This window comes from Aphelocoma coerulescens, chromosome 3, assembly GCF_041296385.1.
Source record: "Aphelocoma coerulescens isolate FSJ_1873_10779 chromosome 3, UR_Acoe_1.0, whole genome shotgun sequence".
Taxonomy (NCBI): Eukaryota; Metazoa; Chordata; class Aves; order Passeriformes; family Corvidae; genus Aphelocoma; species Aphelocoma coerulescens.
The window spans coordinates 93,954,038-94,026,126 of NC_091016.1; the positions used below are offsets into that span (position 1 = coordinate 93,954,038).

General features: G+C 37.0%; 1 long non-coding RNA gene across 2 annotated transcripts; it reads left to right on the top strand.

Moving 5' to 3' along the window:
* The first annotated feature begins 27,166 nt into the window (after nucleotides 1–27,166).
* On the top strand, nucleotides 27,167–40,645 carry LOC138107363 (uncharacterized). Of its 2 annotated transcripts, none has more exons than XR_011149446.1 (4): nucleotides 27,167–27,333; nucleotides 35,000–35,071; nucleotides 37,104–37,454; nucleotides 38,774–40,645. It is a non-coding gene; the product is annotated as an uncharacterized lncRNA (long non-coding RNA). The 2 variants fall into 2 exon arrangements; XR_011149447.1 differs by having other exon boundaries at nucleotides 37,104–37,227.
* Nucleotides 40,646–72,089: the final 31,444 nt, after the last annotated feature.

A 72,089-nucleotide genomic window follows, 5' to 3' on the forward strand; every position in this document is an offset into this window, starting at 1 on the left:
GGTGTGAATAGATCTCAGTGGGAAATAATGTAATGAAAAACACAGGACCATATATTCCTGGGGATGTGTAAAAATACCATCATTAAAAGTTCATAATTCACTTTTCTTCTTTAGTCAGCCTTAGAGCAGTCAGCAATCAGTGTTTCCAAAACCAAGTTGTTGTTCCATAAAACTCAGTTTGGTAACAGGAAAATGTCCTGTATAGACAAAACTACATACAGTGTGTGGAAAAAAATGCACAGAATATATATTCATTAAGTGTGGTCTCAGTAACATCTGTGCTTCTTTGGACTAATAGAAAGTAAAACCTACTCAAGACTTTTTGAGGAAATCTTTGAAGACAATAAAATAAATCCCAAATGAATGACCCATTCTGAGCTGTGACCCTCTAAGATTTGCCATGCTGCCCTCTGTTCTCTGAGAACAGATGCTAGGAACCAAAGACTCTCATTCTGGCATGTAGATCAGGCTATGAATTGACCAGCCAACCTTTAAAGAAGGCAAGGAGAGAAAATTCATTATGAGAAAGTGGAGAATGGGGCTTTCCAAAGGGTCAGGCTTAGCACACATAAAAAGTGCTATGATAAGAAAAACATTACTTTAGAACATTTGAAGATGGTTGTACTGAAGCCTGATCTTTCTGAGAAAAAAAGACAAATTAGCAATAAAAATGTTAACTGGAATATCTTCTCCTTTGTGATAAATAAATAAACAAGTAAATAGGTCATTCTTTTCTCCTTAGTGATTTTAAGCAAAACAAAGAATCTTTAGGTATTTCTGTGGGGTCAGGGCATAGAGGGGCACACCTTTATTAGTAACTTAGAAAAAGCTATGACACAGACTCAAACACTGATGTGAAGTCATCCAGACGTGTTTCATTTCTAGAAGTTTCCTTAGCACAGTTTTAATGTGTGACAGATGACAAGAAACCTGGAGAGAATTTTTTAAGGGCCTATAATGACAGGACAAGAGGAATGGCTTCAAACTGGAAGAAGGTAATTTTGCATTAGACATTACATTAGGAAAAAATTCTTAACTGTGAGGGTGGTGAGGCACTGGAACAGATTGTCCAGAGAGGTTGTGGATGTCCCACCCCTGAAACTCTTCAGGGTCAGATTAAATGGGGCTCTGAGTAACCCAGAATAGTGAGTGGCATCCCTGCCTATGGCAGGAAGGCTGGAACTCGATGATCTTTAAGACCCCTTCCAACCCAGACCATTCTTTGATTCCATGATAATGATCACAGCTACACATTTAAAGAAAAATCTTGGTTAATGAACTGAGAAGTCTCAGAACATGCAAACTGGATTCCTTTCTTCTGAAATTGAACTGAGATTGAACTGAGAAATGCACTCCAAGAGAGCATTAAATGAGCTCCCGCCATAGATGGATGTGTTTTCCACTAGACTGAACTGGAACTAGTCTGAAGCAAAATTTCCTGAAAACTTCTATCTACAAACTCATACTTAATGTCTGTACTAATGGGTAATGCAAATGTTGCCAGTAAATGCTGCATCTCTCCAGAAGGATGCAGGTACTTAAATAACAGGTGCAAACTATAACAGGAAGTAGCTACAGTACTCAAAGTTTAAGTTTATTTAAGACAGAACGGACATAATAAAAGATTATTCATAGTGGCCCCCTTCTGGAACACCGAAGGACCACATATAAAATTCTTAAAGACTGTAAATAATTCTAACTCTTCTTTCTTGAAAAGAGGATCCTTCATCCCAATACAGAGTATAAACTATATCTAATATTTTTCCTAAAGTTTATTACCCCTTTATATCAAAAATTCCACTTCTAGAAAAGAAATGGTATACTAAATCCATCAGACACATGCCTGTAACTTGGTTAAATTAGCTATATTTTTTACTTTTCCTTTAAAATTCATGTGTTAAAATTAATCTTCTTTTTGCATTTGCATGCATTTTGCATTCCTGAAGGCATAAGAAATTATTCTGGAACTTATTGAACCCCAGATTTTCTTTAATACCCATCCACATCAATTTAACAGCTGTTTTCAATGTTATAGGATTTTTTTTTTTAAGTTGTGGTTTTAGTTTATTTCTAAATATGGAATAACATAGATTATTCTCTCCTCATGTAATACTGAAATTAATTTTCTTCTATGGCAAAAATTTCATCAACATTTCTATAGAAATGCAATGATAAAACTGTGTGACCTAAAAAAATCCAGTTTAGAAAACAGCTTAATACAGTAAATTCTTTAGCATTTAGTTATGCTCTTTAAATGTTAAGCTTTGTATCCTGCAAAAAGTTCTCATTACCTAGCAGACATACAACACTTTCTACTTCATCTTTATAAAATCAGCTTTTTAAAAAGTAACAACCCAAAATATATACTTGCCCAAGGACTGATCCTCATGCAAGCTTTGTTTAGATATCACACGTAAAATAATAACTGCTACCTTTTATGTTGTACTTACGAATTTTTTATATTATGGAAATTACACAAGTTTATTCTTCTATACATAGGATTCATTTGTTTAACTTCTTCAGTGTGCTTGCCAAAAGGAAGTAGAATAATTCTTTCTCCACTTGATGGATAAATATAATTGTATGTGAGAATGGGGTGACATTTACCCATATCAAAGATCGTTAACTGCATTATTGCACTGGTCTACCACTAGGAATAAAAATCAAAACAAATCAAACATGCATATAATTAAGTTATTTTAAAACTCATATTTATCTATTGCAATGAAAACATCCTCTAACCTAAAAAAAAAAACTCCTTTTCATTTTGCTAAAGGTTTTACAAAGCTGACAAAACCAGTTTTATCTGTGAATCTACTCCCTGACTTATACTACTACATTTAAAGAGTTTGGGGTTTATTTTTCAAAACAAAAATAAATATAATATTCACATCTTACCATTCATTCATCTGCTTTAAAAAATAAGTAAATCTTGAGAAAATAATATTGTCAAAATATATTTTGTCTGGATCCTCAGCTGGTGTGAGAGAGTCTTCATGAGGTTAAATATACACACCTACAAGGAATTATAACAGCTGAGGATCCAGACACAAATTTTTGCCTCCTTTATCCTCTGTTTATTAAGGGTCTAATCACTGTATAAGTTAGAACCCCTTGACAGCACTCTGACCATGTGCAAACATCTCAGACTTCACCTTTAGCCCCTTTAAAATAAGAGAGAAATTTGAAAGGACCTTCCTGACAGGCTGATGCAGGGGGTGGAATCTTGGCTCAATAAAAGACAGGGGCAAAATCCTATTTAATTTAATAGACCTACAGTTTTCTCAAGAGTTGTAAAGAAGACCCTACGAACAAAGGACGTGTTCCTGAATATAATTTATGAACAATAACATTGGAGTTAGGCACCTTTTTCTGGTTAACTATGGAGAAAAGTAAAGAATATTATCTCTTAGAAAGTCTGGGAAAATCTGCTGCTGATGTCAGTTTTCTGACAGAAATGCATCCTGACACAAAACTTTCAGTGATAGCTATAGGACTTAATAGGGAACCTCCAAGAGAATTGTGTTTTCCAGCAATGTTTTTTACATTACTACTCCTAGCGTGAGCATAAAAGCAAATTTGGTTGATAGAGTACATATATTTATGTTGGATTATTTTTTTGGCTATGTGATATACCATCTTTTCTTTATGATCTGCAGTTTTATGAGGAAAAGCCACATCTTAGAACAATTATGGGAGTTACTACAACACTACTGAGACCAAGAAATTTTTTTCTCTCATTTTTGCCTTTTCCTTGGCTAATGTTGATGACAATGGCTAAGCTCTTACTGGATAGAAAGTATTTTGAAGGAAATGGACAGTACAGCTGAACAAAGGAGGGGGGGAAAAAAGACAAAAGAAAGCTGTGCCATGTGACACAGTCATGTCAGATGCAGAAAAAGAGCTTCAAGGGTAATCACACAGGAAAGTCTGCCTTGTTATTAATTAATCTGCACAATTTTTATTTACTTTTTAAAAAAACCACCAAACTACAAAATTAGTTAATAGCCAAAACAGGCAACTCTTCCATTAGTTTTCTCTGCCTCTCCCAGTGGTTTGTGGATTTATGTCTTATTTCCTACACATAGATCAGTAAACTTTATGAGATACTGAAAAAATAAAGTGAAGCAATTATAAAAACAGAATTTTGATACTCCTACAAAATCACTGGAGACCTAGTCTAAACCTCTCCAAAGCCAAATAAAATACTGGTGCAAGTTAAGGATGTAGTGGAGGATAGTACTGAAAATAAAAAGCCTTTATATAAATTAATATTATCAGCATTCTGACTTTGCTTTGATTCTTAATCTCAGAAAGAGGTATAAAAAACTAGAAGAGTTTCACTGATGGGTATTAATGAAAATCCATTAATTGATTAATAAATTACTCTTTTAGGTCTTAAGGAAATATATGAATTTTTAATAAATAAAGGTAAGTAGTTTTTGTGTGGAAAAGGTCTTCATCTCTTGGTAATGTGAAATAACTATAATAATATTAAACCAACAGCAGTGAGAGTAGAATGCATTTCATGAGTTTTCAGGTATCAACTGTGTAAATACAATCACCCTCTTTCCAAAATAACCACAGAGTACCTGTTAGAATACAATGCTTAAGGATGTGGGAGCAATTTATTTTATTAAGTCCTTTTCAATAGGAAGCAATCATCACCTTTTTAACTAATCATCTATTTCACATTCTAATAAACATGGGAATCATCTGCAATGATACTTAAAGTTGCATATAGAGCGTGCTTCTCCATTCCTGTGACTGGGTTAACACCACACCCATGGAAAATGTTATTATGCTCTAATGATTCCAGAGTTCGGTTTTACTCTGATGGGACCACGCAGGCCACGTTAAACTGACCAACTGTGATTTACAGCTAGTTTGTCTTCTGCCTGGAAAATGTACAATTGAGCTATTTAAAACAGTAGCTGTTTTCCTCATTCATCTGTTTTGGATCACACTAATCCTAGGTTTGGATGAATGATAACATGAAGTTAATGTTTATGGCGTTCCCAAGTATTTACTAAGTATTACACAACTGCAGTACCCCAATCATGGAATGAATCATAGAATGTTAAAGGTTGGAAGGGACCTTAAAGATCATCTAGTCTCAACCCCCTCTGCCATGGGCACGGACATCTCCCACTAAGGAACACGATCACAATGAACTTCAGTTGAATATGGACGCTTTCCATGTCCATGTCCTAGACATAGTTCAGGGCAATCAGCTTTAGGTGGCCCATCTTCCACCTAGCAGGGCAGGTGAACAAGATGACATCTAGAGATCCCCTCAAACCACAACAATTCTGTAATTCTTGCCGTGCCTGTATGGAAGGATTGTCAGTAGTAAGACTTGCAAAAACTGTAGCTTAGTTTGCTACATTCATAAAAAGGATATATATTATTCATGCTATGCTCTATGTATGATAAATGTAGAGTACACCTACTTTTCTATGTTGCTTGAGGTCCCTATACCTTTTCGACAGTTTGGGGATTTTGATGGGGGTTGGTTGGGGTTTTTTTTTCCTAATTTAATAATCCAGAATCAAGTTTGTGGATTTATTTGTGGGTTTTGTTTCTTTGGGCTGTTCTCAGAGAAGCACAGACCTCATTAAGTCGGCAGGGTTGTGAAGGTCACGGAAATGGTAGAGTTCTAACAGGTAGGGAATATCACACAGCATTGCAGACTGAATGATCAGAAACAAGAAGTCACAATTCACGGAAGAGCTTTGCACTGCAAGATCTCCTCCCCCACTACTTACTTGACAATTGACAGTAGTTACAAGGCAGAGTTACATGAACTGGATACAGCAGCCAAACTTTCTACAAAGAGTTTATTAAATCAGGATCAATTGTGTATCTCTGTATACAACTGTGGTTGTGAATGATCTTTCTTTAGGTACCACTTGAGTTTAGAAAATAACTACCATTAAAGTAGTTAACACTAGTGCTAACAGCTGGGATGGCCAAATCCCTTGCCCACGAGCAGACAAAGAGGAGCTGGTCACAAAACATTTTTTGTGCTTGTCCCTCTGAACATTGCTCCCATGTGGAAAGTTTTGGTTTCTAGTGCAATATTCCTCTGTTGTTTCAGTATAATGATCCACACAACAATTCCCATCACAGGTACTCCATACCACTTTAAAAGTGCTGATCTTTGACATGAGATTATCACTGAGCTTGCACTCTCAGGTAACTTGTTCCTTAGACAAACTGTACAACAGTAAACAAAGAAGCAGGAGGGATCACAGGCATGTGGAGCTAATTGGATTGAGAGATGAAATTTCATATAGACCCAAATAAAGCTGTAATCAAAAATGCTACAGAAGCAATGGTGTTTCAACAGATAACCCACTGATCTATACAAAACGGTTTTTCCATTAGATATGTAATTAATTAGATGGTTTGTTATGTAGTAGACTTAGGCATGCAAAATTATGTTTTGTTTATGTTTTTCTGTCAAACTTAGAACCAAGGATTCTTTTGGTCTTAATAACATGGTGCAAAATTCAACTGGATTTGAGTGAATGGTTTTTAAGTGAGAATTATACTTAGAAATGCCAATTGCAGTTGTTGTTTCCAGTAATTATGCAATGTTTTATTTAAAGGTATTTCTAAAAAGCACTTACATATATATATATGCACTTCTAAAGTTTTCTTGAAACATTGTTAGTACATCACAAACTTTTGTACAGGAAGGTATTCCATTACCCAGATAGAAAAGCCAGAGTGTCTTTGTGATTTTGTTCACGGTTCAACAGAGGACCATAAAAATCTTCTTTTCTTGAAATGAAATAATGTTGAAAGGTTTTAATTTCCTTGCATATTCTCAGTAATGTGTATTGGATTTTATTACTTATAAATTAATATTTTCTTTCTCTGTGAGTCAAGACAATGACCCAAACTAGAAGTTAAGAGAAAAGGAGCACTTCTCTAGCTGGGGAAACAAACCAAGACTGAAATTTCAGCTGAGAGTAGTTGTAAAGGAAAATGGGCGACTAGAAAGAGGAAAAGTTGAAATGTCAAACAGGTACCAGGGTCCTGGGTAACTAAGAGTGAATAGTAGCCAGAATTCTTGAAGTGCTTGATAGGTGTAATTCTGTGGTTGTGAAATAGGAATTATATGCCCAATCATCTTTCTGAATCTTTGCCTCACTGTAGAAAAATTTTCTGGTATGCTATTTGCAAGTGAAAAAATGCATCTAATATTTTTGTATAATTCTGATTTTAAATGCAAATCACAATAGACTTACTTATTCAAACATCCTTGAGACAATGGAAAACTAATTTGTCTTTTTTCTTACGGATTATTCAGCTGGAACTAGACTAAAAGGACAAGACCCATGTATTGTTTAAAGTACTTCAGGGTACTTGTATGAAGAAAAACTGGCATTATAACAGCTGAAATAAATTAATTCGTTAAATATCTTTTGCATCCAGTATAACAAAACTGCAACATACAGTCTGTGATATAAACAGATGTCAAATCCAGGAGGGGTAGTGACATGACCATATATGTACTGGCAAATGTTTAGAAATACAAAAATACAGTGGTAAATTAGAGAAAGCTGAAGGATCTAAATTCTAGTATCTAAAAAAAGGCAGGTTCTAATTAAAAACAAAAGAATTCTTTTGCTTTTGAAGATTTGTCTGACATTAATTATTCACTGATTTTAATACACACAGTGTCAAATTAAGGGAAGCTGTTTGAAAATGATGAAATTCTGCTGCGCACAAGTAGAGATTCGGTGTTCAAGAGGGTGTTGATTTAATAGGTTTTTTTTTTCTTTTTCTGGGAGGATTAAGTGTTGGGAAGGCATGTTCTTTTCACAAATCTCTGTAAGGATTCTGTCAAGGAAAATCACTAAAGAAAGACACAGATGGGGAGTGTTTCAGCCAGAGTTTCTTCTTGGAGCACATAAACACACACATCATTAATCTATTGCTTCCTGCTTCTTAAATGGATGGAGTTCTCCAGCTTTGTGATGCTACAGCCCCTTGATAGCATAACCTCTAGCAGAGACCTTCCATTTAATTTCATTCACGATAATAGGTGCCCAAAGATGCCTGAAGTTCAGCTTTTTCAATATAGCTGTTGAGGAAGTTGTCCAGTTTTTTTAATACCTTAGCAGTGCATAGACACAATTATTGTTTCTAATATTAATTTGGGTTATAGACTCTGAGAGTACATGCTCCTTGTTATAGCAAATACTCTATCTATAATCTCCCCTTTAGATATAACATGATGCTATGCAACATTCCCTGATTGCACCCTTCTTTGTTTCCCTGTCCTGATTCCCAGCTCCTCAACATATTTTAATTACCTGTCTAAAATGGCTTTGTGCAGCTAATTGTCCAATGTGCACCATATACCCAGACCAGCATAATCAAGCCTGCAAGAGCACTGTTCAGATGGCCAAAAATTTGACAAGGGTCTAAGGCATCTCCCTAGAATTTATCCAGATACTTACACTGTCAAGGACAAGACAGGAAGACTTTCCATATAGAACTGACCAAAAGGCTTGGTGTGTTAATTGCACACTGATTTCTGAAGGCACTCCAGAAGAACAGTCATAAGAGTTGCACAGTACACCAACAGCTTTGCTTGTAACCTGATTTTTTTTTTATTCCAGATACAATGATTTAATCTCTGTGAAGCTTCTCTTGCATTTGCTGTCCTCTTCATGACATATCCCTCAGGGCTCAGAGACAGTTTGCTGCTGAGGCAACAGCAGTTTTCTACAGGTTTGGGGTTGCATCGTTAGCAATTCATAGGCAGAATGTGTGTTAAGGGTAAGACTGAAGTACAGTGTTGGGAGTTGTTTTACTTGGGAGATGTGTTGTGGTTTTTGTTTGTTTGTTTGGGGGTTGCGGTTTTGGGGTTTATGCTTGGGGGTTGTTTTTTTATTAGTTGTGCTTGTTTGAGATTTTTAATGCTGTCCAGGCTGAACTACTTGGCAGGTTTTACTAACACAATGAGAAATGTGCTTTTAAAGAGCTTTATTGCATGCACACATGACACAAATACATACCTACATATTACAAAAAACAAAGAAGATATTTCAAAAAAATTATTAAACTACGTCCAGTATTGTAATAAAATGTTCATGAAAAATCCTCTTTGATAGATACACATCTCACAATGATAGATATTAAAGGAATTAGGAATTTTTTTCTGAAATTATATGGAAAAACAGAATAGAAAAAATAAATATTCTGAAGTGTAAAGCAATGCGCCTTATGACAGAAGCTACATCAGTATTGCAATATTATCTCAACTGGTTCAGATCTAAAGAAAAAACATTACAAATTCTCTTCTTTCTAGGATAAGTAATGAATATCTTTTGAATTAATTCCATAAATTATCAGGTTTATAGTGACTAACATAATACCCTTCATGATAAACATAATATTTTACAACCAAACCTACAGCAGATCATGGCTGTGCACAATAGCTGCAGCTTTTCCAGTACCTGTGCCTTTATAGTCTTAATGCATCCCAGATTTAGTTGTTTTTATTGGCTCTTGGCATTGAAGTATGTAACCAGCTCTGAACTCAAATGTCAAAATACAAAGAAAAGTGTCTGGAGCCCCCTTGAAATAATCTGGCACTGAAAATACAGGAAAAATTTTTAGAAATCAATATTTTCCTTCTTTGAGTTCTCCCCAGTTATATTGAATTGGAAAACAGGAGTTTTACCATATGTACTGCGTAATCCCTTTCTCATTGGTTTGAAACTTGATAAATATGGGGTAAAGGAAGATGGCTGCCAATAATTAAGCTGAAAAAACCCCAATATACAGCAATCCAACATCTTCTGCAGACAGATTTTGATCTTATAGTGCAAAATATATCTAAAATAAATTGCTGAGATAGTGGTAACTTTTCAGCTATCTTTCTAACTAGGCAGCATCTTCAGTCCCATGTTCTACTAGTTCGTGCTAATTAATTTTGTCTGTTATCTGTCCTAAGCATAATAGTATCTCACATATATGTTTACCTCTACTACTTATGTTGAGTGCTAAGGACAATGTAGATGTATAATTTTTCCAGAGACAATGTCACCTAAACACCACAAGATTGCAGCACTATCAATTAAAGATTAAATGTTTAGGTATACAGATATGTGTTGACACATCTATGTATACTTCTTTACGAAAAATATATGTTTATATATATATCTGTTTGTTTGTATATCTATGTATTTATGTATATATATCATGCCTAAGTAGTATCTAGTATCAGCTTTTAACCAACACCAGCTAAATAGCAAGTGCTAAATTTTAAAAGTGCTGATAACCTTTTTTCTGTGAGTGAGAGTTAATTTAACTCTATTGTCCTTTTTCTCCTAGGTTTATGAGTCATGTATTATATTTTGCAAGAGATTCCTGCTGAACTTTTCAACCTTGCCCTGGATAAACTACATAAGTTGAATTCTTCTAGTCAGTCAGTTTTTCAGTCAGGCTTTCAAAAACCTGACAGCCTTTTCTAAATCCTGTCAATTTAAACAGATTTTTTTCACAAAAGCATTTCAGTTGATTTCTTTATTATTTCCAAAGATGCACAAACCTCGTATTGCTTCCCAATATCTGAATTTGCCTCCAAATTTTTTGGTCACTCTTATGAATACACTGAAATGTTTATATCTGTACAATATCAGTAAAGAATGTGTTTGAGGTACTTCTTTTCTCTTGTCATATGCTGATGAGTAGGTTCGAAATCGTATTGTCATCCTTACTTAGGGTGAAAGCTGAAATCTGGCACCTTCTGTAAGCTCCCACAGACCTCACTGGAAAATAAGCAATGATGATATTGTATGTTCAAGCCCTTAAAACCTTAAAAATCTGCATCAGTCTTGAGTAATTTCATAAACAAAGTAATAAAATGATGGGTATAGTCATTTCCCCACCCCTGATGGCCCTCTCCATGGCATTTAATGACAGAAGAATGAAATTCAGCCCCAAATGAGGATGAGAGAGGCATTGGAGATGTTCAACTATGAAAACAAAATTCATGGTTTCAGTCAGCTGTCCAAGACAACAAAGTCAGCTTCTGCCTTTGGCTTTTAAATAAAAGCTCAAGCATACAAATCCGCAGGTCAGCGGAAATGATTACCATAAACAAATCTGGACAAACATCCTGCCATTTGGAAGCCTATGCAAATAGACATTTTCATCATCTGGGTTCCACTAATCCACACAAAACTATGCACATTTTAAAATAGGCTTAAACAACGTCTCTTCTTTGATGATCCAATCAAAACAAAGTTAATATTTTTGTGAAAACTAAAATGGACATCTCATTCCTGTTTTATTTTTGTTGGTGGGGGGGAGGCAAGAGGGGTGGCAGCGTGGTGAGCAGAAAGGCAGAGTTATCTCTCAAAAATGCCTCCAGATTTTAAAGTGAGTACAGTCATTTAGCAGCAGAGAACTTTTTTTGCAAGGTTGATTGACAACCCAGGCAAGTCTTCAAGCCTGTGTGACAGACTCCAATTCTTACATGATGTAGCTTCTTCCCTGCATGGAGCTGCAGCAGCAGTAGTCTCTGATCCCCTGCCACATCACAGCTTTAAGTGGCTGCTTTCCACACCAATGGCACTGACACTTCACTGGCTGCACATCTATCCCAAGTCTTTGCACTTACAGTACCTGGCACCAGTCCCTATTTCTCCTTCCCTGAATTTTTTCCAGCAGTGCTTTTCCTGGTCATATTAGAGCTCTCCAGCAGATCCCTACTTAGCAATATGGTTTTTTTTACTTCCAAGATATTTTTTTTCACTTGTACATTTGCTGCCTCCTGCCTTATCATTGGACTAACTACAGACAAGACATTTTCTTTGAAACAAAATCCCATAGAAGTCAAAGATGGAAGGAACGAAGTTAAAGACTCAAGTGGAAAAATGACAAATAGAATTTAATAAAGAGTGATCTTTGAATAAACTGTTAGGCAGTTCTAGCAAGGATAGAATTGCAATGGGCAGTTCCAAGACAAAAGGAATTTTTTTCTAATAAACAGTCTGTAACTTTCTTCTAAGCATTGTCTTAGGAACTCCTAATGCACATCACAGTTAGGAGCATAGGTTCAGTGAAATCAAAGTTATTATACCTATGGGGCATGGGGTTCAAGGGCTTTATGAAGACAGAGAAAGCCAAGTGGCTCAGTATGCTTTTGCATCACAGAAAGTCTGGTTCAAATTCCAGATCCTGGGAATTATTGACAATTAGGTCTTTTGGTGTCTTTGGAGTTACTCCCGTATAAATATTGTATTACAGTTCTCATTCGAAACCATTTAAACATGTATATTTTTAGTCCATTGGCACAGGCTTTCAAAGTTCACGGCTGCTTGCCTTAAATGATAAGGGAGTGCCTCCTGAAGTCACCTGTGCTGTGTGACAGCCTGTGCCCACTGTCAGAGAAAAGCTCTCCCAAGCTGAAGCCGCACTTCAACAAATTATTCAACACGCCCTTTCGCTCTGGTTTTAGACAACAGCCTGAAGTGTTTACCTTTTTTCCAACAATTGAATGGTGAAAACCACAGCTCAGATATTAATATTCCCTCTGCTGTACTGTGGAGTCAAAAAGAAGAGTGGTAAGCGCAGAAGTACACCATAAACCTTTGACCAGCAAATACAGAGTGTCCTACAGCTCCTCACTGTCCCAAGGAATAATCTCCATGCACCAGCCAGATGATTCAATCTCTTGCTTCAAGGTACATGGAGACTCTGTGGCCTGGCTTAGCATTCATCTCACTGTAAAAGAAAGAGATCCCAATTGTTTAAAAAACTCATTAAAAAGAGCAACCAAAAGTCATCAGGAATCTTTCCAAAGGGTTGCAAAGTTTTTGGACAGAGCATAGGTGTTCCGGTTTGGCCAAATTTAGAATATATCCTCTGAGAGAAGGCAGGTTACAACCATCCCTCCCCCACCAGGTTAGGGAAAAAATAAATTTTCCTCAAATGAAAGAGATAAAAACTACTTATTTAACAAACACACAGGAAAAGGATAACGATGCTAAATAATAATATCTCTCGCTCTGCTGAGAGAAACCTGGGAAAATGTCAGAGTCCTTTTGTAGTCTCTCTCTCCCCCTCCTTGGAGCTGGGACAGGGTGGTGTGCCCACCTCCAGGGTCAAGGCCTTGGTGGAAAGTCCTCCCAATGTATTCTGATGTTGAAACAGTCCAGCAGAGAAAAAAAAAGGAAAAAAAAAAAAGTCCCAGGAAAACAAAAGTTCAACTCTCCATCTCTCTGCAGAGAAAGAAAAAGGAGTTGAAGAACTGGCCAAATGCAAGCAGGGCACTTTCCCCACTCTCGCTCTGCTGCCGCAGCTGAACACAGAGCCATCACTATCTCTGTGTCCTTGAAAACATGAAAACAAACTGCTTAGAAAGTTCCCTCGGTTTTGTCTCTCCCCCCTCTCAGGCTCAGTTTAAAGGCACAGAAAGGCACAAAATCATTTTCTGGGCATGGGGCAGTGATAGGGGATACATCACAAAGTCACCCCAAGACAGTAGGTAAGCAATAGGAATGAAAGCCTTCTTCCTCTTCGCAGCTACATATCCTCTCTTTCTGCATGTTGTTTGCCTGCTACATTCTGCTGTCTTTTGTGCAGTGTTAGGAGATTTTCTTATTGCCTTCATGTGCTCCTTATCTCTCATTTTCAGATGCAGATAAATGCTGCTTCTATTGCTTTTTAGCACAGAACTCCCCCCACAAATATATTGCTGGTCTCACCTCCTTACAGTTCAGATGAGTAACCTCTCTGTCAATGTGCATAATCACTTAAGAATATTAAGGAAACGATCAGTTATTCTTTGAATATTCAAAATATCAGTGGTCTAAAAGTTGGTTTTAACTCCCATTATCCAGTGGGGTGCACTGGTACAGGAATTGTGAAAAGCTGCAAACCCAATTTTATAATATAATGGAAGGAAACAACATAACTGAGACGTTCTACCTCAACTCTTGTTTCTTGCAGCTCTATTGTACATATCAACTGGACATAGATACTTCTGGATGTACAATAGAAGCTGTCAGGATAAGAACTGCTGAATTGAGCTCTTATGATTATATAAAAATATTAAGTCCTCCCAGAATCATGCCTAGAGGACAAGGTGAATAAGTGTCTGTAAACAAACAGATCTCCTTCCACACTGATCCACCAACATGGGAAGTACAGATGTTCCCCACTGGAAATCATAATTAGTGCTGTATCAGTAAAAATTCCTCATCTGTACTACCATGGTTTTAGTGCCTATCTAGGCATACAAAGACTGTAAACCCAGGATTGAAAAAAACCCCATCTTTATATGACCCACATGTCAAGTTAAACAGTCAGCTGAGATTACAGCGCATCTTTAAAGGGTGACCAATCTTGTAGTTGTTACAAGTATCATTTCTGCCCCTGAAGACACATTTAACTATTACATTTAACAGACTGATAATGAATGGTACTTACTGCCATCTCTAAAAGTAAGGTGCTTTGTAAATACAATGCTTCCAGAAAATTTGCTTTTAAAACTGTAGAAAAACTCTTCTTTTTCCTATGAGGAGTAAGATTGGAGATGACTGAGAGAAGAATTTCTACTGACTGTGTGGCCAATATAGTCTTTGGATATGCAGTGGTAGAAACTGTTTGAAAATCTTTTTTTAATTAGGACAGAGCATGCACCGAAGGGTCACAAGTTCAGAATGTCATCTAACCACAGAACAGGCTGTTCAATTGCTTCAGTGAGCTGCCATGTGAGACATGAGGACATTGCAAGACGTGCCTCTTCAGTCAGGCATTTCACCATACAACAGTTTTCATCAGTCATCACTTTTTAACATTGCCATGCCAAGGGCAGCAGCTAAAACTCATGTACCACTAGATCTTTGCTAGGATCTTTGCAAAGATGTGAAATATCCATCCTTTTTCTCTTTTTGTTTTACCCAAATAACTCCAAGTTAGTTGCTCCTACACTGGAATGATTTTCTTCTGAGCACATTTCTCTCTAGACTTTTGAATAAGACTATGCTGAATCTAATGAAGAAACACATTTCAATGAGAGAAGTGGTAGACCTAAAAAAACTTGTCCTAGTTAAATGTATCAATTTATAAATGTTTATGCAGGCCTTTTACTTTTTTTTGCTCTTTCCTTATAATAAACAAGAAAAGTCTCAACTTTTTCCAGTCGTTGCTGTGCTATCACAGAATAAGTTAGGTGTTAAGTTGCAAAGTACTGAAATCCAACAGAAAGGTCAACTGAGTGTAAGAGAAATACTTGTAAAAATTAAAAGCTATATGCTGTATATTGAATCCTATATTTATAATGGGACCTTTTTATTTCTTTAGCTTACCATGTAATGAAATCCCACATAAAATGACAAAACATCATTTTCTAAAGTTAGGTGCCAAATATTGCTTGGTTTTCAAGCATGCTAAACATCTAGAATTTTTATAATAGTAAGGAAAAATGAAATAGTGATATAAATGGATGTTGTGAGCCCTTCTCAAGACATCTGCTCACTCAAAACATTATGGTATATTGTTTTTAAACAAAACAAAACAAAATTAAACAAAAGGATTTTACTTTTTGTGTGTGGATATGATTTTTTAAGGGAATATTGTAAGTAGTTGCCAATGACATTTACATTGTTTTCTCATTTAATCAAGTCTGTTTGTCATTAGAATGCCTGAACACTGAATTATCTGAAGTGTTGAGCAATGCACAATACACACAAAAATCTTACACTGTATTTGAGCAGATTTGGCATCTTTTAGTAATATCTTAGAAACATGTGGAGTTGTTAAAGTTTGCTTCCCCCAACATATTTTAATATTTTGCCTGATTTTTATTTACTTATTTCTTCAAATAAAGAAAATCCTTTCAAATAAAGTAGAAATTTGTTTTTATTAAAATAAGGTAAGATATATCTGAATGGTTATTATTTTTTCCTATTCATTCAGCATTCAGTCTTAAGCCCACACTGTTTGAGCAACAAATTGTCCCCCAGGGCAGTTTTGACTGGCTAGGTTACCTTTGCTTTCTGTCCCAAATTTCCATCTGGATGTTCTTGATTCTGGTTCTCCATGTGAGGAATTCCCACCCTGAGGCAGATGCACCAGACTCAGTCATTGAAGTGAAATATCTCCTTTCAAACAATAAGGAGACTATTCCACCATCCCTTTTTCAATACAGTTTCATACTTGTAGGTATGTTTTCTCAAGAGCAGGGTGCTTAGCTTATGAAGCACTGCTTCATTCATTCATTCATTCACTCATTCATGCATTCATTCATTCATTTTTAGTAGAATCTCTTTCTGGAGGTTTTGGTCATTCCCCTGCACACATTTGTGGCTTAGCTCAATCAGTTTATTTATCTCAAAGTATGAAACTTTTATGAATATACAGAAATGCTACTCTTGCACTAAAACTCTGCAAGAACATATGTGTGCAGAATTCCACAGCTGCATTACTTAGTGGTTCCATCTTAATGTTGCGTTTTCTTTTCCAATCTCACTCATATCATTTGGTCTGTTCAGGGAAAAGGCAGAGACAGGCACAAGCATGTACACATTCAGCAGAGTAGGGGGATGTCCTAAGTAGAAATATGTGGAAAAGGCTTTAATTCCACCAAGCATCAATTAATCCCTCCCTCTAGCCCTGCTGATGCTGCTCTCATGTGGATCTTCCCAGCACATATTTCTTTCATCCCCATAACTGGCTGCTCCCTGGAATGCTCTTCCTCCCCCAAACACTCTTAATTCAGGCACAACATGGATCCTAAAGCAGAAAGGAATGACACTCCTGTCCACTTCTTTAATGAGAAGCTTCCAAAATTCTGTACAAGCAGCTATGCCGTTAGAATGTAAGTATTTACATGGTCATCAGTTTTATATGATGCTTTACATCTCCAGCTTGTGATTTTTACACTTTAGGATTCAGCCTCATCCATCATTGTATTGCTGAAAAATAGTATTAACATTTTTTCTGCAAAAGGAATACGAAGTGTACAGAACACAATTGTTATAATTTAGCTTGACCTTGAATACTCTATAAGTTTTCTGCAAAACAAACATTCATTTCTAGGTATAAGGGAAGGAAAGTTTTAACTAAATAGCAGCCATCTGCTGAAGTAACATTTCTCGTTGCTTTCCTCATATGGCAACTTTCTTCTCCATTTTTCAAAATTTTCATCATTTCTTGTAGAGTGCTAAATAATTTAGAGAAGTAAAAGACAGGACAAATTTAAATTCCTGAGGTTTATTCTTATATTTTGCTATCAGTGTTGTTACAGAATTCAAATCAGACTCTTATTTAGTACCTTTGTTTTCTCTGACATAAGTTCTCTACATCAGGATTTAAATTTTGTAAATGCCAGCTTCTTAAAGCCCATGCAATTTTTTTCTTGTCTTTTCTGTTTGGCTACAGCTTGAATTCTAAGGCTGGGTTTCTGGTGTGTAAGATTGTATACATGGTATGCAGAAAGCATTTAGCATTGTTTCCTTGTGCATTCCTGCCATCAACATTGCACTTGCCATCAGGACTTGGAAAGGATTCAAAAATCCTACAATACAAAGCATAAGGTTTGAAATTCCAGAAAGAGATTCATAGTACTTGGTGCACTTTCTTAAATGCAGTGACATCTCCCAGTCAAAGAACCAGCAATTTTGGCTGTCATTAGTAAGCAGATCAGAGGAAAGGGTTTTACAGTATTTGCTGCCTACACTTGAGCATCCAGGCTTTTAAATCTGTGCAATGTCAAGTTTACTATGAGAAATCTGTGCAAGCCCCACTCTGTGTTGCATTGTGGACCTGAAGTTGAGGCAAATGCAAACCAGGATAGTGTAAGGTTTTGGCAGTGCTAGTCAAACAAGAGATGCACATGGTTACCATGCAGTAAGCATGTGTCTTTCAGTAAATGTCTAATTCTGTAATGTTTGGTAAAAAGTTATTACCATCTGCTGAAGGAGAAATCTTCTCAAACAGACATGCCAGCTACAATCCAAACCAGATTTTGTTCTAACAAGTTTGTGCATTACAGTTGTGCCCAGCAGCAAAACCTGCAGACACAGAAAACCACAGGTTCTTTCTTGGGAAGCTCTGTAGAACAGTTGCTGTTGCAGCCAGAGGACTTGCTGTACCAACACCGGGAATTGCAGGGTCCCTGGGAAGCCACAAGCCTGGTTTGTGGTTCTCTAAATAACTGGAACCATTTCTTGCCATTGAATCCATACCACCTGTGAGGAATTTGCACTAGAGGCCCCCCAATCTGTCCCCTGTGTCCAGGCAGGGAGGGAGCCTTTCCACTTCGTCCTGGCATATATGGCCCTGTCTCCAACAGGCCCTGTCTTTCTTTCACTGTATACTCCTAAAAACTGTAGCAGCACAAAGAACAACCATTACTACCTTAGATATTTGATTACAGGAATGCTTTATGACATAGTATCCCCAAAGGATGTGGAAAGAGTGAGTAGATATATTGCACTACAGAGTCAGGGGATGAATCTCTACTTTGGCAGTCATTAGGAAATTCCTCAAGAACACAAAGAGAACTTTCAACTCAGGTTATAACTTCCAATACATAATATATGGTCTAATGGAGGCTTTGGAGCTTACTTTGTATCTAACTGCCATTCATTGTCCCTTTTTCCCTCTGGGAACAGGGGCTTGAGGTCTCAAGGGGGGAAAACTGAGCCTTATCCCACCACGAGGAAATCAGAGAGGAATTGCACTTCCACATGAATCAGTTAAGAAGACACACCATAAAAAACTGGGAAAGGAGCCCATAATGGGATAGCTGAGAACATCATGGAACAAGAGCATAGCCTGTCTACTAGCTCATTACAGAACTGACAGCCAGATCACTATAAAGTGTCCAAACTCTTGCCACTAAGGACGATGCTGTGATTACTTACAAGTTGGTAATAATGGATCTTCCTCTGCATGCACTGTCTTACTTCAGTCCACTTAGAACAAGGAACTGCGCTCCACAAAGAGCTGATGCACAGCAAAATAAAAAACTGCATATTCTCTCATGAAAATATATTCAACTTGTGACATATTGTTGCAATATATCCAAAAAGAATAATGACTGTTGAAGTAGTAAGTGATAGCACAATATCAGTAAGGAGAGGGTTTATAAGAAAAAGGATCAAAGTAATAGTATATCTTAAAAACAGCTGGGAATTCCTTGACTTTCAGTATTGACAGCGATTTCGATTTTAGCACTAACACCAAATTTTCTTTGTGAGTTTCACTATTGAGATTATACAGGCCTATCATACATTTATTTCTATATCAAAGCCAAATCACAGCTTGGCATAGCTCATAGTCCTCAGTTCAAAGCCAATTCAGAAGTCAAATATTGTAGATGAGCATAAAGTAAAACAGTAAAATACTAAAAGTACAATTTGATTTAGATAAATTTTTGTATGTGTGTTTCTTATTTAGTGAATACATGAATAGCTTGATTTATAAAACTACTTTTAATCTTAAGTGTTCTTTTAGAACCAATTATTTTGGTATAGGGATCTTAAGCTTTAAAAAAACATATTTGACCTTATGGATTTGAACACTAATAATTTCTGAGAAAGATCTGCATTTAGATGATGTTCAGATATTTCATTTAGCTGTTTTTAATGGATGTACACGTACTTTGAAAATTTATGACAGCCCTTAACTGTTTGTGATTCCAGAGGAGGAAGTAATTAGCCCCACATGTTCTCCATATAATCAAGAGGGAATTGTGGGGCATTCGAAATCTCATTTGCTACATCCCAGAATAAGTGGCTAAAACTTCCTAGACCGCATTTGCCTCTTCTTTTGTCTCTCATTGTAGTCATATGGAGGATGCAGCCTAAGCAAGCCCAGGCACTGGAGGGGAGGTTCAGCTCCCTTATTAAGCATGCCTTCATATCTGCTCCGTGGCTGGCAGAGTAAGCTAAGTTTGACAAAACCAACTTAGTCAAATGCCTTCTTAATCAAGCACTTCCATTAGAACTGCTCATTGCCTCTACCTCCAAGTAAGTAAGCCTAAGTAATGGCCCTCTGAGAAGAAAAGTATCACAATTAATACCAGTATGCTTCAGTTTTGAAAAAAACCTGATAATGACTGGAGGCAAGCTTCAGATTCAGAGCAGTATTTTCTGATTTGGGTACCTAATCCTGACCAGAAGTGTGAAATAACTATAGTACTGATTATAAACAGCTTTAGCCCTGGCTTCTGTGGAAAATTTTAAATTATTAGCAGTAAATTGGCATTTTTCATTGTGAGATTTATCTTATACATAAAGAGAACTTGTCTAACATCAAAATAATTTGTCTGAGATATGGTAAGTGTGGAAAATATGCTACAAACATTGCACTTATCTTAAACTACAGTACAAGGGAACTTACACAATGATTTTTGCCCCCTTTGTAGAACACTCATTACATCCACTAGAACTTCCTTTTTACTGAAGTAGCAATGTTACCAAATGAAAGCAATGCCCTAAAATTATTTTCTTTTGCCTTTACTTCACGGCAAAGATGGCACTGATTAATTCAGAGACTATGTATATAAATGAGAAATCAGTTTAAGGTTCAAATACTTTAAAGCATATTTCTTCACCTTCATTCTTTTTAAGGCTCTTAATCTTTTTTTCCTGATTTATTTAGCCTAAAATGAATTCTACAGCAGCAACATTCAAATGTGGCTATAAAATTAATAGTAGCCAATTGCATGCAGACTCTCATTAATTTTAGTGCTAACCAAGGCATTGCACAGAACAAAGCTCAATTGGTAGGTGATGAAGCTCATTTTGGATCTGATTTTGAACTGTACTTTCTCAGAAACACTGAACTCCCCCAAGCCTTCAGTAACAGCTTTTGCTGCCTTTCAAGTGATGTTCAGTTGCTTTCTCAATTATGCCAACAAATCCCAATAGTTTCTTTGAGGGGTCATTCCTATTTGGGATAAATGCAAAGAAACCAAATGATTTCAGGGATGATAATATATTTCAGTAGGGTTTCTTGGCTTTGTTTTGGATTGGTTTTTTCCTAATAAGTTGGTCACAGATGTTTCAGGAAACTTCCTACAACTTGGATAGATTTGGTCTACAGAAAACAAAATAATTTAATGCTTCCAGATTAAATGCCTTATAAGTTAATGATATGATTTCTTCATATCAAAAAGGAGAAAACGAAAAAGTACAATCCAAAAGGGTTACATCAAAAAGAGCAGGCTTTCTTATCAAAACTTTGATGAACTCATCAGACCAGAAAGGTCAGAGGTTAGTGACTATTAAGCATTTGCTGAGAGCAAATGGTGGCTCCTGCACCAAAAGCAGTAAGAGCACAGAAAAGGCTTGAAGCATTAATAAGCCTCATTTGCATTGTCTTCTAGTAACAGCCTGTCATCAATTAATTTTATCTCAGAAACTAATGTTAAAAAGTATGGATATTATACCTTTATTTTGTTTTACTGATATATGATGAACACTGTCACTAGATGTTTATTTGCAATACTTTGAAAAATGGAATCTTGGAAGAATATTTCAATTGAATTATTATAATGCTTTGAAAAGTGACATCTCCTCTTTGGACTACTCTCACATCTCTTATCTGACCATGGAAATAAATTAATGCCAGACAATTTCCAGAGAACTCTAAAACAAACAATTATAAATCAAAAATTGAAAAAGGTAAACTTCTGTTAATTATGCTGCAAGAGCTACAAATATTAAATGTCAGTGCTTTTTTTCTGTATGACATTAGAAAAATGTTTTGACCTGGGAATTTAGGAGGAAATATATTGTACTACCGAGACATACCAGCAATACTTTCTATAAATATTGCTTCATAACTCCTCAGTATTCAACAAAAGATAAAATGAATTAGTACAAACAGTGTTATCCCACCTGACCTTGCAATCCATATCTAAATCAAAGTCCATTCATATATGAGTCCTAATCTTCCTGATTTAGAGTCACAGATCTTTCCTGTATTTTCTGACATAAATCTGAGTGCTACAAAAAAATGTAGATCTATTCTACCTCTTTCTGTGGGAGTAGGAATTCACAGTTTCTCTTCAGACTATTGAAAAAAAGTATAAATCCAAGCTAAAATTATTTAAGGCTTTAGAGTGAACAGATTTATCGTTTTAAAATATGAATATTCGGTTCCACAAAATATTAGTAGTTATTCTCAGATTCTTGTACATGACAAATACAAGTAGACCAAGGCTGATGTGCAAAAACAGGTTGCATATAGTTAACTTTGAATTTAACACAAGATTTTAAATTACAGTGCCAGGATTTCATTGGAAAGAAAATTAATTTTTATTGTGGAAAGAAGTGCATGAAGAAATCACAGGAAAAAAAACTCTTTAACTCTGTCCTTTCAAATTCAGAAGCACCATGAACTGGATTATTGAGTCCATTTGCAGCTGTAGATGAGTCTGGAAATGGCAGAGATGGAGCTTGCAAACAGTGTAAATATCAGCCAAACCATGTCTTCACCACTCCTCTTAATCAATCCATTTAACATGATCAAAAAGAGGCCCAAAGGAGAGCCCATACTTTTTCTTTTCAAGCAAACATCACACTTTATTGCCCTGTTTAAACTGAAGGATCCAGGATGCTTTCCCAGGTACCACATCTTGTTCTGCCTGCCTGCAATTGCACTCAAACTCCCTACTGTGCATTTCATCCACTCTCCCATGACAAAAGAACGAGGCTTGGGCCATAAAAAGCTGCATAGGGAGCTTAGTCCAAGAGTGAAAATGGATAGCACAGTATGAATATAATTTATTTGGCTTCTCCTTATACTTGTTGAGAATTCCTTTTATCAGTCTCCAAGTCAGATACAAACTGAAGAGCATTCTTTGAAAGAACAGTCCAAAGAAGTGATATGGACCACAATACCAGCAGTCACTGACCTACCTGAAGGATAATTCTGGATAATTATGAACACCCAAGACCTAGAACAAAAAGACATATAGTCTATGCTGTAGATCACAGACCTAAAGGTACAAATCTTTTGTCATATAAACCTTGAAACCAAACATTTCCCTTTTTTAATCCTTATATGTTTGCTTTCAGGTCATCCTTATATGTTTGCTGCACGTGTTTACTGTGGCCATCAGCCAAGCTCAGTTTTTATGAAGGCTGATTATTTTCCTCCAGTCTCTACTCTTTGTTCATACCATAGGCCTTATCCAGATAAACATTAATGCAAAAAATTAGAAAAGAACAGCTGATCTCTCTCTCTGAAAAGCTAGCAACATTTTTTAAGTAGCTAGCCCTAGGTTAAAACAGAAGGAACAACAACTAAGACACTTTACTTTCCAAAAAATGCTGAAATGTCCTTCTCAGAGACAAGTACAAGTGTCATAAAGTCAGAAGAAAAAATGTTTTTATGTCCACTTAGTCCATCTATAATTAAGGATTTGTTTTCCACATTTAGTAACTGTTTTGTTAAGTGTACTAGACTCTTCCCATATGGTTTTCATACACCAATTACATTTTATTCTTGAAATAATTTTTCTTCAGATGGCCTAAATTTTACTTTCCTATTGTTGTTCATAGCCGCACATAATTGAAGAAAACATTTTAAAACTTTCAAACCTTTCAGTTACCATGCCTGTCTCAATGGTCCATGTTTTAACAAAGTTATGCTTCATCTAGGCATTTTAAATGTTTCTCAAGAATACAGTATTATTTTTGTGGCCTTTCCCAGAGTTGCATCCATTTTTTTAATGTGTTTGCAGTAGTGAGATGCTGGGAGTTGTGGAGCAGTACAGATATTACCTAGGTGCTATATGAAGTTGAAGTTTCATCACCTGGACTACGACTAAATGTTGCTGGTTTTGTTTGCTGCCACATTCCATTAGCAGCTAGCCCTAAGAGCCAGCCATTCATGCCACCATTTTGTTTTGGCATCTCTGTGTTGCAAAGTCACCGGCTATCCATGTTCCATGTTTTGAATTAGTTTCACCAAATATTTTACTTGTGTGCTTCCAAGTGGAAAGAACTCTCTTCTGCTCATAATGTTAAGCTTTTGGTCATAATATGTCCAATTCTTTTGAGCTTCTATTTGCTTATAGCTGACTAATAAATAGAGCCAAGGGCATCCTATGCAACTATGAAAAACATAATATTAAAGAAATACAAATGTGTTACTGCATTTCTTTTCTCTGCTCAGCAATTTTTATGTCACTAGCCCTTTTTTTAATTATTATTGATCCTGAAGAGAAACTAAAATACTTGTGAAGTATTATTTTCCCAATTAACCTATTTCTTGACCTTTATTCTCTTATTATTTTTATTTACACAGAGTTCTACATTTTTTCTATTGGGTACTTATACATTTCTAAATGGGTACCATTAAAACATAGCCTATTTATACATCAAAACAATAGAAATACCTGCATATTTCAATTTTTTGTGGAATTTCAGCAGAATGCAAATCAGATTCTATTTGATATCACCTTCAAGTGTTTTTCCACCATGGGTATTTTATTCCTTATCTACTATTTCAAAACAGGCACATCTGGCAATCACAAAATCACATTTTAGTAGGTAAAGAGTAGAAAATGTGTGGACCAAGAAAATATATTTCCTCTTGGTTTCTATATCTTTCATTCTAGAGAAATCCTATGCCTTCCATGCAGAGAGAGAGAAAAAGCCAACAACGTCTGTTTCTGCTCACGTCTGTTTTAGATAAATATCACGTAGAACAGGTTTTAGAGTATTGGAGATCAAATCTTATGAAATTGTTAAAGTACACTGAAGGAAAAGAGTTCATCCAGGCTTGTTAACTATTACTCCCTTCGTCCATCTGGAATGATGTCCACCCTCCAGACAAACTAGACACCTACCTGTCCATTCCAAACTTGTTACTTATATCCAAAGAATTAAATCAAAGCAATATACCAGCTAATTTATCTGTCAGAAAACAAGTATTACACAGATAAAACATATTTACCTCTAAAAGAATTCAAGATCTGCCAACAATGTTTAGGAAAGGTATTTGTGGGTATTGATTTTGAAAGTTCTAAAAAAAGAACTGAAGGGAAGAGACGTGCAAGTTTCAGAACTTTGAGTAGTGCCTCCAGAAAAGACTAGCTTTTTTGGCTTCCTTGATGTTTGTCCCAGCTTGAGTGGGCCACTGCCTTCAGAAGATTCTCTGCCTCACACCCTTCACTCCACTGGCTTTCCTCCAATGACTTCTTACACATTTACACTTGCTCGTAATTCTTTTTCTTCCAAGAACACTACCATCATTTCTTGGAACAGTTCTGATTTGTGTACTACGTGGTGCACAGCAGTCATTTCAGAAAGACAGAGTTAGTTTGGATGTTTAAAAATGCCAAAGTCTTATGTACTCTTTGAGAGATTTGAACCCAAAAGCGTAGAATCCTCATAAGATTAGCTGTTCTCATAAGAAACATTTGTTTGTTTCAAAACTTGTGAATCCATGCGTGAAACTGATCCTGATTCTATTTAAACTTCTTGAGTTCCCCCTTCCCATTGTAACGCTGCCCCAAATCAAAAAACAAGTAAGTATGTATTATTTTAAGTGCAGGTCTCAACATCTGCACAGCTCAGTCAGTCTCATGCAGGAAAGGGTTTGGATGCAAGTTGTCAGGTTTCACTAATTTCTAGCGAAAGTTTCCCTTACTCCTGGTTTATATAACCATATCTCTCAGGGCTTTAATCCTGGGGAGTGAAAATTAGGACAAAAACTTTTAGGTGAATTTCTACCTCCTTTTTTATTTGAACCACAGACTGGTTTATGTTGTGTCTGCTGGAATTCTATTCAAAAAACTTAGAAAATATGGGCCAAGTCTTATGCTCATAACAAAATATTCTTACATCTGAACTTCATCTATATCCATATTTCATTGGAAACACTTCGCATGGGTTTTCTCACAATATGTTTTGAAATTTAATTAGTTATAATCATTCTATGCTTCTGGAAATTTGCCTAAATATTTCATGCTCTGCTGTCATGAAATCTGATTCCTTCAATCAGATATTTCATGTTTAAGACTGACAAGTCATAAAACCAGACACCTCAGAAAATTTTACTTTCATATTCATATTTTATAAAACTGCGCATCTATGTTGCACCATTTTCAACAGAGAATTGAATACTCTGAGTAGATCTTAATCAGGTGTAAATTCACAGGATGGGTGAAGGAGGACCAGTTTATATATCTTGAGGATTTGCCTATATGTGCCTTAATGTATTAATACACTCCTTATATTTCGGATTAGTTATGGATAAAGGGTTGCATTTAGTAACACAAACGTAAGAACAGCTGTATTAGCTCACACTACAGACTTAGCTAGCCACATATCCAGTCTGGCAACGGCAATGGCCAGTAGAAGCCAAGCCCTTGCTGCATCCCTATCAGTGCATTCATGGGACAGAAACATCTCACCACACCAAAGCAAAATACTGTTAAGTTTCCACGAAGACTGGAGACCTCCTGGATTGCAACTGGAATTGAGTGAAGCTCATGCTGGTTTCCCAGTACATGAGGATGCTGCAGACCCCAGTGTTTGATCAAAGACATCAGGATTGCCTCCAGTTCTGCATTCCTCTACTACCATGAATCAGGGTTGAAGGACCAGAGCTCTGGTTCTGTTCTCACCCCAACCTCTGGCCTCATGGAGCTCATCATGTTGTTATCACACAGGCCTCTCCTGCACACAATGTATTGCAATGGAAGGTGTCAGTGGACCAATGCTGCATTTTTTCCCCAGGGTCCCTCATGGAGGCACTTAGGCGGCACTCTGCCAGCACCCACGCGTGCACTCGATCTCACCCTCGCAGGCAGTCGTGAACAGCCCCTCACACACACAGTCTGTGCACAAACCGGAGACAAAGAGGTGAGAGGGGATCTCTGCGTGCAGTTCCGAGGCACTTAATGCGACCAACACACCTGAAAGGGAACAGAGGCAAAGAACCAATAACAAACCCCACGTGTGTTTTTATCCCGAAGGGTCCCAGGGGCGGGCAGAGCATCAGAAGCCAATGGTCTGAGGGCCAGGGGGCAGAGGCAAGGGTGAGTGACATAACAGGGGCCAATGGGAGAAGGGATGGGAGGGGGGAGAGAGCCAGTGACCAGTGGAATCTCAGTAAAGGGAGAACTTTCTAGCACAATGATGGGGGGGGGGGGGGGGGGGGGAAGAAGATCACTTTGTAGTAATGTGGGGGTGTAAAGTGGACTTAGCCACTGCACCAATAATGTCAGCCTCTCTAAGGCGTGCCTCACCTTTATCACTTTGTAGAACCTGGTGAGAATTTCTACTTTTCTGTCTTCTAAAATCCCCAGGGAAGAAGGTTTTCTCATCTGTAAGTATTTGGGCTCAATTTATAGTATACCTCATTTTTGCAAGAACTTGAACAGAAAACAAATTACTCAGGTTTCTTATTTCAGCTGTTGCCTACTCGCAAACTGAAAAAGGCATTATATTTCTGAAGTTGTTTTCTAAATCTCTGAAATACAAATGATCTCTTTGCCACTTCCATTCTTTGGATTTACAGAATAATGCATCTTTCTAAGAATTCTGGAGGCTTAGGTGAAATTTTCCCCTGTTTTATCTTCAGCTTGGAACAATATTCATATACTCATAAGCAAATTGTATGTCCTTAAGTTCAGCTTATTTGAACTATTTCTTACCTAGGCAATGTATATTATAAAGTAATATAAATACACATTGACATGATTTCCTGTAACAAGTAATATATTTATGTGGTCTACCTACTTTTCTTTGAGCGTTGTTTCATCACAAGGTTTTACACAAAAGTTGTTCACTGGTTTGATGTGAGATTATCTTTTAATGTACACTGTTTTATCTCTTCTTGATTATAGTAGCAATAGTTTGGGTGCTCAGTCTGTGTTGTATTTTGTAGCAATTTAGCATAAAGTACACTTTTCATTATTCTTTAAAATGGACTTTCCAACTTTAGATATGAGAATGTGCAGAATAAAAGTATAAAAAAAAAAGTGTACCTTTATCACCTTACACTAGTAGCTATACAAGCAGAAATTACCAGCACTAGGCACTTGCCAGCTCCTCAGATTTCTAGTCTCAGGAAAGAATTACAAATTAATAAATTTTTTAAGTAGCTGAGCAACTTTTACCCTATTCATCACTGATTCTTACTTTAGTCAGCAAGTGTTCAAATAATTTTCACATTCTAGTTTATCCCGTTTCCTCATATATACCTGTGGAGGTTTTGCATCTCACTTCAGAAAAGCTCTTTTGTCACACAGACACCTTATGCTCTTTACTTCATTTGATTGCATCACATGACACAAAAAAATTAGATATTTTCGGTATTTATAGTTCTTATTTTTAATGTTTTCAACACTTAATAGTGTCTCTGTTTTAACTACTTGATGAACAGCTCTTACGAACATAGGTTCTTCCCTTTCTGTATTGATGTTTACACTAGCATTTGGACTTTCTATTTGATACTGTGGTTTGTCTATGGCATGAAAGACAGCAAGAGTATGCATGCTTCTAATACTAAAAAATGAGGTATTACTAGGCAACCTTCAAAATCAATTCAAAGGTAGACAAGATTGAAAATATGCGGAAAAACCTGAAATGCATTTCAAAGCAGAGCAGACGTTTGTTTTGTTAGCTCTTGGTAGCCCTGCTGTCAATATCTGACCTGTATTAAGTGCCATTAAAATTATAAGATGCTGCTGTTTGATCTAGGCTAGCACCCTCATGAGCTCCATGTCTTAAAAGTGTCATTTTTTAAGTCTGTGCTCCCAGTGTACAAGGACCAAGTCAATTTTTCGCAGTAGCCATGAAGGGGCAGGGTGTAGAGCCCTGTGGATGTGTCTAGGTTATTGTTCCATACCACCTTATGTCACCACTGTGAGGACAAAATAAGGGATTCTCACTTCCAAGAAGGAGCAGGTCAGAAAGAAAAAGGTGATGTGCAGAGGGTCTGCCACCATTTTGTCATTATCCTTGGGGTCATGTGGTGCCATGTCGGTCAGTCAGTGAGCATTTTTGCATGTAAATCACTGTCTTTTTGTATACTTTTGTTATTAATATTGTTACTGTTCACTTTTTATCTCATTGCTGTTTCCAGTAAATTGTTCTTAACTCGGGATCTCTGACTTTTGTTTTTCTCATCGGAGGTGGATGGGGGAGAGGAGCAGCCAGTGTTTCATTTTAGTGGGAGCACTAAATTAAGGAATACCATTCCTAAACCAGGATGTCCTTTCAGAGTCATCATACAAACTCATAAAATGTATCTCTGTCAAAGGGTAACCTTGGGTGGCCCAAGCTTTTTTACTTCACCCAAAATACGTAGCGTGGAACTTTTACTATATCACTTCTTCATGTAATATTTTCCTGTCCAACTTCTCTGCAACAAGTAAACTAAAAAAAGGTGATGAACTTCAAAAAGACCCTCTTTAAAAGAGCATCTTAAAAGAAAATACATAAGATTTTTAGGAAGAGTGTATTGATTCCAATGAAGCTCGCTTCAGTTAAGGCCTCACTGGCACTGATGGGAACCGTAATAGATTTCATTGTATTGCCAAGATTATTCAGAATAACAAAGAACAGCTGGTAGGACTTTGCTTCTTATATTATATTGTGTTTGCCACTTCTTGTAAAAGTCCCCAAGTCCCCATAATACAAATGTATGCATGTGTGTGCATATATATATATATATATATATATATTTTACAGGCACTGCAGGGAAGAGAATACATCTCAGATTAAACTTTTTTCAGTCAGTTTCCACCTAGTATTCAAGTAATACTTGACATTTGAATTTACAATGGCCTTAGTTCCAATATTTGCATTCTGCCTTACTTTACATTATTATGCAAATTTTAATAGAGAAACAGGCTACTAATTAATATAACAGTCAAGAAAAATTTGCAGAAGCACTGCAAGGACAGAAATACAAGAATGTAGTGGAACCTATTCCACTGACTTCTTCAGGAGCTTTTAAAAACTCTTTTTATATAAAACCCCCTTTTTACGTTCTTCTTCCTTACTTCTCCTATTCAATCCCCCTTATTTGTTGAGATTTTTTCTAGCTGGACATTATATTCAGCTTCTGTTTTTAAAAAGTACATTTTTTAATTTAGAGGACAATAGTGACATGCTCTTCTACTTTGCAAGAGTGCCAAAACTCTTAGCAGAATAGCAAGTAAAATAATACATAACTAAACCATTTTTTATTTCTCTAATGATTGTGAAAATACGCTGTGAGAATGCTAACACTACAGAAAATGCAACCCCAGGGACTTCTGAATTTTGTTTGCAAAGTCTTTGAATTGAATTACAAAAACAATAAATGTAATGCATGTTACAAACACTAAATGAATCTTTGCAACTGCCTGAGCTCTGGATACTATAGTAATATGTCTGTTCAAGTGGAAAGGAGAGAAAAGTAGGGATCAAACAAGACATGCTTTCTTTGGTAGGCTATTGTGAGCAGAGCAGAGAAAAAATCCTACCAGATCTCATTATCTTGTCACAAGTTTTACATTTGTTTGTTTTAAGTTCCAGACAGCAGTGCAGCATTTAAATCCAATGATTAAGCTCAGCTCTCACTAGAAGAAAACACATGAAAAATTTTAAGAGGCAGTGAAGTGAACAGTAAAGGGTTATTAAGGAAGACATAAATAAAAAATACTGTAAGCAGTTCAGTATTTTAATTTAATGCCATCTAGAAATTGGTTTAATATGCATATCACCTCTTGTTGTCTCTCAGTATATATTTCTGTCCAACTATTTGCCCCTCCCTTTCCAGTAATTTTGGAAACTATTAGCCAGTTTTATGTAGATGAAAAAAAATAAGTTGAAATTCCCAACAGATAATTCGGTAAGTGTAATGAAAATCAGTTTGGTTTAGAGGAAACTTCCTGATGTATGCAGGAAAAGAAAGCAAATCTCCGTATTTATACATTGAATTTTTTGCAGCTTCCTGTTGGCCAAACAGCCTGTGCTTGCTGGCCAGACAGATCAATAGGCACACAGCTCCAGACCAGGCATAGTGCTTGCCTTGGGGCTATTACAGGAAAAATAGGATTACTGAAATGTGTGGGACAGAAAAGAGGGGAATAAATCTTCAGAAAATCAGACATCGTTGATTTCACTGCTTAGAAAAAAATTTTCCTTAAATCTTATCTCCCTTGAAAAGTGATGACAGATGGGTATGGCAGTTTAATTACTTTGTTTTCAGGTCACCACATACTGTGCCTTCTACTAAAGAGTCTGGGAGAACAATGACCACATGTTGCTTCCTGGCTGCTGCCCACTGGATCAGTAGAAGTTCTCAGGATGTAGAGGAGATTCCTTCTCTTTCCACAAAAAAGGGAGCATCTGCAGCCAGATGTGTCCAGTTGTGAGAGTAGACCGATGGGTAGGCATGCATAGAGCAGCCAAGGAGTCAAGAGACACCACAGAACTCCTACAGAAGGCTTTCCTGGAGACCTCAGAGGGTCAGTGTGTGTTTTCTGCAGCTCAAGAAGCCACCAAAGGTTCCTGGACTGAAAGGAAAGAAAAATAATCCTGAACTGCCAGGATGCAAGTGAGAAAAGCAATAAGTGTTTTCAAGATTCTTTTTTAGCCAATTTCACCCAGCAATCCAGAGTTTTCTCTCTGGAAAGAATTGCCATGTTCCATCTTACTATTTTTGGATTTTATTGAAATACACCTCTAGGGATTGGAAACCTTCAGTGTCTTTTGGCATGCTTAGCTTCAGAGAACTGCTCCATTTTAGTGGTGGAGCAGTTCCAGCTGAAGGCACCAGCTTGACTGGGGATCCCATCACACAAAGCTCTTCCATGTCTTGAGATCATGACTCACCATTTTTTAAAGTATAAGGTTGGCAAGGCTGTGGCTGTATGTTTGTTTTCATACTATGGCATGTACACCCAAGAACTCAAATTCTCTGTGGACTGCAAAAGCCAGAGCCATGTGGGCATGTAGTAGTCCTCACAGTTGCTTCCATAGAGACAGGTTACAAAAGAATTATGGCTTGTAAATATTTTGGAGTTTGGGTGTATTTCAGTACTCAGTGCAATTTATCCACACAGACTTCAGAAGGAGATGTAATCTCCTTCTGTTCACACCCCATATAAATGTGTCCAGTGCCCTTTGGAAGATATTGGGAAGTATTAGCACTGCTTTAAACTTAGAGTAAAATTTCCTGTCTCTCAAAGGCAGGGTTTTTTACTTGGGAAAGGGATTTTTAGGGCGCAGTGCTAGGATGACCACAGAAATCTATTTTCCAATGTGTTCAAGTATAGGAAGTGTGAACTTCTTGTGAAAAACCATTTATGCTGAAAATAATATTTTACAGTTAAAACTTCAATTTAAGAAGCAAAATTTGGGACAAAGCTGTAAAACATTAGTCTGGGGTAAAAAAAATGGTGCAGCAAAAAAAAAAAATTCAATTCAATATATCTTGGGAGTTGCACTTCATCTATCCTATATCCCATTTCTTTTCTGAAGCTTCTGAGATGCAGCTGTTTCATTACACCAAGAGAAGAGATGGTGATACATGTCAAGATATGTACTTGACAGGGAAGTTACAGCTACAGGAAACCCCAGGGAATCTCCCAGAAAGAATCAAGAAGTGGCATTTAAAAATTCAGCTTTGCCAGTGCCTTATATATTTCAGCTCTAGATCTTTTCTTGTGCTTAAGACACTGTGCTTTAAGAAAGACTTGGACAGACTGTGGAAAGTCCAGGGAACAGACTGTAGAAATAATTAATGATCAGCAACTTAGAAAGTAGAGTGTTCAAAAAGAGACTGAATTAACTGAGATTGCTTAGTGTAATGATGGAAAACAATCTCTAATCATGTGAGACAGTGGAAAGGTAATGGTCTCTCCCACTCAATGGACCAGACTGGAAACAGCATTACATCAAGAAATGCTGCATTGTTCATCCAGCAGGCAGGGTGGGCTGGCAGGAGAAGAGACTGAGCAAGGGGAAACAAACCATCAAACACAAGCAGAGCCTGAGAAGGGAGATGATACACAGCCAGGCTTCAGAAGTGCTGCAAGGAGACACCAGAGCTAGAGACCCATGGAAGCTGGGGAGAGTTTGATGCAATTAAAGAGGCTGGTTTCAGTTGCTGGACTGAAATCAAGCCTCCAAGAACTCAGTGGGGAGCATAATATTTTATTTTATTATTAATTATTTTATTAATCTTTATTTTATTTTCTCTCTAATTTCTGTCCTCTCTCATGATGATTTTTCCCTATTTTAGAAAAGATCTATTTCATAATTTGGGATTTTTCTAGCAATACTCATGGAAATAATCATCCATTAAGGGAGTTTTATCCTGAAGTTTTGTCCACCTGGGTGTCCTAAGAGGTTTTTACATTGTATTTCATATGTTTCAAATATGAAAACATTATTTTATAATGTTTTAAAGCAGACTCTCCATATCAACAAAATCCCGAAGCTGCAAGTTTTTAACTCGTATGACTCTTACACAATCTCCCTCACACTTTCCTTCCTGTTGCAATAATAGTTAATAATACCTAAGCTACTTAAAATTTAAATTATGCTCAGAAGAAGACATAGTTTGCTTGTCAAAAAGAATTGTTCATAAGTCAAATTTAAGTTTAACATTTATAGATTCACTAGGGTTTATGGTTTGATAAAGCTTATAAAAACTGATTTCGGATACTTGGTGTATTTTTTCTGTGTAACAGTTGTCCTGATTGTTTTGCTGAGTGATAATTTATTTTTGATACAATTCACTTTGAGCTAATGGTGCCACCAGTTTTGAGCATAGCACTACCTGCTAACATTTTGTGATTTTGACGTGTGGAAAAGCAATTTTTAAAAGTGCTATGCAAAACGAATTTCATCAGTTGTCGAACTACACATATGGCATATAATTTTCAATTTTTATTTACTGCTTATTTTATGTAATTTACTATTGCTACATTACATCTAGTATGCTCTACTTGAAAAATTGCAAATAGTTGTGCTATTTTTCAAAGAGTGGACAGATTAATGAATCAGTATAATCAAGCACAGGACTGTGCACACTCCCAATTCTTGCCCTACTTAGTCAATGGCAGATGTGGCTGATGTGGCCCCAGTGCTGGGCCCTTCCAGAACCCTGTGCTGACTTGAGACAGTTCTTGAGACAGGACCTCTTTAGCCTAAGGAAAAGGATGGCATAACACTTAGATCCTGCCAGGGCCACAGCACATGGGGATAGTGGAAGGCAATAGGAGGTTAGTGAAGTCTGAGGTCAACTCCAGGGTTTGGTAAAGTGCTGTAGCAAAGCATTCTCTCCAAGGGCAAGACCAAAGGAGAAATTGTAAATCTGGTTCTGCCCAGGGTTTCTCCCTAAGCAACACAAATGCCTCTTCACCAGAGAGATTTTAGCATAATTCCAGTGTAACAATCAAATACAACTTGCTGTGACTAAAGACTGAGGCACCAGGCCCAGCCAAAAGCATTTTTAAATAACATTCCTTCAAACTGCACTGTCTGTTCATTCTTCTAAAGAACACTTAAGACTCCGTACTTTTAAACAAATGGATTGTCCAGGGCAATTCTGCAAAAGTAATTCAGGCTGAGCTGAAAATGTGTACCACAGACACGGCACAAGCAATTCAACTTGAGAGACTGAGCTACAAATTATCCTCCCTGACAATGTGAAGTGTTTCTCTTTTTTTTTTTTCTTTTTCTTTTTTTCACTGTCTGGCCCAATTAATTGGGACTTTTTGCTGGAAGCTGGCAGTACTGTACTTCTTTGCATTCCATAACCTCTGTTGTGTTCAAACCACAAGTGTGAATTTGCCAGGGGCCGGTTCCTCAGGGGTGTCAGGACAGAATGGGTTTTTCTATATCCCTTTGTTGCTCTGACATGTCCTTGCTTTTAAGATAGGAACCTCAATTTTAAAAGTTTTCCTTCCTTTAATTTTTCTGACAAATTCTGTTTAAAGAATTTGTAAATACTTTTAACATAGACATTTAATTATTACTTGTTTTTACAGCACCACAGCATTGGTTCCAGAGGGAAAAAAGTTTCATGAAATGGGATCATTTTCTTTAAAAAAAAGTGTTGGGTATGTAAGAACCTAATTATCTCAAAAACTACAGGTGCCTTTTCATAGCTTTGTAAGTTAAAAAAAAAATGTTAATGTTACCATTTGATTTTGGGATAGAACAAGACAGAAAGTGTCTGTTTTTCTGTGTTCTGTATCACATTACACAAAATGTACTGTTAATGTTGAAGTCTTTTTTTTCCTATTCTCCAATCTCATTTCTTAGTTTCTTCTCAAAATATTTAAATTGAATTGCATTTCCTCACAGTGTTTTTGCTTCCAGAATCACATGATTTCATCTGAGGGATATTATATCACAGAAATCTGCCTATTATTAAAAGTATTTGGTTTCCAGTTCTATTTGTAAATGTCTTTCAAAAAAACAGAATCTCAGAGACACCTTGTTGTTTATTTTTATACAGGAGATGGTTCCTAAACATGTTTTGGTACAAATTTTAATAATTCTCCTTTCCTGACTTTTCATTCCTGTTAATTTTTAGGAATGTAAAACAGATCCAGCAATATTATCCACAGCTTATTTGAAAAAAAACTGGCTTAGCTTCTCCTTTTTTTTTTTTTTTTTTTAACCAATGCTTTTCCAACTTGTTAATTTGTCAGCAGTTCACAAATTAGCAGCATCCTAAATCCCCTGTCAAATCATTTGGGCAAACACTGCATTCTTCATGTGTGATAAATTAAATGTGATGACATACCTGACAGTCTCCATTTAGGAGCTGTTAGGAGGGAAGAAGAAAACACATAGCAGATTAACTGAAGTTGTCAGCAGCAGTGGAATCCAATCCTAAAAGAGAACAAAGAGAATAATGATCAAAGAAGGAGTCCTCAACACCATCTAGCTTGATTCCTTTTGGGAGAGAAAAATCTGTTTATGTTTACTGCTAATTTTAAACTGATTTTTTATGTTAATATTTAACTAAGAAAATGACACGAATTTATCATAATTTTTAATATTAATACATGCAAGTAAAGAATGAAGATTCCTTCACAAGTGTGATTTTACTCAGAACACAGCAGTTGTGCTTAATTTAACCTATCTCGTTTTGCTTTTAAAATTGTTGTAATCTTGAAGTTTCCCAGGCTGTACAAACACTGGGGAAGACCCTATAGGCACTACTAGATGCTACCTACTGCTGTCGTGTCAGACAGATCTGCATCTATGACATTTTAGTTACACACAGAGCCACCAGAAGAATTCAGAGACATACGTTTGATGGAAGGGGATTTGAAAATTATGTAGTCTCTTCTGCAGCAAATATTTCAACATTTATTTATTTATAATCAGTAAACCTTTTTTTACTCAAGCTAAATATCCCTGAATATATCTAGTTCTATTTTTAGAAGCATGCCCTCACAAATGGCACATTTCATTGAGTAACAAAAAATTCTAAAAAGCGTATTCAAATGAAACAATTGCAATGGTTAATAATTAAATGTATCATAAATATGTACTTCAGAGATACTACACTTGAGTTAAAAAAATTTGTCTGTACCATCAAAGCATATATGTTGCCTATACTTCAGAACAATTTACTGCATGAGGAAGAAAAGTAGTGTGGAAGAGCAGAAAATCTGTCACAGGTGGAGAGGAGGTAAGAACAGAATCCAAGTCTGTGTCTGCAGCTGCTGAACAGGAGCAGGTTCAGGCCCCAATATTCATGATTACATTGATAGTTGGTAACAAGCCTTCGGACATCCTGCCAAGACAAAGTCCCCCAGTACAAATGTACATGCACCCTCAGTAACTCCTGAAGGATGTAAAGGAGACCTGTGACAGTGTGATAAACTGCCAAAACTTCAAGTCCTTGATAAAACCAGGCAATCAAGTGCCCTTGTCACCTAGAATGACTGGTTTGTTGAATCAGTTTGTTGAAGCCTTGTAAATGACTTGATGAACTTCAGAGCAATTGCTGAAATACTAAGAAGTCATAAGCCCCTGTGAATTCTGCAGCAAAAGATTTTGGTTCCTGTTCCTCTACCTTTTATCTTGTGCTGCTAAGACCTAAATGGTTATTTTTGTAATATTTCTTTACAGACAGAACTCAAACAAAGCAAAATAGAAGCCCTATTTTTCAACTGCTTTCACAGATGAGGCTGCGCAGTTTCTGCCAGGGATCACCTCTGCTCTAGCTTTATCCTCTAACAGGCCTACAGGAAAGGTCAGGAGCTCCCCCTCATCACCAACATGGGAGGCTTCCTCTTTCCCCTGATCACTCTGGTGATCAGCAGTGACTGCAAAGTGCGAACTCTTACTCCACCTAAGTACCAGGTTAGATTGATCATCCGAGTGCTACAGATGAGCAGCTGTCTAGCCACTACATCTAAAGGCACAACTGGGCTTAGGGAAAACACTTTCTAGCATTTTTGCTGTGATTGTCGTTGTCATGTAAGTATCCTGACCTGCATGTAGAATAAGTGCCTTAACGTCCATAGAACTCTAAAGCAGATTTTATTTGGCTGCTTTTCAAGAAAATGTTTTTGTGGAAGGTAGCTTGCAAATACAGCATCAGCAACCTTAGCTGCTATCTCTTAATAATGAAGTTAAGTAGACTTTCCTGGATTCAGGGATAAAATTTAGCTATATTTAAACAGATCCCTAATATCAATTAGAAGCAAAAGAAGTTAATTAAGCTGCTGATAAAGCACAACTTTTGAAATTTGCACTTATACACTTCTGTTGCTACTTTTATAAAATCCTGTAATTTTTTCACAAAGATCTCATTTGTAAAGATGCATACAAACTAACCTGGTAAAACGCAGTGCTTCAGTCAGCCCATATGTCCATTTCCTTTTTAGTATGAGCTTGAACAGGACTAGTTTTACTATTCCTTGATCCTCAGCTACTGGACACATTTTAATTATCATCTTTGTCATCATCCTCATAATCATCATCATAATCATCTTTACAGCTGGGGATGCCTGTGCCTAGCTGTTATGACATACTCTTTGCTTCCTAAAATGTATAACACAAAGCAACACATTTAATTGTGGCTGAAGGCAATTTTTGTCTTTTCTATGTAGCTATATTTGTCCAAGCCAGATACTTACAAGAGGTTCCAAGTCTGTTCAGATGTTTATGTCTAAACCTTACAGACACTAGTGCTGATTTATCTGCCAGTAAAAGTGGTCTGAGTTTGCATGGATAACACTGCCCCATGCTGGTTCACGGGGAAAAGTCCCTGCTGACTCTGTCTTTTACCAAAATTTTTAAAAAGGCAGGTGTTCTGTAATTTTAGCCTGTATATTTGTTTCATCTTGATTCTTTAGGATGCCAATTGTTTTTTCTTCAACAGCTTTTCACAAATATCACAAAATACTCCACTTTGATGCTCCTGCAAACAAAACACAGAGGAGAAATTGTGGCTTTCTAAAACGCACTGGAAGAGAAGGCTCACTAATACTCACTGAAAACAGACAGCAACCAGGACATCACCTCACAAAGCTCATGAGAGTAGGATTCCCACAGACATTGATGCTAGCTCTGTAATGTGAACAGGCTGGAAAAGTAAAAAAGAGACTATAAAAGCATTTTAGTCCCACTCCCAGGAGTTCAGCCATATGTTTATTGCTCTATGTACATTTATAGGTAGATAAATAGATATATATAGAGAGAGTGCTATGTATAGACCTGTAGCTGTGGTCTGAAACTGCAGTTTCTGTTTTGTTTTTTTTTTTCTTTCCATGATTTTTTTTTTCCTTTTCCAGGGGCAGAACTTCATTGAGCTGAATTTGACTGAGAACTCTTGCTGCAGTCTCTGCATGCCCATGGACAGAGTTAATCTCTCTGTATCAAAAATGATACAGTTAAAGTGCCTAAAAGGATCAGTTGTTTACAGTTTTTTTCCCTCTAAGGACTGAATACATCTATATTGTCAACATACAACTATCATTTTGAAACAGGCCATTTAAGGGGCTGCAGGCAAGTATAAAAATTTTGCATGTTGATGGTCATAAGGAAAAGATTGGTTCATAAGGAAACTGGGGCTAGCATTGCAGACCACAAAAGCTCCACCTTGTAAACCACTGTATAGGACAAGTGCCAGCTAAACACAGTGAGTAGCAGGATATTTGCCACTGAAACCTGCAAATCAAGCAGTCATATGGTGGGATAAAAAAAATTAAGTCTGGAACACTTTGGCACAGAGGTGAGACAAGGAAGGAAATAGAGGGAAATGCTAAAACCTAAAGAAGAATCCACAGAGAAAGAGAGGCTGAGGGGTGGGTGACCTCGTTGATCTATGCAGCTTCATGAGAAGGGGAAGTAGAGAGGGAGGTGTTGCGCTCTTCTACCTGGTATCCAGTGATAGTATGTGTGAGAATGGTTCAAAGCTGTATCGGGGGAGGTTCAAACTTCATATTAGGAAGCATTTCTTTACATGGAGAGTGGTCAAACACTGAAACAGACTTCCTAAGAGGTGGTCAATGCCCTGTGCCTGCCAGTAATTAAGAGGCATTTGGAAAATGCCCATAATTTGGGTTGGATTTGATGATCTCAAAGGTCTACTCCAACCTTAAAAATTCTAGGATTCTGTGATTCTATAACAACATGCTTTAACTTTGGCTGAGTCCTGAATTGCTCAAGCAGTTGGACTAGATGAGCCTTGTGGATACCTTCCAACCGGAATGTTCTAGTCTACTCTATTCTATTCTAATCTGATTGTCTCTAACACCAAAGATTCAAAGATATAATCAACGATAGAAGAAAACTAAGAGTTTCTTATAACAGGGCTGAAACAAGAGACCTGTGGAAGAAGTAACCACCATTTCAGAGAAACCCAACTTCACTCTTAAGAATCTGGATGAAATAAAATGTTTAAAGACTTAGAAATGTTTCTCCCACACTGATAGCATGAAGTGAATTGTGTGTGTATGTGTGTGATTGTGTGTCTTTCTGACTTGTCTGTTTATGTTGCACAGCTCAGCTCAGAAAGATCTTACAAGTGTAGAAAAAAGAAAGTAAGAATGCCCATGCTGGTTTGTTCATGACTGCTCTCCAGCAGTGGGCATGATAAGGTGATGGACAAGAGCCTAGGAAACTGAATTAATCTCCACTCACCATGAGACACTTTCCCTACTGCTTCTCTGTATTAACATTTATAAACATCTATAGCACCACTTCCTATGTTGAGGCAGCTACTTTATTGTATTTCTATGTGTTGCTATACCATATAAATAAATATAGGTGTATGCAATTAAATACATATTGTTCTTTAAAAGCAATTATTTCTGACACTATCTGTATCCCTCAACCTAAATTTGGTAAAATTATCACTGACTATGGGTTGGAAACAAGAGGAAAACATCCAACTATGAAGCAACTAGTGTCAGCTAATACCTGTATAGATACAATTGCCATGCTCTGTCTGAACATTTTTAAAAAATCAAATCTAAATACAAAACCTGAGTTAGTAGAGCAAAAGAAAGAAAGAAACTCCTAATCAAACTGGAAATGCTTGGCCACTCAAACGCTTGTGGCTGTCCATGAAGTGGAAACAGATGAACTGTCATAGAGCATTCCTCATTTTTCCAGCACACCACTGAAAACAATGAAACAAGGTTGCAAGGATCAAAGGGAGAGTTGAAGGAAATCAAAACTATATGTGAATAAAGTACACATTGGTTTGGAGTCACCACCTTTATTTTAGGCAGCCTTTGCTCAATAATTTTATCCCTTAACTGTCTCAGGCTCTGGGATTTTCAGTAGATGCCTCTGATTCAAATGCAACTCAATATGGCTCCCATTCAGAGCAGAAATATGACAGGGTCAGCACTCAGTGATGTGGTCACAGCACGATCCTAGACCACTAACTGCCTTGGAATGTTTGACTACCAAACACCTCAAATTCGATGAGATTAAACACATGTAAAGATATCACCTTTAAGAAATGCTCTTAATGATCAGGCATCCTACTTGTAATTTCATGAAAAGCTCTCTAATTTGCTAACATCATTTTGGGGTGGCTTTCTAGGGGACACTTTGTGGGGGCAGGAGGGGAGAATATTTTTGCCTTGTCAGCTGCAAATTTTAACATTGTAAAATACTATGTAGCTATAGGCAGCAAAAGGATTTCATTTCAGATCCTCTCCTGGGACTCATGTCTTCAAGATCCTTCAACTCATAAGAAAATACAAGAAAGCAGCACTGTGACTGCAAAATGGGCTCTTTGTAGACCTTCGTTTGTGGCCCCAGCAGCCAGGGTCAGGGTATGAACAGATCTTGTTGCAATGTTTATTTAGAAAGAATGTTCTCTTCCCCAACGTAAACATTTCTTATAAGGGTTTTCTCCTCTAATGAAGTGCAGATGTCTACTCCTCCCATCAGGACTGAATGCTTTTGCTTACTTTGCCTGAGTATATCTCCCTTCTTTTTCTAGGGAAGAACAATAATCTTTTCTTCCCTTCTTGTAAAAAGTGTCACAGAAACCCCCTAAAAATCAAGAAATGCTGAGTTTAGTGTATTAAAAATTATTATGAGTATAATTACTACTAATGATTACAATGTAAGAGCAATTTTTTCAACTTCTTGATTTGATTTAATTCACACAAAACAGTAAAACCCTCAAGTATGCATCTTCCACATACATTTTTTATTCAGTAACATTTTATTTGTAGTTTCCTACCTTGAGACTTTTTTCTTTCATTTGCAGGTACTCCCATAGATTAGAGGCAAGTCCAGCAAAGAATTTGATAAAATCTGATGAATAGGAGAAAATTGAATGACATCCGGTCTTAAGCATTGCTTTTACTTAAGCCATATTTCTGCTCCCAGTAAAGATAAAAATTTGCACTGGCATTGTTAAAAAGGTGTTATATTTCATTATAAACCTTGGATTTTATTGTCCTCATCCATATCATTATTCTGTAAACATGACTTCATCTTTTTTGAATTGACAATGATAACTGCTTTCTGAAATAAATTTTTCAACCAAATTTGTGCTCACCTCATGATGTCTATAACTGCATCACATTTTCTTAGGTTAAGAGAATGTCATGAAGAAAAGCATGAAAGCCTTATTAAGCTCAGACTATGTCACATTGCACAAGTACCTTCCCATTATCTATTTAGTCACTTATCCTGTCAAAAGAGACAATTAGGTTTAGTCATTAAAAAAAATTATTTTTGTTTGATATGACCTGTCCTTGACAAATCTACACCAGCTAGTGTTTGTCTTCTGACTATTTACATTCTGATTGCTTTTTCTTTTGTGGAGATAGCTTTATAATTTCTTGAGTCATTGTTTATGAGGTCAAATTTGATTAACTAATATGTAATTCCTTAGTGCTCCTTTTTTTTGCAAAGCTGGGAATATGTTTGGCGTTCTCTTATACTGTCATCATTGGTTCTTTATGGCAACTGGTAGTCACAAGGAAACTGGTAACTGAGGGAAGAAAGAAGTAAGGAGGGGAGTAGTGAAGAGGGGAGAAGTTTCATTTGTAAATGAGAATGAGACTGTCATATGGAGTGTTTTGGAACATTTTGGAAGCTGTGATGCTTTAAAAAAGGCAGGCAAGTGCAAAATTTCAGGAAAATAAATGCTCAGCCCCTACAGAGGACAGAGACAGACAGGAGTCATAACTGTAAAAGATGAAGAAGGAACTGCAGTGAATTAGGAGCTCAACATAAGGTCTTGGTTAGATATCCCCGCAAAATTTATTGAAGGTGGGTTAAATAAATATGGAAACAGTATGGCAGAAGTTTATTTTGTCTTCTTGCTGCTATCAGCATAGACAAGTATTGCAATGCTCTGCCGAGCTTTTTAAAAAGAGACTGGAAACTGAAAAGTCTGTAGGGAACAGCCAGTTAATCATTTCAAGGGCTGACCTAGTGACAGAGGCATCAATACTTTAATGTATTTATAGATTCACCTAAAAGACTTGAGGTCAGTTTGAATGCAACTTACTTGGGCACCCTTTGCTGGAAAGAAAATATATCATACTAAAGAATTCTTTGTTTCACAGGGAAGGGAATAGCAAGGGTCAACGTCTAGAAGATAAACATAGAGAAAAGAATTTCAGCTAGGGGAATTTTTACTTCTTTGGTTGGCAGCTAGCACAGACTTCTCATCACTGATTTGTGTATTGGGAAAAACAAAATGCAAACAGCTAAGCAAACACGTAAATAAACACCAAAGCCTTCTCCAACAAGCACACCTGCTGCTACATATCTCTCTATCACAGCTTGTCTTTCCATGCATCCCCAAAGCATCTGCTCCACATGTCCTCCCAAGAGCATCTTGTCTCCAAACATACTCTCTTCATGTATTTCCTTAAATGTGTCTGAGCTATGGTTCAGCACACAGCTAGTTGCAGTCTGGGGGTATGACAAGCACCTGCATGGGTTGGTCCTTGCTGTAGCTGGATGTGGGCAGCTCACATCACTTCCTACCCAAAGCATCCTTTAGCCCACTGCCATGGAAACCCTGCCATTTGTGCAGTACAAGCCAAAACCTCCAATTAAAAATTATATTCATATTCTTATCAGAAAGGAGGACTAATCATGAGAAGACACGAAAGATAGGACTAATGGATTTTCTATATCTTAAAAGTTAATGTGAAAACTGAAGGGTTTTAAAATATATGTTTTATCAAAACTCAGGTTACTACCTTCAGCATGTAGGACAATATAGGTAGAAAAGTGTAGAAGTGAGGTGTTCTAATAAACTGTGTCTTTACATCTCTTACATAAAGCTGAGGCAACAAAGAGGAGGTTTCAGGAAGCAATGTTACTGTTCAGTCAAGAACATTTACTATCTGCATCTTACTTATTCTTTTAAGTGGCAGTGGGGACCTCTGTTGAATATTTGAAGGCAAATAAAAAAAAAAATTATCGGCAATAAATGGGAGATAGGCTGATGTAACCATGCCTAGCAGTATTGTTTCATTATATCATGATAGGATAATTAAGTCTGGAAGGGATGCCCAAGTCAACCTCCTCTTCAAAGCAGGGGTTGTTTAAAAGGTAGACCATGTTGAACAGGACAGTGTTCAGTCAAGATCTGAAAGCCTGCATGGATGGAAACTCCACAGCCTCTCTGATCAGTCAAAGCAAGTTCAATTCCTTATGCTTTCTGTGCTGCAGATTCTTAACCATTTCTACCAGTTTCTAACTCAGAAACATCAAAATGAAAACAGTACTCCAGGTGCATCCTTAGAAGTGCTAAATAGAGGAAAATAATCACAATGCTTTCTTCTTTTTTTTTTTTTTTTTCGGCATTGTTAATTTATTTAGACTTTCTTTCACTAGTATCATATGCTTAGGGGACATAGGATTCCAAATTTAAATTTTAAATTCTATGTTGGTCTACTTGAAAAATCAACTCGAATAAATAGTGCATCATAAAGAGAAAAAACAAAACTTTCCTTTCAATAGCAAGTTGTCATATTTTAAAGAGCTGGAGTTCAGCTCAGTTCAGACTTCCTGTAACAAAGTAGTGTGTCTAAGTGAAATATAATTGTAACCAGCTGAAGGAATTGATTAGTTACCCATTAATTCAAGGAAAACAACGCCAACCTTCATAATTTCAGATTAAATTAAAGGAACTGGAGTCATAAGCTGTTTCTTAGTCTGGAAAAACACATGCCATTTGTGCACCATCTTCATAAACAAACTTTTCTGCACAGGAGCTTAATATGTGTGCATAGACATACATAAAAGATTCAGCCCTTGGCATTGTATCACCACCTGCATTTTTGGCACTGAAGTTGAGTGGAGTAATTAAACCCATTCACCACCTGTGTTAACAGAATTAATACCAACCCTAATTGGCTGTCATTCTGTGCATCATGATATTAGATGTGATAAAGCATTTTGACAATGTCTTTTAAATTTATATAGTGGTACTAGAGCACAGTGAAACATCCAAAATGCTTCATCTGCAGGTCCACATTCCCCATGGGGAAAAGCATTTTGTTGACCCCCACTGAAATCAATGGGAATATGTTCTGGGGATACGTAGCATATTTAGGAACATTTTATCTGCTTTGCTATCTGTACACTGGCATACCATGGGACTTCTGCTGGGGTGAGGCTGTATAAACAGCAGTGCTAATTGAAGCATTTCTGCCTGCCACTCATCTGTCTGCCCCTACATGGTCCTCCTTACCCACCACCACTACTTTGTGCAAACACAATTGTTTGTGGTGCCACACAACCAAAAGGTATGTTAGAAATAAGCTGGTAGGAAAACTGGGAAAAAGTGGCCTGGAAGACAAGGAATGGAGAGTCACTGCTAAGAGATCATGGGATCAGACTTTAAATCCATCCCAACAACAGCACAGAGATAAAATGCAGTGGTGGGTTTCCATAGATATCTGGACAGTATGGAATGGCCTGCCTGTAGCTGAATGGGGCAGTAGACCCAGAGCAGGAAGAAACTGAGGAAAAAAAAGGAAATGCCCCAATTGGACTTTGCTGTGATCAATGGATACCCAAGGTCACAGGTCAAAAAGATAGTACTGAAAGAAGGTCTCTTTTAGAAGAACAGAAGTGTATGTGAACGCAGAATTGTGACAGAGATCCAGCTAATAATTTGCAACTCTTCACTCATTAAATCCATTAACTCCTCTGCAGCACCTTACCTTATTTCAATTTTAGCCCCACTTACACCCCTTTCTTACCCACTCCTGTGTCCATTTTCCTCTCTCACTCTTTCCATATAGTCTCCTTGACTCCATTTTATATCTCAAACCACACCTGATTTGTCTGCTGTAAGAATTACAGCACCTCTTCAGATCGTTTTTTTTCCATTTTGCTTCATGGTCCTTGGTGCCCATATGCTTTCTGAACCAGTCTTAGTGTTCACATCCCTCTAGCCTGTGTATCTGCCCATGTCCTTGTTGAATTACATTTTTCCAGTATCCCTCTCTTCAGGTAGTCCTCATTTTGCCGAAATTATTTAAGCTTCTCCCAGCCAGCAAAGCCAATGTGTTTCCCAGTTTCACTCCACATCTCTGTCCCTGTCTCTTCTCCTGGATCATGGTCTCAGCCTCTTTGACAAGTTCATTCAAATCTCCCCCACGTTCATTTTTTTCATTTCTTTTTCTGTAATAATCATGCCAGGACAATTTCAATCTCTTTCAGTTAGGTCTTCAAGGATAACAGGAAAAAAGTATTGCAGGTTCTAAAAAAGGAAGTAAGGGACAGGTACTCAGCAGCACCATGTTTTGCCTGTGGCAGAAACAGACCTGCTAACACAGATGTCAAAAGTAACACTTTCTTTGAATTTCAGAGAAATAGGTCTGTGCCTGTGTGGCAGGTAAACAAGCACATATATCTGTAATGACTATGTTTCAAACAACAAAGTTACATACAAGCCAAAACACTTCCTTCTCCTGAAAATTCCATCCTCCTTTTAACTAAGGAATACTTTTTCTAAAAGAGAGTACTCATCAAAGAGGAATGTATTGCTTTTTTATGGATTTGTAAGGTTGTCTTGTTCTTGGCAACAGAGAAATACAAATTATAGGAATTTGTCAAATAATGAGAAATTAGAGCAGGTTCCCGTAAAAAAAGCAGTTGAAGATGACTGACATTGGATCTTCACATCACTATCTGGAAAACCGCTGTAGGATCTGCATCTGGGAAAAAGCAGTATGAATTTATTTTTAATTATATAAGTAAATGCTTCCTATAGTCATTGCTTCCTATGGAAAAAAAGATCTTTCACTTACCTCAGACAAGTTCAATTATATGCTATATTCTACAAAGAATAAATATCCCACCACTCTATGTTGTACTTGGAAACAAGAACATATGTCAGTATGCACAGCTGGAATTTTTTCGTATGAATTTGCTTTCTTGCAAGTAAATGTATTTTTCTGTAAGCAAAGTGAGTAAAAGCAGCTAAAAAACCCAATGGACTCTTTTGCAGAACATAGCTGCCCAGGACAGATGAGGGAGAGCCATTCTGCAACACGGAATTATCTAGAGAGTTAAAATAAAAACCACTCAGATGATTTTCTCACTAGAAAGCTGTTTAAGATGAATTGTGTATGACCACATACTAGAGAAGTTTTAGTTTGTAATCAGTTTCCCTGTGTGTTGCTGTATTGCACTGCTGGGACTGGTTGCTGCGGAATAGTCATACAGAAGAAAAGAAATGAATGACTCTGCACCCATCTTCTTTCTTTTTCCAGCCCACACACTACTTAAACTCAGCAATTTCTGTTTAAGATCTGCCCAATACCACATTTTTCCATGTGCCTGGGAGATGAGTATCAATGAAGAATTGTTTCCTTTTCCCTCCAAGAAACTAAAGCTCTGAGGAGCCCAAATTAGTCTTTACAGAGTGAGTAATAATCCTATTTGAAGCAATCATATTTGACAACTTGGTGTCCTAGCAGCAAGCTGGGCCTTTCCATAGTAATTTCAAGAGATGGCAATTTAAAATAAAGAACTTAGGAGAATATCATTAATGGCAAAAAAATGTCTAACCTTTAGTAGAAAGCTATATGAAAGGTTCTTCAACTCTTACAACTGAGCCCACACTACTTTGTAATGGTGGAAAGAGAATAGTGAAAGAAGTTTTTTTCTAATGACTACTAAGCTTTCTCTAAGCTTGGATTTTAGCACACTCTGAATTTCAACATTTTTTTCTTTAAAATGCTTATTTCCTTAAGGAGTGATAAGCAGACAGTCCCAGTGACACTAACACACTGTTTACGGAACATTCAAGGCCTGTTCTTTAATTATTCACATAGCACCTAACAGGGATTTGAGCAGTAAACTGGTCAGCTAATAAAATCTAAAGCATAGTCCATTTATTTACATTGGCTTCAATCAGCAGTGAATTTTGACGGCTCAAGAGAAGGCCTTGCACCACCCTAGCTGCTAATAATTCTGTCTGAACTTCTATCCAAGTGAAAGTTTCCTTCAACATTGTTGCAGCTCTACTTCTTCACCAAGAAATCTAAAAATCCTGCAAAATGACTTGCTGGGTTTTGAGAAGTGCTTTAAACTAGTACCAAGGCAAGTAGGTGATAAGCCTAGATACATCCCACCCGGCCAAGGGAGGCCAGAGGGATTATTACAGCTTGCAAACTGGATAATGACTCACAATGGCAAGGTGTCTTGGAGAAAAACAATTGCCATTATCTGGATCTGAAAAGGGAGCCTGCAGGACAGGTGAAGGATGTCTGTTACACCCAACATCTGCAGTGCCCTTCCTGGGGTTCTCTGCAGAGAACAGGAAGCCAAGCCTGAGCACTGCACCCCAATCAAGCAACAACAACCCAGACAAGAACAGCAGGAACCCACAGTCACAGTAAATATGGCTTATCCATGGTTTTATTGAAAAACCGAAGGATCGGGGTTAAGAGGCAGAGAACAAAATGAGTGCCTTGCAAAGTTTCTCCAAAGCAGGGGCACCACCTCTCCTCGCGTCAGTCATGGGCACAAGAAGAATCTAGGTGCTTAACATTCAAAAGGGATGTTTCAGGCTAGATACTAGGAAAAAGAATTCTAGTGTAAGAGAAGTAGCTAAATGGCAGTTTATCCACTTCTGAAACTCAAAGATGTAACTGGCCCCATTTCCAGGGGTAATGCTGAGAAAAACAAATTGTAAACCTGGCCTGTCAGAACACATTTGCTTTTCCCATTTCAGAGAGCAAAAAACATGGCATTACAGTTTTTAGTTACAATCTATTTTTAAGACTGCTCACAAAGATTAATATGAGCTACAGGTGCCATATTTCCAACTTGGGGAGCTTGCAAGAAGGCTACCCCCAAGCCCTCATGAGCTGCTGCTCAGAGCTACATAGACAGGCCCCATAATTAACAAGAAGTGAAGTCTGCTGGTGTGAGAACTTTTATGATCATACAGCAACTGCTCAGAAGCAATGAGCTAAGTAATTTCTAAATCAAAATAATTTTTGATGTAATTTCAGTGAAGACAGCTGATGTCTGTGATCAATGATATTGATTGAAAAAAGGTTGATTTAATCTTTCAGTATAGCTTAAATATTGAGGAGAAGAAAATTAAAATTAGGGATTCATCTGCATGGATAACTGAGACAAATTTATTGCATTAAATTAAGCATTATTCAATTTTTTTATCTGTTCACACTTTCATTCAATAAAATGTGTAGATGGAGATTCCATTAAATCAAATCTTTTCTATCATAGTCTGTGACGAGTCATTTAATTATGCTTTGTCTCAATTTATTCATCTAGAAAAATACTGTGTTGTTAGTCTCCTTATGACATTCCATTAGTTAACTTAGTTTCTTTTTTTTCTTTTAAATAGCGTAAAATAACAGATACAAGCAAGGGTACATAGAGTTCTTTATTTCACACAGAAACATAATTTCCCTGTGGTTTGCTTTATTTTCTCCTTCTACTGGAACAGATTTAACATGTCAGGGAGTATGACACTGGGGGAAGTCAACTTTCTGTATGCATAACAGCCAGCTTTATCTATATCCATAACGCCTTTGCATTCTCATTTCTAAGGTCAGCATCCTAAGGCTACCAGCATCTTTTTAAAAACAATTTAAACTACATTTTCTCCCTGTAGATTTTCTTGTACAGTCTCCTATTATGTCAACTATCACAGTATAAGGATGTGCCTCTCCAACTGACATAAGCATAGTGTTCTTCACATTCACATTATAAAATGCTTTAATTTGGCAAGTATCTTCCAGAAGAAAAAGATTTTGGTTCAGTTTGGTTCAATTTGGTTTCAAATTATATATTATATTTTACCAGCATTAAATACTGCAATAATGAATGTGCTTCCATGTTGCATATGAAAATATATTGTGTCAGAGAATGAGCCAGGAGACCTATGTGTAGATAATAAAATGCAAGATGACAAATTCTTATCTTTTGTTTTGAGAAAGAGGGAAACTGTTATTATAGTCTCAACTCTCACACTGAGATTCAGAAAACTCAGAAATTCTTCTGTTTTACTGGTCCCTGATACAACGATCAGTGTTTCTGATTCTGTGAAATACAGGCATGTACAACAACAAAAAAGCAGGCTACATTTTTTATATTTGGTACTAGTTCTCAGGAACTGTTCTACCACGACTTTAAAAAGTAGAAAATTTTTCCCTAATTATGTAATAATGGCTGTGTGCTGAAACAGACTGCATCAGCTCCGTGCCATACTTGAACCATGTGTTGTGTACTTAAATCTGACTGAGCTAAACGCAGCAATGTCTTTGCCTGGGACAGGTAACTGAAACATCATCATCCAGTGCAGCTGTGGGCTTTTTATTCCTCATTGAGGGGGGGAAGTTTCTTGAAATGATCAACTGTCTATACAGCCTGTGGATGAAAGCCCAATCACACAGGGCTCCGAATAACCTGAGCCACCCCAGATTTCACTATTAGTATTGACTTGTCCCCTCCAGGAGCCTACATAGGTATTTTGGCAACCCTTAGAGAATATAGTCCAGTAAATTAACTATCTGCAAGAAAGAGTTCTATGTTTCATTTTACCTGATTGTCTATGTCTAGTTTTTGCTATGCTTTATATATATTACCTATAATATTACCTTTGTCACTGATAGGCTGAAATATCTCTGTTCTCTAAAACTTTTTTCTTAATATTGCATTTCAACTTTGATTATTAACCATGTTATATGAAGTTAAATCCTAAAAATTCTATAAACTCTCATAATACAGCACAGCCCATCTTGACATTTAAAGAAATATCACAGTTTAAAAAAAATTATGTGAGAACATGTGGCAGTTATCCAGGAAAATAGTATACATTACCTTGGCTGGAAGCTAGGAGTACTTATTCAAAGTGATTGAGCCAGCTAATTCTCTATTTTTCTAATACACTCATTCATAAGGTGTGAAAATAATGTGGCCAGTGTTCATTTTTGGGTTTTTTTTAAATGTTCATGATTTAGAACAACCTTCATATAACATTTCAGGATCCTTTATGCCACACATTATGCCCCACTACTTTCTACCAGATATCCACAGTCAAGCAACCAAGATTTGTGGTAAGCATTTTGCCTTTTGCCTTTTAACATGACCAAGTCATACCAACCGGCATTTACAGATGAAAAGTAAACATGAAGTCTTTTGGTCTGTCTTCCTTTTCCAAATGATAATAAAAATCACCAAGTTGTTTATTTCAACACAGCTATTCTGAAGCAGCAGATGAACACTGAGTCCAGTGACCTGTGTTTGATTCACAGCTACAGGATGCACAGACACTGGGCCAAGCACTCTGAGAAGGCTAATGAGCGTCACAGGCAATGTGTAGCAATGCAGTTTTCAAGCTCCACAGAGTTATGTTGAAATTAAGTCACAGGCACTAATCTGAAAGGCTGGAAACTTTGTGAGCAAACCACAATGTAAATCTGAAATTTAACTAATCATAGAATGAATGATGTTGTACGCCTCTCTCTATGGAACATAACAAAACGTGGCAACTCCTTTTTATAATGAGGGTTGATCTACAAGCCAGTTTCTCACAACATATAAGAGACGCACAGAAGATATTTCTATTATTCGTCTGATCTTATTCTGGAAAAATTTCTTCCTCTCTATTTTATATTGCTTTCAAATATTATCAATCCATGCAAACTCTGAGGATAAAATTTAATCTGATTTATAGAGTTGCAGTCAATGTCTTCTGTATAGCTGATATTTCATGGTTTTTGATGAATGCTGACAGACCAGCCATAACCAGCTCTAATTCCACTATTCACTCCTAAGAATTATGCACTCAAACTCTGAGTGCACCCAATATTAAAAGACTGGTGCTCCCAGCCCATCCATCCTGTAGAACTGGTGGGGTGAGAATGGGAGGAAGAGAGTTGGAAGGGAGATGCACCAAAGGGACTAAGAGCTGTGGGCTGGGTTGTTGGCCTGACAAATGGGTTATGTGCAGAATGACTTGTGAGAATGGGGAAAGGGAGGCTGTGAGTTGAATGTGTGTGATGAAAGGCTGTGTCATAACACTTAGATTCTCAGTGGAAGTGCAAGGTGTGCAGGACTGAAGGTGGTCATCTAAGACACCACAGCCCGTGCCGTCGCAGGGGTGTGGGTTCACCTCAGCAGAGCCCATAGCCTGCACTGAACTTGCCTTCCTTCCTGCCTTCTGAGGTCACCTGCACCCTTTTCCTAAGTGTCCAGCACAGCTCAGTTCCATCACAAGTTTAGATTAAGCATGGCTTGGGCCGAGCACATGAGGGTACCCATTTTTATCACTTTATATACCATCAGTCTATTTCTCATCAACTGTGCCACATGCAGTTCTCACAGCTCCCTCCCTACCTTTGTGCCCATAATCCAGTCTGATTTATAATCTTTAATCTACCTACTCTCTAATCAACTTCACACTTTCCTATCATCTGTCTCCCATTGCTGTTTTCCATGTTCATACATGACCGAAGTCTACCCACACATGTATCTTTTCTTTTGATCCACTGTCCAGCTTCATCTCCCTTACAGGAAGACCTGTAAGTTTTCTTGTTTCAGTTGTCAGTTTTTCATGGCCTCCTACTCCTTTGGGGAGGTTAGTACATCTTGATTTGTGCTGCAGAATAAACCTACCTGTACAGAAAACAAACACTTACCTGATAAAGGCTCATCAGTAGAAGTTGTTAAGTAAAATCTAACAGGCAAGTCCACTGATACAGAAGCTCTAAAACCTGACCTGACACAGAAGATGAGGCATAGACATTCTATGACATGATTATGGTAACTAAGTTCAGAACTTCTGCTTGTCTGTCCAGTAATGAATTGCTTAACAGTTGCTTGGAAGAACTTGTTCTAAGTAAGGAATGTGCTAGGAAATTATCTTTGTAAATTTTATTGCTAAAGTGCTTCTCAAAAGACAGGGCTCTGAATAAAGCTACACAGTACATAAAATATATTTTGGTAACACTCTAAAATAGGAAACACTACTAGTTGGGTTGTTAGGTTTTTCTCTGGCTCAGAATTCCTTGTGGGTTTAGATTTCAAAGTATTTCCCAAGAGCAGTTTTCATCATATATTTCTTCAAGAGTTTTCAGATATAAAATGTGAAAATAGCGTAATTCTCCATTGTGACCAGTCACAAGGAGTGAATGGCTATGTCAGTGCTCAAGAGCAACATGTTGCTGCCTGCTGTGATGCACGTTACTGGGAATATCTGTGAAACCTTGAACTTCTCAAGAGTCTGGGAACAGTTTTACTGGAGTGCAAGAAAACTGAAAAGAGAATTGCCCTCAGCACAAGGATATAGTAGATGCAAGTTTTATATTAAAAGCACAGTTAGTGGAAAAGAAAAAAAGAAAGGAATAAGAAGTCCAGTTAATTTTGTAGTAGAGGAGACAATGAGTTACCTGTGTTCCCAGCAGGATGGTCATTGCAAGTTCTATCAGGGCAGAGAATGTGATAAAACATATGAGAACAAAAGTTCACAAAAAGTACAGAGATAAACCTCTTACTTCAGCTATTCTCCCTTAGAAGAAAACAGCTTGTAAGACTTTAAGAAAAATTGTATATTAATCATTCCACATGGCCTCAGAGTAAAGGAAAACTGGCAGTGCTCATCAACTTGTGATCATATGGAGCTCGCAAAAGTGGTATTAGAGACCCAGGCAGAAAAAAAGATCTCAAGGGCAAAAGCATCAAGAGAAAAAAGCATGTGAAAGAGAATGGTACATTTCTGAGCTTATTTCTAATATTTTATTGCTAATTAAATACAGTATTTTCCATTTTTAGAAAAAGAATCTGTAGGCTTGTACCCTCCAAAAGGTTTTTATGTGTAGTTTTCATAAAGCTAGGTAGTTACAACAGTAAGCTATAGATTCAGGATAACTTTTGATTCACTATACTTTAGTTATCTTCCTTGGAAGATGATTTCAGAAAATCAGTGAATAAATTATATTTACTGGCAATTTTCTAATATTTTTATCTGCAGAATTGAGGTCACTCAGCAAGGAAAATCAGAATCATACCATATGGTCAGATGTGTTAAAATGTGTGCTCAAACTTTTTAGAAAAGAAAATGGGGAATTATTTAACTTAATAGGTTGTTTCTGAGGAAGAAGATGTCAGGTCATGAGCTCAAGATAGCTTTCACATTCATAAGAGGTCGAAACTTCAGTTTTCCCATGTAGTAACTTTTCTTAGCAGTAGACTCTCATATAAAAGATTTTGAGACTTGTAATAAAACTCTGACCACTTGAAATGGCATATAAGTAAACTACTGGCACCCAAATATTTACTAGGGACTATTTGATTATAACCTAGAACCTTAAAAGAAGCCAAAAGAACTATAAAATAACTAATAAACTAATTTATATGTGCATTAGAATGTTTTTTTCTTAACAAACATATAACATTCAAATCCTTTCAACAGGGAAAAACAAGAGAACTCAGGAATAATACTCATATTTGAAAAAAAGCAATGTTAAATAAAAAATACTGTTAGCCAGACAATAAGAGTAGAAAAGTGCAGAATTTAGCAAACCTCAAATGCCCATGTGAACTATAATGGAGAATCTTGGAATCACTTTTCTATTTATTATTTAAAGAAAAACTATTTGGATTGAAAGAAAAAAAATCTATCCCCTGGAAACATGCTTCTCAATGCATATAATTACAGATGAATACATGAATTCATATTTGCACTAGTCTTGGTTTACACAACACTTAATACTGACAGCCTCTACTTCAGCAGTAATCATCCTTTCCCACTTCTAAAAGGAAACAACACTTCTGGTTGAAAACATGCAATCTGATCTCTAAGCAGAGCATGTCCTTACACATCGGGTTTTGCCACTAGAACATCTAATAATTGCAGTACTGCTCAAGGCTCCATAAACTGTAATTAGAGAAGGGCAATTAGCTCTCTTCAGTTTGCTTTAGTTCTTGAACCGTTTTACTTAGTAAGACATTTCTTTGATATCTGGGCATAGCCCAATACCTGAAGTCCTGTCCCAAAAGTCTTTATTACTCACAAGGAATATTTCCATTGACTTTACTGGATTTTCAATCAACACCCACACTCTCTGTTTCAACCAAAGCCTGAGTTGTGACACACATAATAACCAAGTTGTTGTTTTAGTACCTTTATGACTGATCTTGCTACCAACTTGTTACTTTCTTTAGTACTGCTTTTCCTGCATTTTCTTGAGCATCAAATTTCTTAATTATTTAGCTTGTTATTTCCACCCCACTCATCTCCCTCAGGCTGCATTCTTGGTTAGTTTTCTTTAACTGAGTTTTTAATTTGTAGCACTAAATTCATTTATTTTTCTATGCCTCTATGTCTCTTCCCTGGTCTATTCCTTTTTATTCTGTGGTACAATGATTACAGTTTGGATTATATTGGTATGATCGATGCATTTAATGCTATGTAATTTTTCCCTGCTATGAAGTTGTTTCTAAAAACTTCTAATAAAGCTTGTGCTGACTTCACCCACTCATCCCTTAATTCCAGTCGAATTTTTTTTCATTTACTACTAACATTTACCTCCCTCTGTACTCCAGTTCTTCAGTTTCTATCTATACTACTATGCAGAAAAACAATCTAAAATACAAATTTGTCAGTTTGACTACCAAAATTGTTGATCTGAGTCAAAAGACTATCTAGCAGGCAGATTAATTTAACTATAAATCAGCTTTTGTTGAATTTCTCCTTCACCCTCTGAAAGAAATCCTTCTTGCTTGCACCAATGAGCAGTTTAAGTTATTAACTGCAGAGATTCTTACTGTGGGTTGCCTTGACTAATTTTGCATCACCTTATGATTTCAGGAAATGTTGTCCAATCTTCTTCCACTTAATATGCAAACACAAAGAGTGTCCTGAAATATACCCATTGCAACAATGATTTTAAGGAAAGAAGGCTGTTGTTCGCAGACTTGGCTTAAGTTTTGGCCATGCCTATCTATAGCCATGCCAGGCACACCAAGAAGTGAACCAGGGCCAGGCTCCACACAGGACAAAAAGGAGCAGGAGCCAGAGGCAGGGATGGAGACCAGCTGCAGCACACTCCATGGGAGGAGGGGATCCTTCCAGGAGATATCTGCCTCCAGGAATGGAGATGGAGCTGGAGGCTGGCATTGCTGGGGCATCACTGGGACAGGGGGCTGGCAGAATCAAAAAGGGTCTGGTGCTGTGGTCAGAGGTTGTGGGCAGACCCAGGAGAAGGCTTCATGTGCCCTGACAGACTGTTTCTCTGGCCTCATGCTACCTTTTTGCCCTTGATACTTGTGGTTGCAATCAGCCAACACTCCAGGTTCCACTTTTTCTGAAAGTCCTTCAGAGGGACTCCTGAAATAGGTCTCTGAACAAAAGATTGAATATATGATTATTGCTTATTGAAAGACCAATAATGAAATTGCTTCAGATTTTGGTGTGACAGTGTCTGGTATTCAGTGTACCTCCCCATGGCAAGGCACTTCTGTTGGAAGATAAATTACCTCCCGATGGCAAAGCACTTCTATTGGAAGATAATTTAGGCTGTTGATGCATTTTCTTATTTCCTGTGGCAAGGATTTTGTTCCTGGCTCTGGAAGCAGACAAGCCCTCACAGTCAGCTCTTAACTCCTTGCAGAATCTTGGCAGTGGATTGCAGGGTCTTTGCTGCAGGTTTCTCTCATACAGAGCATTTTCAGGACATAAGTAAATGTTTTATGAGGATTTCAGGACTAGGGAGCTGGCTGGATTAACAGAGAGGGTCAAAGAAAGGCACAAGCTGATTGTATAGCCTAACAACAGAGCAAAGCTTCAAAAGAGTAGAGCTGGTAGAATTAGGGTCCTTCCATCCCCATGGTGGTGAATGTTTCTTAATTCCAAATTGAACTGGATACTTCACCAGGACACAAATAAAAACATTTGTATTAATCAGTGATAATTCTGGGGTGGTGCTTATAAAAGCACTGGCATTGCTTTGGCAAGAATATCATCTTGCTTGACAGAACTGTTTAAAGTAGCAATGTTGGATTTTCTGCTATATATATATTTCTAAGAATATTCTCCTTGCTTTTAGAATACTAAGGTTCTAAAAACATCCTTGTGTCTACTTTGGTGAAAGGGCCATATGTTTGCAAGTTGCTACACTCGAATCAGACTTCATGCAGAACTTGTGCCAATGTAAAAATAAAAAGCTCTATCACATAATTTGGTTTAATTTCCTGACAGGATAAGGTATATTTTGTGTGATGAGTGCTAATAAAAATATTTTCTGTAATATAGCAGATCCAGGACCTGTGTGGATATATTTTAGCGGGTTTTAGTGTTCCATATCATTCTCAAGCAAGCCAACATCTCACTTCAAATGAGTGAAATATTTCCTTGCTGTCATCTCACAAAGGCTTATTCAAAACCATGTTTCCACATCGTTATTGGATTTCTGATTTTCTATTGAAAGTATTATTCATGGTGTTTCTGCTTCTGAGAAATTGGGCAATTCTTACTTTAAATTCACTACACAGTAACTAACTTAGTTCTGACTGGCACCTATTTCCCTTAGAAGGGAAAACCTATCGAATCCTTTTATAATAGATGTCAAATGCAAAACTTACTTCTATACAGTCTAATATCAGATAACTTTTCATGTAACTTTTAAAAGTTAATTAGTTGGTTGTAATTAGTCTGCACTTTAGGCTAAATATTATGCTTTTATATTCAGCTGCTCTTTAGATCTTGTTCAATTCAAAGCACTTAAAAAACCCCAGTGAATACCAACAAGAGAAATAGGGATGATAACATGCAGGTGAAAAAATAGCTGAAGAGGGTTTGTTCATTGCTACTAGGAAGTCATGTTTGGAAAACAAAGTTTGGAAAGCAAAACTTCTGTGTTACAAGTCTAAACCAGAATATATTTCCCTCTTTTTTTTCCCTTTCCGACCCTCTTCCATCCTTTTCAACTGAAAAACAACAATTAAGGCATGCTTAGGCACATCCTTTATTATTTCTGTTTTGCCTTTTTCAGATTTTGAGGTGATTCAGAGGCCTCTGTCACCTGTTTAGACCATGAGTGGGTCAGTTTTACTTCTGGAAGAATGAAACTTAGGCACTAAGAAACAACAGGAACTGGAAAGAGAATCAGAGGACATCAGAGGACAAATCCCAGCAGTATGCCACTTGCATTCTAGTATGATTTAGGTCATCTGGATTTAAACTGTCTTCATACATTATATGGCCTTGGCTTGACAAAAAGAAATAAAATTTATTCTAGAGTTTCAGATTCCACAAGAGAGACAAAGAGCTGTCAGACTGACCAAGGTAACAAAAGGAAAAATTTAATGTGTTTCCACTAAAATTTCCCATTCTCACTGTTTGGCTTTTTAACTCTATGATTATCAGCATTTGAATGTCTCTGTAGCAACTATAAGACTGTGATATTTATTTTCCTAATATGAAAAATAAAGTTGTGCATCTGGTTTCTTTAATTCTCATCTTTGTTTATCTTTGATTAACTTAGGAACCACTGACTCGTATTTCCTTTGTCACAGCTGAACTCTTGCTCTTCTTTATGTCATTGCTATGACTAGGGATTCCTGACATGCTAGTATGTTGATCTTGAAGTCTGCTTTTGAATTTATTTTTATGCTGTGATTTGAGTAATGTGCATGGTGCTTTAATATATGAAACTATCAGTTAAAAAGAAAATCATCATTCTTTAAAATATGTATGGCATCTTGCAAGAGAACTTAAAGTTCCATATTGTCCTAGCTGAGACAGCGTATAAAATGGGGAAATAGGATATGTTCTACATATACTAGGCCAGAAATCTTTTACTTTTACATTTCTTGGTGTATAATCCAAAGCAGGTTATCCAAAGTTTTCTTTGTTTTAATACCCTTGAATAAAACCAAAGGAAATAACTGATCAGAGTGTCATAGGAGGTGAAGGTGCTCTTGCAGCACGTCCAACAGGACAACTCACTAATCATGGAAAACATGCCATGCTCAGCAATTTCTCTTAATGAGCTTCATGATATCTGAATCTTGTCTCACTAAAACTGAAAGGCCTTGACCATTTTCTGTTTTAGTAATCCACATGTACATTTCTCAAAGGCAGAGATAACACTCTAACAACTGATCACAATGCTGAAAAAAAAACCCTGAAGAAAAATTTTATTAAATCAAGCTTATGACTGATATAATGGTTTATTTTGTCAAGGAATTTTAAAATCAAGTTTTCTGAGTGTTATCTTTTGTTCCACAATGCTCCAATATTATTAATTTTTTAAAGATTCAATGCCAGAAAACATTTTAATATTTCAAAGTACTGATACAAAACTCAGTACACAAAACTTTCATAGTGAGATTCTGATTGAGGAAAACATCAAGCACTATAGTGCTTAGTAGTTTTAATAGTAATTTTAATTTTAAGAAGCTAAGAGGAAGCATTAATGAAATTGTATCGAGAGGTAAAGGTTTGTTTCAGTTTGTTGCTGTTTGTATACCAAGGACTGGATGCAAAGCTCAGTCACACAATGAAAGTCTGCATAATTGTTGAGATAGTCTGGATCAAGGCCTAACAAGATATTTTCTTTTAATTTCTGTGTCTCTGTAAAGGATTTCTTTTTGGTTTCAAACTATTTTTAGTTGAATAAGTTTGAGCATTTAAAAGAGCACTGTACAGTACCCACTTTGAGGCAGAACAGGATAAATTGTGTTTATGTTAGTATGAGCTGGCTAAGATTCTATGAAAGTAGGTTCAGGGAGCTAGGAAAAATCTGAGAGGTGTTATTCATACAGAAAAAAAAAAGGGGGAAATATTTTAAGATATTCACCTTGCAGATAGTTATTATAAAATAAAATTTTATTCTGATCTCTGTAAATATATATTGTGTGATTCCTATTCATGTCTTTCTAATTTAATTTGTTAAGCCGCAGCCCTGTAACAACTATTTTTATCAAACAAAATCAAAGTGAGAAAAGCCATGTAAGCCCCATATTGGAAATACAGAGTGACTTTGGATCCATCATTTCACTTTCTGTTTAGGGTAGACTTGGTTCTATCTTCTGCAACAGATAAACATAGTGTTGCATGGCATTGTTTGGCCAAGACAGAAATCTCAGTCCATCTTCTTTGTAGCTGAGAACTAAAAAGGCACAGCAGTTCTGGAAAGCCCAGGAGTCTCTTTGGCCATTGGCACTGGTTGTTGTGCTAGTGTATCCTGCAGGCACAGGCAGAAGTGGTTCAGTAATGTTGTTTGTGTGTGGATTTTATAGAGAAATACTTAAATGCAATACATCATTTAAAGCAAAGGCCACTATACACAGTGTAGTGCACTGTACCCACTGATCATGGATAATGAGCCTGAAAAGTACTTTCCTAATGAAATATAATGAAAATTACAAGACCTGTAGGCCTGAACTAGCCTAGATAATGAGTTCACACAACCCAAAAGTAACGGGAATTCTTTAACATAAAGTTATTATTCCTTGAGATGAAATCAATGTTTTCTAATATTTCTACTAATTTCAGTACATCTGCATTTTCTTTTTTTTTTTTTTTGCATACAAGCTGCAGCAGTAAAATAGCATCCTGAATCAATTATTGAATAATACACAAAGAAAATTCACAATCTTTTCTGACCAATCATACGGACTTGCACTCTCTTTGCTATTGGTTTAATATCCCCCAAAGAGATGACATAATGTTGTGATCATTGAACTTTAAGTATCAGTAGAAGCAGAATAAAACAGACCACTAAAGGAACCATAGTAGCACCGACTTTTTTCCTGGGACCCTCGTTCTCAAAGCTGAGATCTGCATCATTATCCCAATATGAGCAGTTATTATAAATGGACCCAATATATAGTGAACTATATTTGCAAAGGAACATTTCAATGCTTAATTGTCCATTGATTAGGAACTACAAAAAGCTGAAAGAAATGTAAAAAAATTACAAAAGTATTCTGGAAGTGCAGGTTAATTAATGCTAGAGCTTGAGTTTGCTCTAATTAATTACAGAAAATACGAAAATATTCCAGAGTAGAGGATTTCTCAGATTATTTTAAATACTATTTATTATTTTCTCAGGTTAATTTGAGGATTCATCAGAGATTGAATTTATTAATTTCATCAGAGGACTCTGAGATTAGAGGACTTCTAGATTTTAAAATCATATGCTCTTCTTAGAATGCAGATGCAATGCACATGTCCATTTTTGACTCAAGTTCTTCCAGATTGCATTTTACCTTTATTTAAATTATTTAAAGTGGCAGATTTGCTTTCTCATAGTAAAAGAAAATTGAAACAGAAAGGTACTTTATTAGCTGCCAAATTAAGAAGACAACTGGTAAAGTGACTTATTTGAATCCAGCTGCAGGACTCCCCATGATCCTGAGCCACAAACTCTTTCTTCAACAGTGGATACTTTGAAGGCAAAAGTCATCTGAGGAAAAGTGAGGAGTGAACATTTGGAAGCTCGGGTATGGGGGATGCAAAATTCTGACATAAATTATCAAAATATATCACATCAAAACTCTTTTTGTGTGGCTCACATAAAACATCCTTACATGTTGATAGAGAAGTTCCCTGTTTTTCTCAAAGGGGTGATGTTTTATACTTTTTTCTGTTTCAGGTTGTAGTTACTCTTTGAACTCAGTGGGAATGATGAAGCATTTATTTCCTATGAGGACAAAGCATTAGAAAAGCATGAAGGTCTCAACAGACTTCACAGTGGTTTGCTAAACAAAAAAAAGAATGCAGAGGTTTAGGGATCTTGCAGCCATTCCAGTGTTTTGGAGAAAGTTCACACTTGTGGAGAGAAACCTGAGCTCAGTATAATTATTGCTTTCAGTGTATCCTTCTTCTTAGTGGTATATCTTTGCACATTGTTAAAATATGCTCCATTTTCCATTCTGTAATGAATTTCTCTTTCCACAGAGTAAATGCTGAAAATCACCCAGCCCTTAGCACGCCATCCAAAAGCTGACTTTCCCTGAAAATTGTGCATTTCTCATACATAGTTTCATTCCCACTAAATAGTAATTAAATTTAGACATTGCTAAACATTTTGAATTTTCAATACAGCTTCATTTTAATGAGACACAGTCAGGAGATAGGTTAAGTCAATTTTTATTTAGGTTTGGGTAAAAATTCTTCTGGTATTTATGTATTGCCTCACTGTTTCCATCAACATCACATATTGAGGAGGAAGCAGGGAATCACGCCCAATGAGGATGGGGAAGCTGGCCTACTGCCTCACACAGGGGACACTGTCTCAGCAGCAAGGCACTTAGTCTCCTTTGGCCTGCAAACTGCAGGGGCAGGTTCCTCCCAGAATGTCAGAAAACAGAGAACCTTCAATTTCCTACCCCCAAGTCTGTCTCGCCAGCCACATCAGCCCTTTTGGTACCCCAGACTTTTATGGCAATGTCCCTGTTTGCATTTCAGGAATGCCAGTAGGGGACCAGTATCTCTTCAGGGGTCTATGCACAACAAGTCTCTACCTGCACACACACTGATCTGTACACTCATGAATGCTAAATGTTTGCATATACCTCCTTAATAATAATTATCAACATATGTAATTATAATTTATCACAATTTATCATAATAATAAAATCACAGGATCAGAGAAGTGTTGAGATTGAAATGGACCTCTAGAACTCATCCAGTCAAAGCCCTGCTCAAAGCCTAGTAAAATATATCAGATTGCTCAGAACATTGTCCAGTCAGAGATAATCATCGAAAAAAGGTAAAACCTCACCACAAATCCCAGGTCTCAGGGATCATGGTAGAAATCACTCTCACAAAATAAATTGATTTATTTGGCGCCCTTGCTTGTGAGGCAAATCGTTTCATTGCAAATGCTTTGAAAAGATTGATTTGCATGTACCTTCTTCACCCAGTAATCAAGGTCATCATTGCCTTGATGTCGAGTAGGTGCAGTGATGAGCTACTTTAATCCCACTACAGCATGTGGTGCATGCAGAATAGAGCTGTCAGACAGTGCCAGCAACAACAAATCTGTTCATACTCAGGTACACTGTCAACTGAAAAAGTTTAAATTTAGTAAAAAGTATTAATAGTTTCACCAAGTTTCACCTAGTCAGGACTTACATCATCTACTGATGGTTAGAAATCTCTCCAGTGCCATATCAATGGATCTTATGGTGTGCCCAACATCAGATCAGCTCTCAGGTCTGCTGTGGCTGAAACCAGGATATTTTTATAGTTATATTTTTATCTTTTCTTTTAGGTTAAACAGGATTCATGTCTCACCAGATTCAGGGCAGGGTCACCAATGTTTCTCCACTTGCAGGACTCTGGCAGTGCCACTTGGAAGCTGCTACTGGCTTGCAGAGCACATTGTTAATCTTGTGCTTTCTGGTATTTTGCAAGCACTTCCAGTTTTGCTGTATGACAGAAAGGGCAGTGGCATCTAGACTAAGCATAGTAGCTGCTTGCAGTTGCAATATAATGAATTTGATCTTCAAATATCCATTTTTCTCCCATATGCCAGTCTAGATCATCATTATCTGCAAATTTCCACATCCTAAAGCCATTTGACAATATGGACAACCCACCTGGAACACCAGACATGGCTATATTTCCCAGGTCTTTAGAGAAAAATTATTGGGAACTTACAAAATTTCTGTGATAGACAGTGTGCCACTGAACAGTAAAACACAGTTGAAGTAAAAGAAATGAGTCAAAAATTGCAGTTCAGTATTTTCTGTTTTTTTCATCCAACACTTCTCTGCTTCATACCAGAAAGAAAATTAAAAGAACTTCCAAGAAATCAGCTTATGTGCATTAGCAGTCAGGTCACAGTAAGATCAAAATCTGCCTCATTTCTGGATTTTGGATTAAGTTTGGCTGGAAATAGACATATATGAGTGATTCACCTCTCCCATTCAATTTTTTTTATGCTATAACAGTTCCAGACATAGATGTATTAACTGGCACAACAATCAGATGAAACCACCTAAACCTATTAATAACTGATAACATCTTTTTAAATAACTGTTTAATATCTTCTGTGTCCATTTGTTTTATCTTCTTGGGTTGTTTTTAATGAGGCAATTTGACCAATTCTTTTTCCTGGGCATTTACCTTATAAACAAAATGATTAATATAGGCACATAAAAAAGTATGCTGGTGACATCATTAGCAGAGATAACATGCATCATCTGACAATTCTTGGCTGCCATTTGTGAGGAAGAGATATACAGCCAGTGCTTTTAAAACCTTGAAAATACATATTTATATTGTTTTGCATTGAATTCTGTTTATCAGTTTGGGTGACCTCTGCCTTCATGCTTGTGAAAACATATCAAGAATGGTGGGATCCACAATGATTGCAATTAGAAATACTTTATAAACAGCTACTTTATATTTTGTTATATTCCCAAATGACAATAATCTCTATTCTGTTTTCATTCCACATTAGGAATTTCCATTGACATCAACAGAACTGTTGAGCAAAATTAAAGAGATGAGTCTTAAAGTTTAGGCAAGTAACTAGGCTTCTTTCAGGTAGACAAGCATCAAGGACTTTGTTGGTTTTTTTTAATACCCTCCATCTTGCCTCTAATTCTACACATATACACACACTGCACTATGTGCCCACCAGGAAATTACAATAATTATAACCAATGGAGTGAAAAATCAAAAATATTTGATAAAACCAGGGCTGTGTGCCTGTAGCAGCTTATCCTTAAGAAATTATTCCCCTGTTAAAATCTCAGAGAACCCTTTGGATGCCCAATATTTATAAATTAGGATATTGTTTACACAGAATGTTGTTTCTCAGAGTGTGTAAATCTCCCTAATCAACATACTATATCAGATATTTCAAAAAAGATGCATATGGCACGAGATGAAGTTCCATATGGAGTTAGGCACAATGTTTGTCCTTGGCACTCTTCTTTAAATATCAAATTAATAGTCTATTTCTAATACAGGAATTATCTGGTGGGGAAAAAATTGTCTTTACTCTTTTTTCCCCTATATTCTAACAGTATTGTTGGAACCCAAAGTGCAGAGAGTGTCTTTCAGAACAGGCAGAGAAACACTCCCTGCACTTTGCATTCCAACACAGTATTTTCATGCTTTTAGTGTAAAACTTCTTAGAGGATTAATGTTTAAAAAAACCTCATGACGTTTTTTGCTTTACTGTTGGGAAATTGCTTGATCTTCAGAACAGACTCACTTCTACTGTTACTTTTATGTTTATTGGCCCTAAAAAAATTATAAATTTGTTGGGATTTACAGTGCCAAAACAATTTACTCAAAAAAAGTGTGTTCAAAAACATGAAATTTGTCTTGTCATGAGAAAGTCTGGTGGTGAGTGTTGTCATGGACACAAAATATATATTTGTCTTTTTAGCTGCTGTTTTCCTTCAAATGTTTTGTACCTCAATTCAGTTGAGTGTTGTTCCCACAACTGGTTTTTTTTTTGCTGTTCTTTCCATTTTATTTTGCTTTTTCACTTGATCATTGGTGCAGGTTTCTGTCTCATGGTTTTCTCTTCCTTTCTCTTAATGAGCACCCTCTCAGACTCCAAGTACACTTGTTATTTCATTGTAATTCCTTTCCATCATGCTTATTTGCCTTGCTTTTTTCTTTCTCTCTTTTTTGTCTTCTTTGTAGCTGGGAATTGAAATGGCATGACAGCTTTGGAAAGGCCAGGAGTTTCTCTGGACATAGGCACTGCTTACTGTGTGACTGAGTCCTGAAGACACGGGTGGGTGTGGTTCAGTAGGACTTTGTGTGGTTTTCTATACGGGAATCATGTAATTCTTAGATTTATGCAGAGGCACTGTACACCATATAGTGTGTATGAGACTGGGAGCCCTTACAAGCTCTTTAATAGTGTTCAAATGTAGATGTGGTGCTTAGGGACATGCTTTAGCCGTGTGCTCGGTGATGATTGGACTTAATGATCTTAAAAGCCTTTTTCAACCTAGATAATTCCATGATTCCTTAAATCAAGTAATGTCGGCAACACTGCCTGGAGATGGTGAAAGCTCACACTGGCCAGTGGAGTGATACAACTTCCTGTGAAGAAAGATTTGCCTTTTGCTTCTTAAATTCCACCTTTTGCATCATATCCATCCATATATTCTCCACCATTGTGACAGAGTAATGAAAAAGGACTTAACAAAATAGCCAATTTGCAAAAAAATTCTGTGTAGTTCTTTGTCTACAGGTTTCTACTGTTTTACAGAAAGTTTCTATCTCCTTTTAAGGGTGTTTTGAACATCTCACAGGGAAATGTTTTGTTGAAGTGTGAAAGGAATCACATTAACAAATCTTCCCAAAACAGAGGCTACCCACCTCTAGAGGCCTCTCCAGTCCAGAATCCAGCTCCTTCAGACATTCGGCTTTTTGCTGAGGGATGTCAGAAAGATAAATACAGGATCTGCCCTTTGTTAAATGGAGGATATCCAAGGGAAGAAGTAGAGATGTTAGCCTTGGTAAGGTAGCCCTACAATTCTTTTTGCCAATGAACTAAAGCATGATCATATTGTTTGTAGTCGTACTACTTCACATCATTTATACTTAGGAACACAAACAAAGGAATTCACATTAGAAATGAGCTCATGCTGTCATCTGGGATTTAGTATAGTGAAAGCATATCCAAATATCTTTGCTATTTTAGATACTCAAGGCTATGAAGTAATAGTTCTTGTCTTTCTTTATGATTCGAAAATTCCTCTGCATCAAGTTATAAATAAAGAACAGTGAAGAAAGAAAAAAATAGAGTGAATATTGGGATCTTAATTTGTTACTGAGTGACAAATAGCTTTTATAGGAAAATAGTGAAAGCATTCTGTGCAAAGAATTCTTTGCAGAATATTATGCCAATGAAAAGAGTGCTGACATGTTAGCATTTACCTTAGTGTTCATTTGTATCAGCAACCTTCTTTTACAGAGGCAGTTAGGTATATCTTTTCATTCATCAATGAGGTACCCGTAGCACTTTTTTTCATAGAAGAAGAATATAATACATTTCCTATATAAGAACACAATATAACAGAATAAAGACACTGATCAAATAACCATTGACCTCCACCAACTATTGGATGACCCACAGAAGGTCTGTCCCAGGTGAAGAAAGCAAGCATAGTTATCTACATGATCTGCTACATATGTGACCAAAGTGAACATAAAAAATATTTTTTTCTCTTTCTTCTATTTCTTTTTTCTTTGCATTACTGAAACTGTTACAATAATATACTTCAAACATACCATGGGATAATGGGAAAAGTTCCTAGCAGTTCTTTGAAAGTTCCCGGCAAATTCTTTGTGATTACTGTGATAATTTCCTTATTCCTCTTGCTTATTCCCTTTTGCTGTACCTATTACTTGTATAATTTAAATGTGTGCCCTCAGTAGTGCACAATTTATTAAACTCCTAAATTGACAGTGTTTGCAAAATTGTTTACAGATAGCAATCTTCAAAGCTTTTTGCAGGTGATTTATTTTTACTGACAAAGTGATTTTACCAGTGACATGTGAGAAAGTGAAATTTACAGCTGAATTCTGTTTTCCTGACCCACATGAAACAGTAAAATGTAACAGATTTTTCAGATAACTGGTCCTTCATCATTGTTAATCATGGCTGGAAAACCTTGTTGACACACTGACTAGAAAGTGATATGGAAAAAAAAACATGTGGGTGGAGGAATCAGAGTTATTTTAGTGAGCTACAAAAACATATTCAAATGTTGACAATAGAAGTGCATGCAACTCCAGTGCAGAGCCACAAATTCACTGCAAAGCCACAAATTCATTGCAAGATTCCTTTTAGTTTCTTGGAATCAGAGTAGTTCAGCCATTTCACACTGAATTCAATAGAGAATTTTTAAAAAGGAATTCTTCTGAACCTGAAATATACCTGCATATAGACTTATATATACACCTGACTTTTTAGCTGTTTTAATCCCTTAAAATCCTTCCCAGCTGGAGCACAGAAAGCTTAGGTCTAGGCAAAATAATATGATGAACAGATTTTTGGTGCTGTTGAGGCATATCCTGCTTTTCTCTTCAGATGTATTCCTCCATAGTATCAGTAACACTTGCATTTGAAAGCTGGTTTTGATTCCCAGCTGCAGTTCTCTGCTTTGCTAGCTCAGCTGATTTTAAGCACCAGGAAACTAAGAAGGTGCTATAAACCTCATGACGCTTCCCTCAATAACTTTTCTCATCAGCACATTCTTTAGCTGTTTTTATTGCATTGCTCTCAAACTGAAGTGGTACTGTAGGTCAGCTGTGGTACAAAGAAGGAATTGCTTTCACTGGATTATGTACTGAAGACTGAAATAAGGAAAATTTTAAAGAGGAGATGTACAGAGATCCCTAGGACAAGTCATAGTTACTTATTCAGGGAGATTCCACCAAAATATTTAGGAAGTCCTTTGTGGGTTTCTTTTGAGAGACTATATTCAGGGGGAAGAGTAATGGAAGTTCTACCTAGCAATTTTTTTTTTACTATTACTCTTACTGAAGTGGATCTCAGAATTGCACTTCTGTATTAGCCATACAAACAGCCATAACCTCTTCCTTATTAGGAGTCCAAGTTATAAAAATTGCAAGCTTCTTTAGTTCTGCTCTCAGGACTAAATGCTTACTTCAGAGAGAATAGCATTCTTAGTTTGTCCAATTTTTATTTGCATTAACTTGTCAGATGTTCTATTTCCACAGCAGAATATTCTGAAACTTGCTTCCTTCTTATGTTCTGTTTCCACAACAGAAAATTCTGAAACTTGCTTCCTTCTTGTGTCAACATCCAGGCCCACTTCTCATATGCCAGCATGAATAGAAAAGTAGCAGAAACAAAACTCTAAAATACTCATATGCTTCACTAAACAGGCATGGACTGAAATGTCTGCATAAATACTCTGATGACTTAAAATCTTAAAATATTCTCTGATTTTATCAACTGTTTATAGTGGTAGCAAACAAAATTAATTTTTCAGAGAACTCAGAAAATATTTTCCATCACTAAATTTAGCCATTATGCCTTTTAACACCTCTATTCAAAAGAAAGCCACAACTTTGACTCTGGACTTGCTATTAGCTGTGTGTGGTCAGTCTGCTCTATCACATAGGTCCACTTAGCTACAGTCCTTATTCACTCCGTGGCTTCCTGCTTTGCAGTAAGAAACAGAACTGTGTATCTCCTGTATGATTTCTATTTTCTCATGCTTTCCAGAAGGAAAAGTGTTCTGGCAGGGTTTAAGTTTTAGGATTAGGGAAGCTATTATGCATTTACATTAGAAAAGGCAGAGTGGAAGAGGAGATTGGAACAGGAAGAAGTTCCTGAGGAACAGGAACTACTGACATTCTTTTGACCCTGCAAGAATTCTAGGTCTGTTTGAAATATAAGAAAACTCTGTGAGGTGAACTTTATCCATTTACAATGCACTGTCCAGAGCAAAAGAATAGATGCTGTAATCAAAGAATGGTTTTGGTTGGAAGGTACCTTAAAGACCATCTCATTGCAATCCCTGTGCCATGGCTGGATACAACTTCCACCAGACCAGGTTTCTCAGAGCCCTGTTCAATCTGGCTTTTAACATTTCCCCGGATAGGGCAGCCAAGACTTCTCTGAGCAGCTTGTTCCTGTGTCTCACCAGCCTCACAGTAAAGAATTTCTTTTTAATAGCTAAACTAAACCTGCACTCTTTCAGTTTATAGCCATTCCCCCTTGCCCTATCACTACATGCCCTCGTAAAAAGTCTATCTCCATCTCTCTTGCAGTCCCCCTTTAGGTACTGGATCAATCACAGACTTCTTCACAGATAGTATAAAAGAAATTTGAGCTTGAGCTGAAATACCATGGGTAATCTCTGCAGCTTGGTGGATCCCAGGTAGCCAGTGTGGCTGTGAAGATGTGTTCCATTCTTCTCTATTAGTTGGAGTTTCCTAAGTGCTGTAGGCATCGTGCTCAGGTTGATCACACAGCTATAGTCTAGCCAAGAGGTGATGGAGGTATCAGTAGTAATAGAGGCCGGGTCATCACCCACCGGTATGCAACACAGTCTGGGCCAGCTGGAGATGGTGTGAAACATTGCTCACAAATGGTGAGATGTGAGTTTAGCAAGGGATTCAAGAGCATGAAGCCTTTGATCGAATCTGTTAGCTTGGGTCACCAGTTAGTCCAACTTATAGGAAGAGTTTTGCTGTCCTCCTCCACAGAGTTCCAGGTCCAGCCCCAGTGAGCAGTGTGGGAAACATTCACATAACAGTTTAAAATAACCTGCTTAATGTCAGAGCCCACTGGCATGAAAATTCAAATTCAGAAGTTTTCAAAAGGGCATTTATAATTGCATTTAGTTAACTTGCTTGTGGTTTTGATTTACATCCTGGTTTTGATACATGGATTTTTAAAGAAAATTAATATATCTGCTCTGGGGACTAGCTCTGGGGAGGCCCTAAACGTGTCTTCTCTATGACTTTGATTTATGCAGTGAAGGATTTCAGGCCCATTGGCCTTCTATCCTACCTGGTGAACAAAATGCTTCTCCTCTCACGCCATATTTTCCAGCACCCCGAATTTTTGCATGGCCCTCTGTGTTTATTTCACCTTGCCAGTAACTCTCATGTGCTGGGGGAACCACTGTGGCTGAACTTTTCAATTTTTGTAATGTCTCAGGCACATTTCTTCTGCTTTTCAAGATTCTATTATAATCTCTTGGCCTGTGATATTTTGCACCATGTTTCCATCACTTCAGGAATGTAAGGGGAGAAAAAGGCTTTGACAAAAACAAAGATAAGTTGGGGTTTTTTTCTAAAGGACACATTTTAATGAGGTTACTTGAAAAGCATAATTCACAAATCAGTCTGCCAGTTTACAGAAATGTGCATCTCCACAGCTGTTACAGTTTGCTTTAGTTTGGCTACTCCTTTGATATGTCCAATGTTAATAATGAGCCTGATGAAATACTAGGAAAAACAGCACACATAATCCACATAACTCTCTTTGGAGACACACAGAATTTATTATAGCCCACAGAGGGGCTTTTTAAAGAAATGTGAAAATAGCAGAAGTCAGTAGAATTTAAATGCTCCCACCTTGCAGTGGAAACAAAAGGTTAAAGTTTCACCCAAACCTGAATTTCCCAAGGTGTACCAGAGTTAAGAAAACATTTCTGTAATGTTTCTCCTAGCCACTGTTTTTCCTCTAAAAAATAACCATTTGTAATAATAAATAGACCAGGAACTCATCAATGCATTCAGGGTCAAGATGAATCTGATTTCCACGGAGTTCAAACAAAGAATTTAAGCCAGCTGGAAAAGAAAGTTAAGAAAATATTTTTAATGGCAAATTGAGATGATCTAATGCTTCCATTGTTGTATCCTGGAATTATTGGACCTGCTTCCAATCTGGCCTTCTCTCTGAGAATGTCTGTAATACATCAGTTGGAGTCAGAGATGTCCTACATAGTCTGTTTGCATACAGTGGAAATTAACAACAAGAACAAGACTCCTGTACTGAAATTAGCAAGAGGCCATAATGAAGAAATGACTACACAGGATATTTAGAGTAGTGAATCTCTGCTGCAAGGTGAATGTAATTCTCTTTGGCAGAATCTGTATTTAGACAGCTTTGAAAGTAGCCATAAGACATGGGTGTATTTCTGCTATACCTTTAATGCAGTAGAGTTCAAACATCAACCATTTGAAAGCCAAAGATCCCAGTCTATAATGTCCCTCAGTTGATAGCACTTATCATTATCTTATATTTTTCTACTGGTTAGAGCCTTTGTCATGCATAGATGATAGTAATTTTCTAAATTACGTTTAGACTTGTTTATGGTTCTCACACCAATGACAGATGGTGAAGCCATGTTCTCATTTTTCCCCCTAAACAATCGAAACAATCAAACCCACAACTTTCCTGAGTTGCAGGATTTTTCACTTATATGGAGCTATTGCACTGAGGTGTAACTCAAATGAGCCTTTGCTTAGAGGTTTGGGTTGGAAGGAACACTAAATACAATCTTGTTCTGAACCTCCTGCCATGGGCAGGGACAGGTTTCACTAGACCAAGTTACTCAGGGCTCCCTGCAGCCTGGTCTTGAACAACTGGTGAACACTTACTCACTGGTGGTTTGAATGCCTCACTGAAAATAACTGGTTTT